The sequence below is a fragment of the Humulus lupulus genome, chromosome 6, assembly GCF_963169125.1.
Source record: "Humulus lupulus chromosome 6, drHumLupu1.1, whole genome shotgun sequence".
NCBI lineage: Eukaryota > Viridiplantae > Streptophyta > Magnoliopsida > Rosales > Cannabaceae > Humulus > Humulus lupulus.
Window position 1 is genome coordinate 165,384,529 of NC_084798.1, and position 72,089 is coordinate 165,456,617.

The 72,089-nt window shown below is 37.0% G+C and overlaps 4 protein-coding genes across 12 annotated transcripts; 2 read left to right on the forward strand and 2 right to left on the reverse strand.

Annotated features, from left to right (window-relative positions):
• The first annotated feature begins 28,167 nt into the window (after positions 1 to 28,167).
• Positions 28,168 to 38,602, forward strand: LOC133782685 (SAC3 family protein A-like). 9 transcript variants are annotated; one of them, XR_009870655.1, is made up of 12 exons: positions 28,168 to 28,521; positions 28,839 to 29,543; positions 31,746 to 31,813; positions 31,888 to 31,967; positions 33,841 to 33,957; positions 35,043 to 35,223; positions 36,141 to 36,271; positions 36,374 to 36,507; positions 36,597 to 36,823; positions 37,447 to 37,550; positions 38,217 to 38,275; positions 38,358 to 38,602. XR_009870655.1 is itself a non-coding variant. In XM_062222034.1 (11 exons), the coding sequence occupies exons 5-10, from the start codon at positions 33,929 to 33,931 to the stop codon at positions 37,516 to 37,518; spliced, it is 774 nt and encodes a 257-aa protein (XP_062078018.1). In that variant the 5' UTR covers positions 28,168 to 28,521; positions 28,839 to 29,543; positions 31,746 to 31,813; positions 31,888 to 31,967; positions 33,841 to 33,928; the 3' UTR covers positions 37,519 to 37,550; positions 38,358 to 38,602. The 9 variants fall into 9 exon arrangements, 6 of the variants coding, with proteins under 6 accessions (XP_062078018.1, XP_062078020.1, XP_062078019.1 ...); XR_009870657.1 differs by having other exon boundaries at positions 38,217 to 38,248; XR_009870656.1 differs by having other exon boundaries at positions 38,217 to 38,241.
• Positions 38,603 to 45,176: 6,574 nt separating this feature from the next.
• LOC133782686 (adenine nucleotide transporter BT1, chloroplastic/mitochondrial-like) lies at positions 45,177 to 47,477 on the reverse strand. The gene is made up of 3 exons (XM_062222039.1): positions 46,371 to 47,477; positions 46,000 to 46,161; positions 45,177 to 45,794 (listed from the first exon to the last, which is right to left on the reverse strand). Exons 1-3 carry the CDS (start codon positions 46,950 to 46,952, stop codon positions 45,324 to 45,326), a joined length of 1,215 nt encoding a protein of 404 aa, XP_062078023.1. The 5' UTR covers positions 46,953 to 47,477; the 3' UTR covers positions 45,177 to 45,323.
• Positions 47,478 to 51,621: 4,144 nt separating this feature from the next.
• LOC133782687 (ribosome biogenesis regulatory protein homolog) lies at positions 51,622 to 54,894 on the reverse strand. The gene is made up of 8 exons (XM_062222040.1): positions 54,671 to 54,894; positions 53,626 to 53,776; positions 53,387 to 53,438; positions 53,085 to 53,213; positions 52,778 to 52,895; positions 52,198 to 52,381; positions 51,999 to 52,109; positions 51,622 to 51,913 (listed from the first exon to the last, which is right to left on the reverse strand). The coding sequence occupies exons 1-8, from the start codon at positions 54,757 to 54,759 to the stop codon at positions 51,752 to 51,754; spliced, it is 996 nt and encodes a 331-aa protein (XP_062078024.1). The 5' UTR covers positions 54,760 to 54,894; the 3' UTR covers positions 51,622 to 51,751.
• A 4,716-nt stretch (positions 54,895 to 59,610) lies between these two features.
• Positions 59,611 to 60,290, forward strand: LOC133785640 (uncharacterized). Its single transcript, XM_062224861.1, has 2 exons — positions 59,611 to 59,695; positions 59,817 to 60,290. Exons 1-2 carry the CDS (start codon positions 59,690 to 59,692, stop codon positions 60,288 to 60,290), a joined length of 480 nt encoding a protein of 159 aa, XP_062080845.1. The 5' UTR covers positions 59,611 to 59,689.
• Positions 60,291 to 72,089: the final 11,799 nt, after the last annotated feature.

The following is a 72,089-nucleotide window of genomic DNA, read 5'->3' on the forward strand; positions in this document are numbered from 1 at the left end:
GACCGTCCTGATTGACGGAATCACTGGGGCGGTTGTTCCTTCCCCTAGGCCTGGGTGCCTTAGCACCGGGCCCTTTAGGCACAGAGTGCCCCCTTGGGGCTGAAGGGCGTCTGGGCTTAGGAGCGCCAGAGACCTTCTGCGCGCGGGGGGGGCAGTCGGCCTGGTGATTCACGCCTTTAGGAGGTGCAGGGGCGTCAGCGCGCACAGGCTCTCCCACTTTTTCTTTGCCCTTGTTAGGGGCGGCTTTGGATGGTCCAGCAGCGGCTGGATCCGGCATGGGGGCATCAGCACCACCTCGAACAGAGGTATCCTCGTCCGAGTCGCCTAGATCTCCGAACCTACTTTGGAGGCGTTCCATCATGCGTTGCATTCTTTCGGAGACGCGCTCCTGCTCAGCAAGCTTGGCCTTAGTGGCCACCAGTTCTTCGGCTACTTGGACCAGTTCTGGGTCCTTCTCATAGTAGCAGCCGTCCTTGTAATAACCGTCTTGGACATACTCTTCTTCGTCTTCTAAGTATGTTGTATCTTCGGTACTGACCTGATCCTGGCGGGATGTCGGGTCTTCACCTTGGTAGTCTAAGGGTTCACTTTGCACCACATCTTCCATCACGGTATCGGGGTTGACCGTAGCATTTTTGTCAACAGCGGATTTTCTCGTAGTCACCATCTCTTTAGCACGAAGTGAATACAAAAACGTACACAGAAAAAGAGCTGACTAACAACTTCCTACAGCTCTCAATGAAAGCACCAAAATGTTTACCGAGTTTTTCGGAAACGAATAACTAACAGAATAATAAAAAGATAAGAACTGTAGAAATACTGAAATGTAACTAAACAAACAGTGTTTTTACGTGGTTCAGGCGTTAACAAGCCCTAGTCCACGAGTCGATGTTATTATACTTGGAAAAGATTACAGTAAGATGGCTGGTGCATAAGAACTTCACACGCTCACAATGTTTCTCTCGGGTTCTCTTGAAGAAGATGAAGCTAGAGAGATCTTAGTAGAGTTTTTTGCTATATCCTTTGTTTCTCCCTCCTCTTGTAAAATGAAGGGGTCTTTATAGCTAGGGTTTTGGATTAGGGTTTTTCTCTACGTACATGAGTTTTAATTACACCAGCCATAAATAGGGATACAATTACTATAGTAGCATGGCTACAAGACTCTATGTGGGTATATTTACGTGAAAGAATGGGGAACACACAAAGTCAGCCGTCTTTTCCAAGTTGTCAGCGGAACAGTAGGCGAAAAGGTACCCTTAGGCGTGCTGGGATGTGTGCGGCTTTGACCTGACGGGCGTGTCAGGCGGGATCCTGTGTCAGGCGGATATCATTCCAAATATGCCTCCTCCAGGACTCGACCGTTTGGCTTTGTTCCGTGCGAGGCACGGAACTGCTTCCGCGGAGACCACTCGAAGAGCTTCTCCCGGAAGGAGCTTCCCCGATGGATACTCCTTCGGGAGCTCCGGGAGAGTTGACGAGTTTCCGTATGGTGTTTGCTTGGAAGAGTAATCCGGACACCAAGCGGGAGAGGTGAAGCCTTTCTGTATATCCGCGAGCTCTGGTCACCTATCGTGAAGGACATCGATAATTCTGTTTCCCCGAGGCCATCAATCTAAACGCTATCCGGAAATCTGGATAACACATGGCTAAGTGACCTTTGGCCTTGTATTCCAACCATGGACTAGAGATTTGTTTTCTTGGTGGATTTTTGGCATCCACATATACCCATCTGCATCCCTACTAACCAACTCAGTTTTCATTCAGCCCAACTAATATACTTCAAGTGATGTCCCCTACAATCCATGGCTGTCCCTTATCTAACAAATTAGCTCTCACTCAAGCCCATATCAAGGCTTTCATACAATGAGTTCAAACACTTTCACTATGAACCCCTTTACTACTTGTATTCCAATTCTTCTTTTTGAAGTTTCTAATTCATCCCCCAACAAGCACTAATATCTCAAGCCCCTCGTACAATAACCTTGAGGCATATAATTCATATCTAAATCTCTTCTAGGAGATACGCAACACCGAACTCTTTTAGTTCATTATATAACCAAGAACGAGGACTATCAAGTCAATTGGTCACCTCCGAGGAACTAACCTTGGGCTTCGAATGTAACAAGGCATTCCAGTCTTCCATTCTCTAGTCCTGGGCAATCCCTAATCTGCCCTAACATACTAACCCATTCCATGTAGAAAACGTGCCCTTACCTGGCATCTTTTCAGATGGCGTCTCTTGCTTCTAGTACATACTAAACAACTTCACTAGGCATCATCACTGTCCTGATGGCTAACCCGTAAACTATACCCCTTCCTGTCAAAACTAGGAGCCATAGATCTATCAAAGGTTCTTCTTTTCCGATTAGTGAGCATCTGTCCTTAATAAATCCCACAAATGGTAATACCATCATCTGCATTTCTTTCCCTATGGCCATCGTGCTCCATAACTCATTCCTTATATCTTAAATAACATGGCCCTCTCTGCTACCCAAGCACAGATGAAAATCTCATGCACTGGAGTGGCCCTGATGCTCTAGACCATCCCAAAGTTTAATCCTTAAATGAATCATCATCTCCAGCTACATCCACTTGTATCAACTTCCAAAGCGGATTGACCAACCCACCAAGCTTGTTGACATATTGTGTCATTATCTTACCATTCTAAACAAAGTTCATAAACTCATTAGTCTCCGCAGCTCAAATTACGTTATAATAACCTCTTTTATCAATTCACTACCTGAATTCCTCCCAACCCATCATGACAACATTTTGGGTCTGAGTAACACCTCTCACCACTTCCGCGCATCCTTCTGCCCCAATTTCTTAGCACAACCACTCTGTCGTGACCTTTCATCTACTTAATATCAAGGGTGGAATTACCTATGCCCATCCACTAATCAATTCTTGAGCAAGCCCAAACATTTCTCAAAACTAGAGGATAATGCTTCTAAAGCCTTCCATACAGCAATTATTATCTGTCTATACCCTCAAGTCAACCAACACTGGTGCCCCTGCTGTCACACTATACAAAGCAGCTCTTTCCCAGCAAAATCTGTTGTTTTACCTATCTAATCTCCTCTATCAGACATCATCACCTTATTCATATACCAGCGAATGCCTGCTGTAACGCCCCACGTCACTATGGTTGCTTCATGGAATGACTACTGGCCCTACAAACCAACACGAGTCTTTCCTGCGTGCTTTGTCCTCACTCGCATGCTTTATGGGAATACTTCCCAGGAGGTCACCCATCTTGATATTACTCCAAGTCAAGCACACTTAACTTTGGAGTTCTCAAGTGATGGGCTACCGAAAAGAAGATGCATCTTGTTGATATAGGTAGTACCCATCAATCCATTTAAGCCCTCTTCAACTGTGTAGTCCCATACCTATAAAGTCTTAGAATCATCACACTTGACCTTCCCCAGGCGGTGTGGGATTGCACAGCTTTACCCGGTCTTTCCCCTTATGGATCACGGGATTCTGACCGTCATAATCACCCCCCCTTATGGGCCCGACGTCCCCATCGGCCACACTTCCAGCTGGGTCAAGGCTCTGATACCTGGTATCAGAGTGTGTCAAGGTTTAGGGTTCCTGTAGACTGGCTGGGTATGTATACTCACCACTGAAGACAAGCTCGACTCATGGTTTGGTAACTATTTATGTGGTTATATATTTAACTGCTTAAATATAGTATAAATGCTGTACCTGCTTACATGGGATACCTGGATAAGGCTATTCCTTAAATGTTGCATCTTCAGCAAAAATGTGCTAAATAGTACTGATATTGCTAGAACATACTCATTAGTATTATTCATTGTGAACTATTATCTTATACATGTTGAGTGCTAAATGCTATAATCATGTATCTATCTGTATGTTTGTATGACTGTGAATATGAGAGTTATCTGCTTGTTCTTGGACCGTGAGGCGGCAAGAGGTTTAGTTATCACTACCCGATTGGCCGTATTGACTATTGCAGCACAGTATAAGTCGATAAGAATGATTCCAGGACAAACAGATACATCAGTTGGCCAGGGTGATCAAGTCCTGAATAATAATCAGGGTCATGAGAATGACCAAAGTTAAATTCCACAGCCAGCTCCTGCGAACTGGCAGCAATTATTTAATGATCTGTAGGCTACAGTATTGAGGCAGGGATAAGAACTCCGCCTCCTAAGACAACAACAAGTTCCTGTAGTAGCTAGTGTATCCAAGGCACCTCCTGTATCGGTGCTAGCATCTGAGCAACTGCCTGAGGTTGGTAACAAATGGGAGCCTCTCTATGAAAGGTTCAGAAAGCAGCAACCTCCAATTTTTGAAGGTAGTGCAGATCCTGCTAAAGCTGAGCAGTGGATGAGCATGATTACCACCATCATGGACTTCATGAGGGTTACTGGTAATGAGAGGGTGGCTTGTGCCATGTATATGTTTCAGGAGGATGCCCGAATTTGGTGGGAGGTTATATCCCAAACTAGAAACATCAATGCCCTAAGTTGGGAAGAGTTTCAGACTCTGTTCAATGAGAAATATTACAATGATGCCATCAGGGCGGCAAAGGCTGAGGGGTTCTGTAATGCCCTGGTTTCCCTATTATGGTTAATGACTGGTTTAGTAGGCCGGGAGGGCCATAACTGTTTAATTATGCCATTAAGTGTGTTTATGCATGTTTATGAGAATTATATTATTATATGATGTTAAATGCATGCTTGTGAGTCCACATTTGTTTACAGGGGTATTATGGTAATTTGGCCCGTTGAGGGTATAATTGTATATTTGTATGTGTGATAATGATATATTGTGAGACCACATTATAATGTGGATTGGTTCGAGTATTCCGACATGAGACGATCGTTAAACGTGATTATCGGTTTGGTCATAACAGGTTTGAGCTCGGGGCTCGGGGTGAGTCTCGGGGTGATATTAAAGGTTATAGCGTTACCGGGGATTTTAGGGTAACGGGTTATGAAATATTGGAGTTTGAGGATATTGAGATTAGCGGGAAATGGGAAGCGTTAATTATAATTAACGGGTTAAGCTAGAAGTACCAATTTTACCCCTAGAGTAATTTGAAAGGCTTAAGATGATATGAAGGGCATTTTGGTCTTTTTAGGGGAGGATATATATAAGGTTTAGTGGCTGAAGGCTATGGAATAAAACAGTGTAAAAACAGAGTCTTGCCTCCTCCATTCCCGTACATCACCCTCTTCATTACTCCTTTGAGGTTTTGAGCTCTAGGAGTGGGATCAAGCTAAGGAAATTGAAATGCAAGGTTGGAGCACTTGTTTTAGCTGGTGTGGGAGGTTTAAAGCTAGTTCCAAGGTGAGTTTTTACTATATATCTCAGCTGGTGCTCTGTTTTATCTTTGGTATTTAGTTCATGGTTTTTGATGTGGGAAGTGAGGATTAAAGGGAGTTCTTGGTGTTAGATGATTGGGTTTTGGTGAGGAGGTGTTATAGGTAAGGTTTGGGGGTTCAATTACATGTTTGGAGAAGGTTTTAAGATGATTCGAGGGACTGGTTTGAAGAGGAAAACGCAGGGTTAAATTCTGGTTCGTGTGTGGCCGACTTGCTGATCTGGGCTGGGCGCCGCGGCGCAGCAGGGGTGCGCCGCGGCCCTTGGCGTTTCGCAGGCAGGGAGCCTCTCTATCTGGAGGCGCGCCGCGGCGCAAAAGCAGGGAGGGCCGCGGCCCTTAGAGCCAATTTTGCTAAAATAAGGTTTTTAGCTTGGGGATTCAAACCATAGGCCTTGGGGTTGGACCTAGTACCCGGTTGGGTAGTATTTGATGTCTCGGGGGCTGGGATTTGGTTTGGGAACCCTTGGTTATCATTTTTATTGATGAATCCTATATTTTGGTTATGACCAGGTGACCGTCGAGGAATTTAAAGGTTGATCGTTCTCAGGGGTCGTTCATATTATAATACTCACTCGAACCAGAGGTAAGAAAACAGTGTATGAATATAGTTGCACCCTGTACAGGTATATGGCATGTGTGATTTGATATTTGAGGCATGCTGGTTGATATATGTGGACATGGATTGCTTATTAAAATGCTATTGAACGCTAATTATCTGCTTAAGACACTGACTAGTCAGGGACCGACTCTAAAGTCGAGAATTGCGCATTGAATGGCTCTATAGCATTAATGCCAGACCGACCCTAGGGTCGAAGAACTTATAAGTGCTTGCCTGGTCTACGACCAGATGATTATAGCCAAGGTATATGACCCCGGTGACCGTTTGTCACAAGGCTAAGGGACGTTGTCCATAGTTTCGACTCTAGAGTCGTGAGGAAGGTTATGTTGGTGACTAATCACCTTGCACCTGTCCTAAACAAACTTATAAATGAAACACTTATCGATTAAGCCCTGGTGACCCTATCGTCACATGGCTAGAGGGAGTGATGCTCATTATTGTGACTTTTGGCTATTGTCACCTATTTGTTGGACTGATAGTCCTGAAGGAATAACTGTGATTATTGTTGATATTATATCATGCTATATTGTGTTTTCTTGCTGGGCCTCGGCTCATGGGTGCTATGTGGTGCAGGTAAAGGAAAGGAAAAGCTTTGCCAGCCTTGAGTGGAGAGCTTGGGTGATGTAATGTACATACAGGGCCGCTTGACCGCCACGGTCAAGGAGTTCTCGGAGGGACTAGGGGTTTACCCTATTTTTGCCGCTTAGGCCGGCGGAGTTTGTATATTTGGAACTGTAGCAACTCTTTTGTAACTTGAACTACTTGTAAACATTTTAAAAAGGCTCATGAGCAGTTTATTTACTTAATGAAAAGTGCCCTTTCCTTTTTACTGGTTTTTCACCTTAACCTGTCAATGGTACCTAGATCACGTTTTTAACCAAAGGACTCGGGTAGCGAGTCAAATTTCTGGTTCACCGTTCACCGTAACTGTTCTGGGGTAACCAGGGCGTTACAACTTGGTATCAGAGCAATGCCAAGGTTAGGGTTCCTGTAGACTGGCTGGGTATGTATACACATCGTTGAAGACAAGCTCGACTCACGGTTTGGTAACTATTTACGTGGTTACATGAATAATTGTTTAAACGTGATATATATGTGTTACCTGCGTGCAAGAGATATTATGCTGAGGCTGTGCCCTGAAATATCATATCTTCAGCAAATGTGTACTGATTAGTACTGAGATTGCTGGCGCCTGCTTATTAGTATGGTTGTTTATGAGTTATTATGTGATACATGCTGAGTGCTGAATGCCATGAACATGTATCTGATTGTGAATATTGAATGACTGTGGAATGTGACTATTATCTGTTTGTTCTTGGACCGTAAGGCGGTAAGAGGTTTAGTTATTACTACCTGATTGGCCGTATTGATTATTGTTTCAGTAAGGTATCAGTGACAGAATGAACCCAGAACAGACAGGCACCTCAGCTGGCCAGAATGGTCAGGGTCAGAATAATGACAGTAGTCAGGGTCAAGAGAATGACCAATCTCAGGTTCCACAGCCAGCACCTGCAAACTGGCAGCAGTTGTTTAATGATTTGCAAGCTATAGTGTTGAAACAGGGAGAGGAGCTTCGTCTCCTAAGACAGCAGCAAGTGCCTGTGGTGGCCAGTGTTGCAGAGGCACCTTCTGTGTCGGTGCTAGTTATTGGGCCACTGCCTGGGGTTGAAAACAGGTTGGAACCTCTTTATGAGCGGTTCAGGAAACAGCAACCTCCTGTGTTTGAAGGCAGTGCTGATCCCACCAAAGCTGAACAGTGGATGAGCATGCTTACCACTATGCTTGACTTTATGAGGGTAGTTGGTAATGAGAGGGTGGCCTGTGCTGCCTATATGTTTCGGGAAGATGCCCGGATTTGGTGGGAAGTGGTTGGCCAGACCAAGGATGTTAATCTCCTGAGCTGGGAGGAATTTCAGACCTTGTTTAATGAAAAGTATTACAATGACGCCATTAGAGCGGCGAAGGCTGATGAATTTATGAGGCTACTTCAGGGAAACTTATCAGTGACCGAGTATGACTTAAGGTTTGACCGTTTGGCTAAGTTTGCCAAGGAGCTGGTGCCCACTGATGGGACCAGGAGAGAGCGTTTCCTACAGGGGCTACAGCCTAGGTTAGCCCGAGATGTGCGCATCACCACTGTGGCAGGAGTCACTACTTATGCACAGGCGGTGGAGAAGGCACTTACAGCTGAAACTGCAGAGATAAAGATCTGGCGTGAGAATGCAGCCAGAAGAGATTTCAGGAGGCCAAGTCCTCCATTTATGGGTTCTGGTAGGGGTGTTGGCCCCAGTGATCAGAAGAGGAAGGCTCCTGATACCTTCCCAGTTCCAGGTTCTGACAGGAGACCTCGTGGTGTTATAATAGGTCGTCCTGGGGGCAGTGAAGCCTGGAAGTCCTATCCCGAGTGTCCTAGATGTAAGAGGCATCACTTGGGAGAGTGTAAAGCAAGGGCCTGCTTCTCTTGTAGAGCAGTGGGTCATCTGAAAAAGGATTGCCCTAAGGCAAGAAAGGAAGAGCCCAAGAAGGCAGACAGCTCGGCCCCAGCGCGAGTGTTTGCATTGACTCAGGCAGAAGCTAAGGCTTCCCCCTCAGTTGTTACAGGTCAGCTTCTTAGTGCAGGAACTGTTTATAATGTATTGATTGACTCTGGTGCTACACATTCCTTTGTTGCTAGTAGCGTTATTGATAGATTGTGTAGACCTTGTGATTTTCATGCTGTGGGGTTTGGTACTTTGTTACCCACTGGGGAGCTGGTTGTATCCAGGAGGTGGGTCAGATCTTTGCCAGTGATAGTGGAGGGCAGAGAGTTGTCAGTGGATCTTATAGAGTTGGTTATGACTGACTTTGATATGATACTGGGTATGGATTGGTTGGCCAAGTATGGGGCAACCATTGATTGCAGAAGGAAGATGGTCACCTTTGAGCCTGAGGGTGAGGATCCTTTTGTATTTGTTGGTACTGTGCATGGACCCCATATTCCTATGATTTCTGTATTGAGGGCTAGGGATTTATTGCAAGAGGGTTGCATTGGATTCTTAGCCAGTGTGGTTGATACCACCAAGGTCGTGCCAGTGAGACCAGAGGATACTAGACTTGTGCGTGAGTTTCTGGATGTGTTTCCAGAGGATTTGCCAGGGTTGCCACCACACAGAGAGATTGAGTTCGTTATAGAACTGGCCCCAGGGACGGAGCCAATGTCTAGAGCACCATACAGGATGGCCCCAGCTGAGTTGAAAGAATTAAAGGTACAGCTGCAAGAGCTGTTGGATTTGGGTTTTATCAGACCTAGCTTTTCACCTTGGGGTGCGCCAGTTCTGTTTGTGAGGAAGAAAGATGGTTCTTTGAGGATGTGTATAGATTACAGAGAACTGAATAAGTTGACAATTAAGAACCGGTATCCTTTGCCAAGGATAGATGATCTGTTTGATCAATTGCAGGGTAAGACGGTATTCTCTAAGATCGATCTTCGTTCTGGTTATCATCAGTTGAGGGTCAAGGAGGGAGACATACCGAAGACCGCTTTTCGCACTAGGTATGGGCATTATGAGTTTCTAGTTATGTCATTTGGATTGACTAATGCCCCTGCAGCTTTCATGGACATGATGAACAGGGTGTTCAAAGATTATTTGGACCAGTTTGTGATCGTCTTTATCGATGATATTCTGGTGTATTCTCAGACTGAGTCAGAGCATGAGCATCATCTGAGGTTGGTTCTACAGAGGTTGAGGGAACACAGATTGTTTGCAAAGTTCAAGAAATGTGAATTCTGGTTGTCTCAGGTGTCCTTCCTTGGGCACATTGTCAGTAAGGAGGGGATTAAAGTGGATCCATCAAAGATTGAAGCGGTCAGAGATTGGCCAAGGCCAAAGAATGCTTCTGAGGTTAGGAGTTTCCTTGGATTGGCAGGGTATTACAGGCGTTTCGTGGAGGGGTTCTCAAAGATTACTACTTTGTTGACTGAGTTGACACGCAAGGGTCAGAAGTTTGTGTGGTTAGACAAATGTGAGAACAGCTTCCAAGAGTTGAAACAGAGATTGATTACAGCTCCAGTTCTGAGTCTTCCGACAGACCAGGAGAAGTTTGTGATATACTGTGATGCTTCTCATCAGGGCTTGGGCTGTGTTTTGATGCAATCAGAGAGAGTTATAGCTTATGCTTCTCGTCAGCTGAAGGAGTACGAGAAGAGGTATCCTACCCATGACTTAGAGTTGGCAGCGGTGGTTTTCGCTTTAAAGATATGGAGGCACTATCTCTATGGAGAGAAGTGTGAGATTTATACAGACCACAAGAGCCTGAAGTACTTCTTCACTCAGAAGGACTTGAACATGAGGCAGAGGCGTTGGCTAGAGTTAGTGAAAGATTACGATTGTGAGATTCTGTATCACCCAGGGAAAGCCAACGTGGTAGCAGATGCTTTAAGCCGGAAGGGTCCGGGACAGATTCATGGTATCAGACTGATAGCCAGAGAATTAGCTGATGATATGACCAGAGCTGGTATAGAGTTGCTGGTAGGCCAGTTGGCCAATGTTACGCTACAGTCTACGCTGCTAGAAAGGATTAAAGAGGGTCAGTTGAGTGATCCACAGCTGATCAAGATTAGAGAGGATGTCCTGGCTGGAGCATCCAGGGATTATACAGTGTCTGATTTGGGGTTATTGAGATACAAGGGACGGATATGTGTTCCGTTAGACATTGCGTTGAGGCGGGAGATTCTGGACGAATCTCATACTACACCTTACTCTTTGCATCCGGGCACCACGAAGATGTACCAGGATGTAAGATCGTTGTACTGGTGGCCAGGGATGAAGAGAGATGTAGTGGAATATGTGGCTAAGTGCTTGACATGTCAGCAGGTCAAGGCTGAGCATCAGAGGCCGGCAGGGTTACTGCAGCCTCTGGATATCCCAGAGTGGAAGTGGGAAGACATCACAATGGACTTTGTGGTGGGCTTGCCCAGGACAGTTGGTCAGCATGATTCCATTTGGGTGATAGTGGATCGTTATACCAAGTCAGCTCACTTTCTACCAGTGAGGACTACTTATACTGTTGATCAGTATGCAGATCTCTATGTGAGAGAGATCGTGCGTCTCCATGGAGCTCCTAGGTCGATCGTGTCAGATCGGGACCCTACATTCACTTCCAAGTTTTGGAAGAGTTTACAGACAGCCATGGGTACACGACTGAAGTTCAGTACAGCTTATCATCCTCAGACAGATGGGCAATCTGAGAGGACGATCCAGATATTAGAAGACATGCTGAGGGCATGTGTGCTGGACTTTGGTGGTTCGTGGAGTAAGTATCTGCCTTTGATAGAGTTCTCCTATAATAACAGTTACCAGTCTACCATTGGTGTTGCACCTTATGAGATGCTGTATGGTAGGAAGTGTAGATCTCTCATTCATTCGGATGAGACAGGTGAAAGGAGATACTTAGGTCCTGAGGCGGTTCAGAGGACCAATGAGGCTATTGATAAGATTAAAGCTCGGATGCTTACTTCTCAGAGTAGGCAAAAGAGCTATGCAGATCCCAAACGCAGGAACGTGGAGTTCCAGGTAGGAGACTATGTCTTCCTTAGAGTCTCGCCATGGAAAGGGGTGAGAAGGTTTGGGAAGAAAGGCAAGCTGAGTCCCAGGTTTGTAGGTCCATTTGAGATCCTGGAGAGGATTGGTCAGGTGGCTTACAGGCTAGCTTTGCCTCCGGCGTTGTCGGCCGTGCATAATGTATTTCATGTTTCCGCTCTTCGGAGGTATGTATCTGATGAGAGTCATGTTTTGAGTTATGAGGATCTGGAGCTTGAGCCAGATCTCTCCTTTGAGGAGCAGCCTGTTCAGATACTTGATCAGAAGGATAAAGTCCTCAGGAATAAGACGATACCTTTAGTCAAGGTGTTGTGGAGGAACAGCAAGGTCGAGGAGGCGACCTGGGAGCTGGAGTCTGATATGCGGAGTCAGTTTCCCGAGCTGTTCAGGTAAATTTCGAGGACGAAATTTCTGTAAGGAGGGGATAGTTGTAATGCCCTGGTTTCCCTATTATGGTTAATGGCTGGTTTAGTAGGCCAGGAGGGCCATAACTGTTTAATTATGCCATTAAGTGTGTTTATGCATGTTTATGAGAATTATATTATTATATGATGTTAAATGCATGCTTGTGAGTCCACATTTGTTTACAGGGGTATTATGGTAATTTGGCCCGTTGAGGGTATAATTGTATATTTGTATGTGTGATAATGATATATTGTGAGACCACATTATAATGTGGATTGGTTCGAGTATTCCGACATGAGACGATCGTTAAACGTGATTATCGGTTTGGTCATAACAGGTTTGAGCTCGGGGCTCGGGGTGAGTCTCGGGGTGATATTAAAGGTTATAGCGTTACCGGGGATTTTAGGGTAACGGGTTATGAAATATTGGAGTTTGAGGATATTGAGATTAGCGGGAAATGGGAAGCGTTAATTATAATTAACGGGTTAAGCTAGAAGTACCAATTTTACCCCTAGAGTAGTTTGAAAGGCTTAAGATGATATGAAGGGCATTTTGGTCTTTTTAGGGGAGGATATATATAAGGTTTAGTGGCTGAAGGCTGTGGAATAAAACAGTGTAAAAACAGAGTTTTGCCTCCTCCATTCCCGTACATCACCCTCTTCATTACTCCTTTGAGGTTTTGAGCTCTAGGAGTGGGATCAAGCTAAGGAAATTGAAAGGCAAGGTTGGAGCACTTGTTTTAGCTGGTGTGGGAGGTTTAAAGCTAGTTCCAAGGTGAGTTTTTACTATATATCTCAGCTGGTGCTCTGTTTTATCTTTGGTATTTAGTTCATGGTTTTTGATGTGGGAAGTGAGGATTAAAGGGAGTTCTTGGTGTTAGATGATTGGGTTTTGGTGAGGAGGTGTTATAGGTAAGGTTTGGGGGTTCAATTACATGTTTGGAGAAGGTTTTAAGATGATTCGAGGGACTGGTTTGAAGGGGAAAACGCAGGGTTAAATTCTAGTTCATGTGTGGCCGACTTGCTGATCTGGGCTGGGCGCCGCGGCGCAGCAGGGGTGCGCCGCGGCCCTTGGCGTTTGGCAGGCAGGGAGCCTCTCTATCTGGAGGCGCGCCGCGGCGCAAAAGCAGGGAGGGTCGCGGCCCTTAGAGCCAATTTTGCTAAAATAAGGTTTTTAGCTTGGGGATTCAAACCATAGGCCTCGGGGTTGGACCTAGTACCCGGTTGGGTAGTATTTGATGTCTCGGGGGCTGGGATTTGGTTTGGGAACCCTTGGTTATCATTTTTATTGATGAATCCTATATTTTGGTTATGACCAGGTGACCGTCGAGGAATTTAAAGGTTGATCGTTCTCAGGGGTCGTTCATATTATAATACTCACTCGAACCAGAGGTAAGAAAACAGTGTATGAATATAGTTGCACCCTGTACAGGTATATGGCATGTGTGATTTGATATTTGAGGCATGCTGGTTGATATATGTGGACATGGATTGCATATTAAAATGCTATTGAACGCTAATTATCTGCTTAAGACACTGACTAGTCAGGGACCGACTCTAAAGTCGAGAATTGCGCATTGAATGGCTCTATAGCATTAATGCCAGACCGACCCTAGGGTCGAAGAACTTATAAGCGCTTGCCTGGTCTACGACCAGATGATTATAGCCAAGGTATATGACCTCGGTGACCGTTTGTCACAAGGCTAAGGGACGTTGTCCATAGTTTCGACTCTAGAGTCGTGAGGAAGGTTATGTTGGTGACTAATCACCTTGCACCTGTCCTAAACAAACTTATAAATGAAACACTTATCGATTAAGCCCTGGTGACCCTATCGTCACATGGCTAGAGGGAGTGATGCTCATTATTGTGACTTTTGGCTATTGTCACCTATTTGTTGGACTGATAGTCCTGAAGGAATAACTGTGATTATTGTTGATATTATATCATGCTATATTGTGTTTTCTTGCTGGGCCTCGGCTCATGGGTGCTATGTGGTGCAGGTAAAGGAAAGGAAAAGCTTTGCCAGCCTTGAGTGGAGAGCTTGGGTGATGTAATGTACATACAGGGCCGCTTGACCGCCACGGTCAAGGAGTTCTCGGAGGGACTAGGGGTTTACCCTATTTTTGCCGCTTAGGCCGGCGGAGTTTGTATATTTGGAACTGTAGCAACTCTTTTGTAACTTGAACTACTTGTAAACATTTTAAAAAGGCTCATGAGCAGTTTATTTACTTAATGAAAAGTGCCCTTTCCTTTTTACTGGTTTTTCACCTTAACCTGTCAATGGTACCTAGATCACGTTTTTAACCAAAGGACTCGGGTAGCGAGTCAAATTTCCGGTTCACCGTTCACCGTAACTGTTCTGGGGTAACCAGGGCGTTACAAGTTCATCAGGTTACTTCAGGGGAGTTTGTCAGAGACTGAGTATGCCCTGAAGTTTGATCGATTGGCAAAGTTTGTCATGGAGCTGGTGCCCACTGATAGGACTAGGAGGGAGAGATTTCCCTAGGGGCTACAGCCTAGATTAGCCTGTGATGTTTGCATTACCACTGTGGCAGGGGTTATTACCTATGCATAGGTGGTCGAGAAGGCACTCACAGCTGAGAGTGTAGAAAACAAGATCTGGCGAGATAATGCAGTTAGAAAGGAGTTTAGGAGAACAGGTTCTTCTTTTGTGGGTTCAAGTAAGGGTGGAGGCGCCAGTGATCAGAAGATGAAGGTTTCTGACACCTTCCCAGTTCCAAGTCCTGATAGGCGGCCCCGTGGTATTTCAATGGGTCCTCAAGGTGGTAGTGAAGCCTGAAAGACTCGTCCTGAATGCCCTAGATGTAAGAGGTATCATTTGGGAGAGTGTAGGGAAAATGCCTACTTTTTGTGTAGGGCAGTGGGTCATTTTAAGAAAGACTGCCCTAAGGCAAGAAAGGAAGAACCCAGGAAAGCGGACAGCTCAGCCCCAGCTCGAGTGTTCACATTGACACAAGCAGAAGCTAAGGCTTCTCCCTCACTAGTTACAGGTCAGATTCTTAGTGTTGGAATCCCTTATAATGTTTTGATTCATTCTGGTGCTACACATTCTTTTGTTGCTATTAGTATTATTGATAGACTGTGTAAACCCTGTGATTTTTATGCTGTGGGGTTTGGAACTTTATTACCCACTAGGGAGTTGGTAGTATCCAGGAGGTGGGTCAGATCTTTGCCAGTGACAGTGGAGGGCAGAGAGTTGCCATTGGACTTGATAGAGTTAGTTATGACTGACTTCGACATGATACTGGGTATGGATTGGTTGGTAAAGTATGGGGAAACCATTGATTGCAGAAGGAAGATGGTCACCTTTGAGCCTGAAGGTGAGGATCCTTTTGTGTTTGTTGGTACTGTGCATGGACCTCGCATACCTATGATTTCTGTTTTGAGGGCTAGAGGTCTAATGCAAGGAGGTTGCATTGGGTTCTTAGCCAGAGTTGTTGACACCACTCAGGTCATACCAGTGAGACCAGAAGAGACCATATTAGTTTGTGAATTTCTGGATGTGTTTCCAAAAGATTTGTGAGGGTTGCCACCACACAGAGAGATTGATTTCATGATAGAACTAGCACCAGGGACAGAGCCAGTGTCTAGAGCACCTTACAGAATGCCCTCAGCTGAGATGAAAGATTTAAAGGTACAGTTACAAGAGTTGTTGGATTTGGGTTTTATTAGACCTAGTTTTTCACCTTGGGGAGCGCCAGTTCTGTTTGTGAAAAAGAAGGATGGTTCTCTAAGGAAGTGCATTGATTACAGGGAACTGAATAAGTTAACAATCAAGAACAAGTTTCCTTTGCCAATGATAGATGATATGTTTGATCAGTTGCAAGGTAAAAATGTATTCTCAAAGATCGACCTTCGTTCTGGTTATCATCAGTTGAGGGTTAAGGAGGGAGATATACCGAAGATTGCTTTTCGTACTAGGTATGGGCACTATGAGTTCTTAGTCATGTCTTTTGGATTAACTAATGCCCCAGTTGCTTTTATGGATATGATGAACAAAATGTTCAAGGATTATCTGGACCAGTTTGTGATCGTCTTCATCGATGATATCATGGTTTATTCTCAATTAGAGTCAGAGCATGAACATCATCTGAGATTGGTTCTACAGAGACTAAGGGAACATAGACTATTTGCAAAATTCAAGAAATGTGAGTTCTGGCTATCTCATGTATCTTTTCTTGGGCACATTGTTAGTAAGGAAGGGATTAAGGTAGATCCACCGAAGATTGAGGCAGTCAGAGATTGGCCAAGGCCAAAGAATGCTTCTGAGGTTAGAAGTTTCCTTGGATTGGCAAGTTATTATAGGCATTTCATGGAAGGGTTCTCTAAGATTGCTACTTCATTGACTGAGTTGACACACAAGAATCAGAAATTTGTGTGGTCAGACAAGTGTGAGAACAACTTCCGGGAACTGAAGCAGAGATTGATTACAGCTCCAATTCTGAGTCTTCTAACAGATCAGGAGAAATTTTTGATTTACTGCGATGCTTCACATTAACGTTTGGGTTGTGTTCTAATGCAGTCAGAGAGGGTAATTGCTTATGCCTCACGTCAGTTGAAGTAGTATGAAAAGAGATATCCCACTCATGATTTAGAGTTGGCGGCTGCGGTCTTTGCTTTAAAGGTATGGAGGCATTATCTTTATGGGGAGAAGTGTGAGATCTATACAGACCACAAGAGCCTGAAATACTTCTTCACGCAGAAAGATTTGAATATGAGACAAAGGCGTTGGCTGGAGTTAGTAAAAGATTATGATTGTGAGATTCTGTATCATCCAGGAAAGGCCAACGTGGTAGCTGATGCTTTAAGCCGGAAGGGTCCGAGGAAAATTTATAGTGCGAGGCTGATAGCCAGAGAGTTAGTAGATGATATGAACAGAGCTGGTATAGAGTTGTTGGTGGGCCAGTTGGCCAATATTACGCTTTAGTCTACACTGTTGGAAAGAATCAAGGAGGGTCAGTTGGGTGATCCACAGCTGATCAAGATTAGAGAGGATGTTTTGGCTGGAGCATCCAGAGATTATACAGTGACTGATTTAGGCTTGCTGCGATAGAAGGGGCAAATATGTGTTCCGTTAGACACTGCTATGAGGCGAGAGATTCTGGATGAATCTCATACTACACCTTACTCTTTGCATCCAGACACCACGAAGATGTATCAGGATGTGAGATCGTTTTATTGGTGGCCAGGGATGAAGAGAGATGTAGTAGAATATGTGGCTAAGTGCTTGACATGTCAATAGGTGAAAGCTGAGCATCAAAGGCCGGCAGGATTATTGCAGCCTCTGGATATCCCAGAGTGGAAATGGGAGGACATCACGATGGATTTCATGGTGGGATTACCCAGGACTGTTGGTCAGCATGATTGTATTTGGGTGATAGTGGATCGCTATACCAAGTCAGCTCACTTCTTGCCAGTGAGGACTACATATACAGTTGATCAGTATGCAGATCTCTATGTGAGAGAGATCGTTCGTCTTCATGGAGCGCCGAGGTCGATCGTGTCAGATTGGGACCCCACTTTTACTTCCAAGTTCTGGGGGAGTTTACAGAAGGCCATGACAACACAGTTGAAGTTCAGTACTGCTTATCATCCTCAGACAGATGGGCAATCTGAGAGGACAATCCAGATATTGGAAGACATGCTGTGTGCATGTGTGCTGGACTTTGGTGGATCTTGGGGTAAGTATCTACCTTTGATAGAGTTTTCCTACAACAACAGTTATCAGTCTACCATTGGGGTTTCACCTTATAAAATGTTGTATGGTAGGAAGTGTAGATCTCCCATTCATTGGGATGAGACAGGTGAAAGGAGATACTTGGGTCCTAAGGCAGTTCAGAGGACCAGTGAAGCCATTGAGAAGATTAGAGCTCATATGCTCGCTTCTCAAAGTAGACAAAAGAGTTATGCAGATCCCAGGCGCAGGAACGTGGAGTTCCAAGTGGGAGACTATGTCTTCCTCAAATTCTTGTCATGGAAAGGGGTGAGAAGGTTTGGGAAGAAGGGCAAGTTGAGCCCTAGATTTGTAGGTCCATTTGAGATCCTGGAGAGGATTGGTCAAGTGGCTTACAGGTTGGCCTTGCCTCCGGCATTGTCAGCAGTGCATAACATGTTTCACGTTTCAGCTCTTTGAAAGTATGTATTTGATTGACTCATGTTTTGAGTTATGAAGATCTGGACCTTGAGACAGATATTTTCTTTGAGGAGCAGCCAGTCCAGATACTTGATAGAAAGTACAAGGTCCTCAGGAACAAGACGATACATTTGGTTAAGGTATTGCGGAGGAACAGCAAGGTCGAGGAAGCGACCTGGGAGCTGGAATCAGATATGCAGAATCAGTATCCCGAGTTATTCAGGTAAATTTCGAGGACAAAATTTCTGTAAGGAGGGGATAGTTGTAATGCCCTAAAATCCCTAATGCGGTTTAATGGTTGGATTAGTAGGCTGGGAGGGCCATAATTGATTTATTATGCCATTAAATGATTATGTGCATGTTTTTGTGAATTATATTATAATATGATGTTTAATGCATGCATGTGGGTCCGCATTTCATCATAAGGGCATTTTGGTAATTTGGCCCATTGATGGCATATTTGTATATTTTGGTGCATGTTTGTGATTTATGGATGAGATCTCATTATTATGTGGATATGTTCGAGCTATTCGGCATGAGATGATCTTAGGATGCAAGGTAGCGGTTTTGTCATAACGGGGTCAATTATTGGGATATTGGATAATGATAATGATTATTTGAGGATATATTCGGAGTTAGTGAGATCAGGAGGAAATTCTGGGAGTTTTGACTATTTTGTCCCCGGGGCATTTTTGGGACCCCGAGCATTAGGATTTATTTGAGGTTACTTAAGCTTGAAGCAGCCTGTCAGAAAGAAAACTACGTTCAAACACTTTGACTCTTTCTCCCATTATTCCTTTTTACCGTTCATCACAATTTCGAAGAAAACTTGGTTTTTAGGAGTCGGAATCAAGCGAGGATCGAGGCATAGCGATTCTAGGAAAATCAGAAGCTTCCTTACCAAAGGATTTAGCGAGAAACAACTTAATCAAAGGTAATCCAAGCTTTAAGTTTTGAGTTTTAGAGTTTCTAAGCTTTGATTTGGATTTTGTGTGTTATTGAATCTTTGATTTGTTTGAGCCTCGGGATTTGATGATTTTGGATCATTGGGATGTTTGGGAACTTTGATTTTTGGATTTGGAGATGTTTAAGTAGGTTTTTGGAAGGATTAAAAGGTGGAAAAAAGGGTTATGGCTGAATTTCCAGGTGGGGTCATAGCACTGTTCTTGGACGCCGCGATCCAAGCATGGTGCAGATGGGCGGTTGTAATGACCCAAATTCGCTAATAAGGCTTAGGGTCTTGATTAGCGTGCCTGGAGGGCAAGAAGTGATTTACTGTTATAATATGAGAACTTGTGTGAATATGGGATTAGTGATGCATGTTTAGGTGAATTAAATATGCATGTGGGCCCCATCTGGTTATTAGGGGCGTGATTGTAATTTTAGCTCGCAGAGAGCATAAATGTGATAAATGTGAATAATTGTGATATATTTGTGATATATATGTGTTGCACGATTTGAGACAGTCCTAGGGAGAGGTTAGCTAGAAAGTCACAACAGGGTCAAAAATCTAACTCGGGGTGAGTCGAGGGGTATTTCGGGTATTAGACATTTTATGGGGCTATCGGGTTATGGAAATAAATATTTGGAGATATATTTGAGGTTAGAATGTTTAGGAGGGAATATTGGGGAAATTTACCATTTTGCCCTCGGGGACGTTTTTGGTACCCCAAGCCTTGAGGTAACCTTAGAGGCTAAGTAAATAAAACAAAAAACCAAAGGAGTACTCAGAAACTTGTAGAAACCGACCAATAGACACTCTTCTCTCTCTTTATTTTCTCTAAGTCTTAGCAAGGGAAATTGTGGTGGAAACTAATCAAAACTAAGGAATTGGGCTGGGAATCTTGGGAGCTAAGAGCTTGAAGCTTAAGGACCTAATTCAGAGACTCAACTCAGCTCAAGGTAAGCTTTAATCTTAGTGAATTATACTGGTTTTTAAGCTCAAATTCTGGAGTATTGCATGTGTGTTGGGTGAAAGATCACTCTTGAGATTGGATGAGGTTTTGAGCTAGTTCTTTGTTAGGTTTTGTTACTGAAAACATAGTAGAGCTTCTGAGATTAATGGTTTGGATTGTTGGTTTGATTTTGGGGTTAATTGGACAGGTTTTCGTGGTAAAAATGGTGAGTTTTTCTGGGCTTGAGCGGTCGAGCCGCGGCGCTGCTCTAGCTGAGCCACGGCCCCTTAGAACATAGAGGCGTCTGGAAATGGAGGTGCGCCGCGACACCCTTCAGGAAGGGTCGCGGCGTGTGTAGGCTGAAATGAGGCAGGGCCTCAGGTTGAGTTGGGGGCCGCGGCATGAGTTCTTATAGCCGCGACGCTTAGTGCATTTTTGGGCTTTTAAGAGGTTTTAGGCTCGGGAATTCAATAGTTAAGGTTCGGGATGGATTTTATTACCCGGATTGATAGAATTCAATGTCCCGGAGACTAGAATTATGACCCAAAGCTATTTAATGGATTAGAACATGATGGATAGATATTGTTGGTGTGTTGTGACTAGGGTTTTTGCGAGGCTCGGACTAGGGGACTGTGCTCGGGACATCAGTGCTTGGAAAGCTCGAGACACGGGTAAGAAAACTACTGTTCCCATAGAGCTTGAGTTGCAGGGCATGGCCCTATATGATTGAGTTGTAGAGCTCAGCCCTATATGACTGTGTTGCAGAGCGTAGCCCTTTGATTGAATTTATATGTGTTTAAGTATCTGTTTAGTTATATCATGTGTACATATAAATGAATGAACGGCGAGGGTCGGGAACGGCGAGGACCGGGAACGGCGAAGGGTGAGAATGGCAAGGGGTTGGGAGCAGCGTTTAGCATGTGGAGTGCGAGGTTCCAGGGCAAGACCCTAAAGGATACCTGGGATATCCTTACGGTGTGGACCGCGAACCCAGGGCCTGGTAAAGCGCCTGGGACGGCATGGCCGTATGTGGTTAGCCTGATAACGACTTATTTATAAGTTAAGTAATTGATATGCATATGTTATCTTCTTGTGAGGGTTTTCTTGCTGGGCTTCGGCTCACGGGTGCTCTTTGGTGCAAGTAAAGGCAAGGGGAAAGTCGACCAACCTTGAGTATTGTGAGCGTGATGAGAGGCGCGTACATGTCTGGTCTGCCCGGCTGCCACGGCCAGGGGTACTTTTGGGAGATGATTGTACTAAACTTAAATTTTTTCGTTTAGTCAACTCTGGTTATGTTTTTGAGTTGTAAATATTTATAAATAGTATTTGGGATCCCAAATGTTAAACGCTTTATAATTTTCAGTAAATGGTTTTTTTTTCTTCAAAGTTTATGACTTTGATTATGATTTAATTACACTTTTGTCTTAAAACCTCGATTAGCGAGTAATTTTCACATTTTAAACTCACTTAGTAACGACTCTAAGGAAGTAGGGCGTTACAACTTGGTATCAGAGCGAGCCAAGGTTTATGCTTTCTGGAGAATGACCGAGCATGTACGCTCACTGTCAGTGACAAGCTCGACTCAAGGTTGGTTGGTAATAATTGAATTGTATGTCTGAATATGTGCTTAAATGCCCTGTTGGCCTGTTTATTCCATATAAAGCATGATGAATGAGTTAACATATGCATGATGTCAGGGCATGGCCCGTTGTGTGTTATATGTTATCTGTGTGTTATGTGGATTCTTGTTTATGGGTGACTGATGTGATTGGGAGGTGGTTTTGGATGTTGTTATCATGCTTGATGAGCGGCGTCGTTGATTGCAAGCATATTTTCTGAGATGCCTCGAGAATCATCGAGACTCTGCGGTAGTAGGGCCAAGGATGATAACCAGGGTCAAGACCCTCTACCTGCCCCACAGAATTGGCAACAGATGTTTGCTGAAATGGAAGCAAGATTGCAACGAACAGAGGAGGAACTTCGATAGTTGAGGCAACAGGCCCCTCCACAAGTCACTGGGTTGCCAATTCAGCAGGTCGTGGCGCCAGTGCCGGTTCAACCTGTTGTGGAGAACAGGTGGGAACCTTTATATGAAAGGTTCAGAAAGCAGCATCCTCCCACCTTTGAGGGTGGACAGGACCCACTGCGGGTAGAGCAGTGGATGAACATGATCTCCTCTGTTATAGATTTTATGAGGGTTGAGGGGAATGAGGGGGTAGCTTGTGCAAGCTACATGTTCAGAGAGGATGCCCGCATCTGGTGAGATGTAGTAGTTCAGAGGAGGAATGTAACAATGATGACTTGGGAAGAGTTCAGGAATATCTTTAATGAGAAATATTACAGTGTTGCAGTCCGAGCTGCGAAGGTTGACGAGTTTATCAACCTAACTCAGAATCGGTTGACCGTGACAGAGTATGCTCTGAAATTTGACCGATTGGCGAAGTTTGCGCCAGATCTGCAAGAAGAGATAGATTTGTACGGGGGTTGAATGTTATGATCGCCCGTGATGTAAAGATCACCTTAGACCCAAAGACTACTACCTATGCTCAGGTTGTAGACAAGGCCCTTACAGCTGAGGGGGTCGAGGACCAGATTTGGAGAGAGATCGTTGTTAAGCGCAATGCCAAGAGGATGGTGCCTCCTTTTATTGGATCCATTCGAGGTAGTGGCTCCAGCGAGCATAAGAGAAAGGCCTCAGATTCTTTTATTCCTCCTAGCTCGGATGAGAGGGCATGGGGTGCTTCTAGTAGACGTCAGGGCGGTAGTGACAACTGGAGGAGTTTTCTAGTGTGTCCCCGGTGGAGACGATGACATCATGGTGAGTGCAGGATTAGGGCCTGCTTTGTCTGTGGGAGTGCCAATCATCTGAAGAAGGACTGCCCACAAGTCAGGAAGGAGGAGCCGAAGCAAGGCGACAGTCTCGCTCCTGCCAGAGTGTTCACTTTGACTCAGACTGAGGCAGAGGCTAGCCCTTCGGTTGTGACAGGTCAGATTCCTAGTGTTGGTTCTTCTTATACTGTGTTGATTGATTCGGGAGCTACCCATTCATTTGTATCCGCTAGAGTGATAGATCAGCTGTGTAGACCTAGTGCTTTGTATGCTAGGGGTTTTCGGACTTTGTTGCTGACTGGGGAGCTGGTAGTCTCTAGGAAATGGGTTAGAGCTTTACTAGTAGAGATAGATGGTAGAGAGTTGTCTATTGATCTGATTGAACTAGTGATGGATGACTTTGATATGATCCTAGGGATGGATTGGCTATCGAAGTATGGGGCGACTATTGACTGCAAGCGCAGGATGGTGACTTTTGAACCAGAAGGAGAGGTACCATTTGTATTTGTGGGAACAACTAGTGGACTATGAGTACCTATGATTTCAGCACTGAAGGCTAGAGACCTAATGCAGGTAGGTTGCATATGATTCCTAGAGAATGTTGTGGATGCCTCTAGGGTTGTGTCGGTTGGACCGGGGGAGACCAGATTGGTATGTGAGTTCCCAGATTTATTTCCAGCAGATCTACCAGGGCTGCCGCCACAGCTGGAGATTGATTTTTTTATAGAGTTGGTACCAGGGGCAGAGCCAGTATCTAGGACACCTTACAGAATGGCTCCGGCAGAGTTGAAGGAGTTGAAGATTCAGTTGTAGGAGTTACTAGATTTGAGGTTCATCAGACCGAGTTTCTCGCCACGGGGTGCTCCAGTGTTGTTTGTAAAGAAGAAGGATGGATCTCTTAGGATGTGCATTGACTACAGGGAGCTAAACAAGTTGACAATTAAGAATAAGTATTCACTGCCTAGGATCGATGATTTGTTTGACCAGCTACAGGGAAGGATAATGTTTTCCAAAATTGATCTCCAATCAGGTTACCATCAGTTAAGGATTAGAGAAGATGACATACCAAAGACCGCTTTCCGGACGAGGTATGGACACTACGAATTCCTGGTTATGTCCTTTGGATTAACCAATGCCCCAGCAGCTTTTATGGACATGATGAATAGGGTTTTCAAGGACTATTTAGACAAGTTCATGATTGTGTTCATCGACGACATTCTGGTGTACTCTCAGTCAGAGACAGAGCATGAGCAACATCTACGTTTGGTGTTGCAGCGGTTGAGGGAGCATAGGTTATATACTAAGTTCAGTAAGTGTGAGTTCTGGTTACCGCAAGTTACATTTCTGGGCCGTGTCGTTAGTAAGGAGGGGATTCTGGTTGACCCAAGTAAGATTGAGGCAGTGACAGACTGGCCTAGACCGAGCAGTGTTCCTGAAGTGAGGAGTTTTCTGGGATTGGCAGGGTATTATCGGCGATTTGTTGAGGGGTTCTCCAGGATAGCTACGCCATTGACAGAATTGACAAAGAAGAAGACGAGTACATTTGGACAGACAGATGTGAGAACAGTTTCAAAGAGTTGAAGCAGCGACTGATCGCCGCGCCAGTGTTGTATTTGTCGACGGAAAATGAGAAGTTTGTGGTTTATTGTGATGCTTCCAGACAGGGTTTAGGGTGTGTGTTGATGCAAGCTGGTAAGGTGATAGCCTACGCATCAAGACAGTTAAAGGAGTATGAGCAGAGATATCCCACGCATGATCTAGAATTGGCAGCAGTGGTATTCGCACTTAAGATTTGGAGACATTATCTGTATGGTGAGAAGTACGAGATATACACCGACCATAAAAGTTTGAAGTACTTCTTTACTCAGAAGGATCTAAATATGCGCCAGAGATGGTGGCTGGAGTTGGTTAAGGATTATGACTGTGATATCCTATACCATCCTGGGAAGGCTAATGTAGTGGTTGATGCATTGAGTCGGAAAGGCCCAGGACAGCTGTTCAGTTCGAGACAGATATCCGATAAACTAGCTGAGGAGATGACTAGAGCGGGTATAGAGTTGGTGGTTGGTCAGTTAGCCAACATCACTCTTCAGTTTATGCTCCTTGAGAGGATCAAGGAAGCGCAGGAGAATGATTTCCAGTTGAAGGGTCATAGGGAGAATGTCTTAGTCGGAGCGGCTAAGGACTTCTCTATCTCAGAGATGGGGTTACTAAGGTACAAGGGTCGGATCTGTGTTCCGATGGATTTCGATATCTGGCGAGAGATCTTAGATGAATTGCATAGCACTCCCTATTCCTTACATCCAGGTACGAAGAAGATGTACCAAGATCTGAGAGCCTTGTATTGGTGGTCGGGCATGAAGAGGGATGTGGTGGATTATGTGTCCAAGTGCTTAACTTGTCAGTAGGTCAAGGCTGAACATCAGAGGCCAGTAGGGTTGCTGCAACCTCTAGGGATTCCAGAGTGGAAGTGGGAAGATATCACCATGGACTTCATGGTTGATTTGCTGAAGACCATGGGACAGCATGATTCGATGTGGGTGATTGTGGATAGGTATACCAAGTCGGCCCACTTTTTACCTGTCAGGATGACTTACACTGTGGAACAGTATGCCGAGCTATATGTGAAGGAAATTTTTCAACTTCATGGGGCTTCGAGGTCGATAGTATCCAATAGGGACCCCATCTTCACCTCCAAGTTTTGGGAGAGTCTGCAGAAGGCTATGGGCACGCAATTACGGTTTAGTACCGCTTATCATCCTCAGACAGATGGACAGTCTAAGAGGACGATTCAGATATTGGAGGACATGTTGCAAGCCTGTGTGCTAGATTTTGGGGGATCTTGGAGTAAATATCTCCCTTTGATTGAGTTCTCGTACAACAACAGTAATCAGGCGACTATCAGAGTGGCTCCGTATGAGATGCTTTATGGGAGGAAGTGCATATCACCTATCCATTGGGATGAGACGGGTGAAAAGAGGTACTTAGGTCCTGAAATGGTTCAGAGGACAAATGAGGCAATTGAGAAGATTAGAGCTAGAATGCTCGCCTCCCAGAGTCGCCAGAAGAGTTACTCAGACTTGAAACGCAAGAGCGTGGAATTTCAGGTTGGTGACCATGTGTTCCTTAGGGTTTCACCTTTGAGGGGAGTGAACGATTTGGTGTTCGGGGCAAGCTGAGCCCTAGGTTTGTTGGCCCCTTTGTGATTCTGGAGCAGATTGGAGAGGTAGCTTACAGGTTGGCGATGCCTCCAGTCTCATCAGGGGTTCATGATGTGTTTCACGTGTCCATGCTCCGGAAGTATGTGTCTGATCCAACGCATATATTGAGTTATGAGAATTTGGAGTTGGACCAGGATTTGTCATATGAAGAGAGGCCGGTTCAGATTCTTAACTAGAAGGACAAAGTCTTGCGGAGCAAGAACATCACTTTGGTGAAAGTGTTGTGGAGGAACAGCAAGGTCGAGGAGGCGACGTGGGAACTTGAATCAGAGATGCAGGAGTGGTATCCCGAGTTGTTCAGGTAATTTCGAGGATGAAATTTCTGTAAGGAGGGGATAGTTGTAATGACCCAAATTCGCTAATAAGGCTTAGGGTCTTGATTAGCGTTCTTGGAGGGCAAAAAGTGATTTACTGTTATAATATGTGAACTTGTGTGAATATGTGATTAGTGATGCATGTTTAGGTGAATTAAATATGCATGTGGGCCCCATCTGGTTATTAGGGGCATGATTGTAATTTTAGCTCGCAGAGAGCATAAATGTGAATAATTGTGATATATCTGTTTTGCACGATCCAAGACAGTCCTAGGGAGCGGTTAGCTAGAAAGTCACAACGGGATCGAAAATCTGACTTGGGGTGAGTCGAGGGGTATTTCGGGTATTAGAAATTTTATGGGGTTATCAGGTTATGGAAATAAATATTTGGAGATATATTTGAGGTTAGAATGTTTAGGAGGTAATATTGGGGAAATTTACCATTTTTCCCTCGGGGACGTTTTTGGTACCCCGAGCCTTGAGGTGACCTTAGAGGCTAAGTAAATAAAACAAAAAACCAAAGGAGTACTCAGAAATTTGTAGAAACCGACCAATAGACACTCTTCTCTCTCTTTATTTTCTCTAAGTCTTAGCAAGGGAAATTGTGGTGGAAACTAATCAAAACTAAGGAATTGGGCTGGGAATCTTGGGAGCTAGGAGCTTGAAGCTTAAGGACCTAATTCAGAGACTCAACTCAGCTCAAGGTAAGCTTTAATCTTAGTGAATTATACTGGTTTTTAAGCTCAAATTCTGGAGTATTGCATGTGTGTTGGGTGAAAGATCACTCTTGAGATTGGATGAGGTTTTGAGCTAGTTCTTTGTTAGGTTTTGTTACTGAAAACATAGTAGAGCTTCTGAGATTAATGGTTTGGATTGTTGGTTTGATTTTGGGGTTAATTGGACAGGTTTTCGTGGTAAAAATGGTGAGTTTTTCTGGGCTCGAGCGGTCGAGCCGCGGCGCTGCTCTTGCTGAGCCACGGCCCCTTAGAACATAGAGGCGTTTGGAAATGGAGGTGCGCCGCGACACCCTTCAGGAAGGGCCGCGGCGTGTGTAGGCTGAAATGAGGCAGGGCCTCAGGTTGAGTTGGGGGCCGCGGCATGAGTTCTTATAGCCGCGGCGCTTAGTGCATTTTTGGGCTTTTAAGAGGTTTTAGGCTCGGGAATTCAATAGTTAAGGTTCGGGATGGATTTTATTACCCGGATTGATAGAATTCAATGTCCTGGAGACTAGAATTATGACCCAAAGCTATTTAATGGATTAGAACATGAAGGATGGATATTGTTGGTGCGTTGTGACTAGGGTTTTTGCGAGGCTCGGACTAGGGGACTGTGCTGGGGACATCGGCGCTTGGAAAGCTCGGGACACAGGTAAGAAAACTATTGTTCCGATAGAGCTTGAGTTGCAGGGCACGACCCTATATGATTGAGTTGTAGGGCTCGGCCCTATATGACTGTGTTGCAGGGCGTAGCCCTTTGATTGAATTTATATGTGTTTAAGTATCTATTTAGTTATATCATGTGTACATATAAATGAATGAACGGCGACGGCCAGGAACGGCGACGACCAGGAATGACATTTAGCACGCGGAGTACGAGTTGCCAGGGTGAAACCCTAAAGGATACCTGAGATATCCTTATGATGTGGACCGCGAACCCAAGGCCTGGTAAACACTACACCAAATACCCATTTTCATAACATATGAATATAATACTAATAAATAAGTATTATATGTGGCAAAGTAATAGAAAAAAGAGTGATAATTTATTTTGGAAGCCCGCCACTTATATTTATTTTCAGACTAATTATTTTTTCACACAAAGCTCCATCCCTGCTATACCCTTCCATTATCTACTCGACAAAACCCTTTATTCCTTCACAATCCCAATCCCAATCCCAATCCTTGCGCTTCCCCACCAGTAGTAGCTACTGTTCCTCCGCTGTCGTTGATACTGTCACCGCCTTAGACGACGCCGAAGACTCTCGTCACCCCTTGCCCGAATGGACGGCCTTTGTTGACCGATTGACCACCAAGGGTTACTTCAGTGAAACCCTTGCCGAAGATGAGGTTGACAGTCTTCACAAGAATATGAACCTTTTGAAAGACCCCTGTCTCAGCTTCGCTCGTGACCGTTACGATGTTCTCAAGTAAATTATCTCTTTCTTTCTCTGTTTTTTGGTTGCCGAGAAAATGCAAGACAAAATCTCAACTTTATTCATACTTAGTCTCAATTTTCCATATATTTGGTCAATGTTTGTATATACATACAAGTGTGTGTGAAACTGAGTCAGCCAACTGTGAAATTTGTTTTCTTCATCTTGTGTGGTTGTTTGTTTGAGCTAAACACCAACACAAGCACACTTTCGTGGGCTTTTACTAGTTATCTTGGGAGCATTTTCATGGTTTAACATTATAAATATATAAAGGATTAACTTTTTTTTGTGGGCTAATGTTACATGTGTAGATCATTGTCGACGAAAGATATTGAGGTGACTGTTGGAAGTGGATGTCTTAATCTGCTAAGGAAAGCTGTTAATTCAGCTAAAAGATTGAGAGCCTATGTCAGACTCAATGAAGGGGATGTATGTGATTTTCCTCTTTGTAATATTTTAGCATTTAAATTTTGAGAGAAGAATCCATGGCTATATCTCTATGCATCCTGCTCTCTCTGTCCGCCTCTCATCTTCTCTGCCCAACTCCATTTGTTTGCCCTACTATTTTCTATCCATTTAATAGTCTCTAGTTCAATAAACACTTCTCTATTCAAGCCTTTTTAGTAATTATCTTAGTCTTTACCTCTCTCGCTTTCTCTATCTTTCTCTATATATATACATACACACACTCACTCACACACACATAAACACATGGATATTAGGAATCGTTGGCATGGAAAAAGAGGATTGAGGTGAGATCTTTCCAACCCATATTTTTTGGTTTTGTTATTAATATTATCTTTGAAAAATAAGTAACAATATTTGTGCTTGAAATGAATATCAAGAGATTCTAGTGTTGTTTTTAATTTAAAAATCAGATTCTAAAATAGTAGCCACTAACTAATTGGGTTTGGATAAAGACACGATTTTAGCTTGGGTTATGGCTGAGGTTATCGACTATGGTGGTAAGAGATTTCAAGTTTTCACAATGTCTAGGACGAAGGTGGAGATTACTGGTAATTCCTTTTTCCCAATATGATGTGTCTTTTTTTATTTTAGTCTTTTTGTTTCTAATTGTTTTGGGGTAGTAAAAAGATGATTTCAACCAATATTAATTGAAAGCATCAAATTTGAGCATAATTAATTGATAGTACAAATGGCCTTATATTGAATTGTTAAGAGAGATGAGAATTGCTTCTATGGCCACTACTTCAACTTTTTCAATATCACCGATTTTTGGTATGTCTTCCTTTATTTCCACTGTATTTTTTTTCTTTTTAATTGATTGGCTTTGGATTATATAAGAGGAGATTCAGTAGTCGCAATATAAAAATTCCTTGGATTGCTTTTAAAGATCTTGTTTTTAGCGTATGGTTATGAAGTCCATCATGAACTTTGTTTATCTAATTCAACCATGTATGGTTATTTTTTAATTGTCATTCTTTTCTTGTCCTTCTGGGTCTGTCTTATTTTTATTATAGAGTTTGATTTCAATTTTATGAAACTAAGCTTCTATGAATGTAGTTTGATTTCAATTTTAATTTTCATTATTTTCATGTCTTTTTGGGGTCTGTCTTGTTTTTATTATAGAGTTTGATTTCAATTTTATGAAACTAAGCTTCTATGAATGTAGTTAATTTACCACTGTTTTTCTTTTTTTTTTGCTAGATCCATTTATGATTGATTTTTTTAATTCTGAGACTTTTTTGGCTGGGTAGTCAGTATTTTATTTCTCATGCACTCAAGGTGTTTGAAAAAATTGCCTAAATAATGAAAATTAAAAACCAATTTATATATGCTATTCTATATATATATATGTCTATATTTAGTTATGTAAAGGTGAGTAGTCGACTATCTTAACATTTATAAAAATTGAGAATCCGTGAGGCTATAGTACTAATGCTGCTATGCAGTCCATTTGTAATAATAATAAATAAGTTGAAGGAAGAAAATTATTACATATTTTAGATAAAAAAAAAAAAGGAAATAGGGTAGAAGAAGATGTTGACTAATGCATCTCTCTATAGAACCAAAGCTTGAAATAACAAAATAAGAGTTCATTCCTTTAGAACTCTATCACGTCATTGAGTATCACATATACACATTTGAGTTCACTCCTAGGTTCAGTAGCTATTGTTTCATAGTCTCAACTCTCAAACTTATATCTTTCCTCTATTCTTGGCTCTGTATATACACATATATATGTACTTATTATATTTTTTTGTTTAAATGATAATTTGACTGATATATTTTACCATTTAAACTAAAGTTTGTTGCTGGTAATTTTAGTATTTCATTTATAAATTCACTACAAATTACTCTTGTAATTGGTTTGCTGATATTTAATTTTAGTTAACTATTTTATATTGATTAGTTGTCATTGTATTGATTGATATTCAGATTGTTGTTCTAGATTTTTCAAAGGTGAATATTATACAACTTATGCATAATGAATTCATGAACCAATAACAGGTGTGTCTAGAGTATATATAAGTTTTCCCATTATGATTTTGATAGAATTTGAACTTAAAGGTCTCATTTGGATTGTGTTTCCTCTTAATATGGATATTTATTTGACTTGTGAACTTGGGTCTAGGGAAATGCAGATAAGTAATGTTGTCATCATTAAATAATACTTAAGTCTATTCTTTGATTAGTTTTGGATTAGTTGACTCTCTTATACCCAATATTAAGAATAATGCACTTCATGCGTACTGCTAAAAGAACTCTTATTATATATATTTTTATTTGTACCATATTTGTGGTTGTGGTATGTATGCATTGTCTCTTATTAGGTCCATTATTATTGGCTTCTACACTGTTGGAGAGCAAAGTTATTGGGCTTGGCTTTGTATTCTCTTTTCTTATTTGTAGCTTTAGTATGAATTAAGGAGTTGTAATGGTTTGGTATTTGTTTGTTTTTTAAAAATCAGAGACCAATCACAGCTAGTTGCAAGGCATTTATGAGACTGATTCTCAATACTTGTTCTGTGTAATAACCGAGTGACCAGAAAATCAGAAATGATTGCCCTTTTAGCTTTTGGGAATAATATATACTTGTTGTACATATCTTGTATTTGGCATTTTACTAGGTTAAAATTGATGTCACTAATACTTGTCCTATTTTTCTAGTTAGTGAACTTCTTATTTTAAAGGTATTTAGCACATCCATCCTGAAATGTAACAATTATAGAATAACTATCTATTTTGTTGAGCAGGTTCCGAAGGCCCAAGTTGTTGGTGTTAAAAGTTTGTGCTTTTCCCCAAATTTCCAAATGGTTTAAAGGTTCTTTCTTTGATTCTGTAACTTAATATATTGTTCTATATTATGACATAATATAATTGGTTTGTCTTTAACAGTTTCCAATAGGAGATGAAGTTTCAATAAGAATGGTTTAGTGCCCTCAATCTGGTTTCTCAACGGCAAATTCCCTGGTTTTGTAAGTCAACATACCTCTATAATTTTTTAGGCTAATGAGTTCTTATGAATATTGTTGACTGTTTTTAATAATATATAATTTTTTAATTGTTTCATCTTTCTTTTGTCCAAGTAATCTATAGTGATTACTTTCTTTTTTAATAGTTCAGGGTATTTATTGGTTTTGTTTATGGTAGTTTACAATCACCATGCTTGAATTTTATGTGTTTATATGCATTATTTTTTACTAATGATATATAGAGATGTCGTTTTTCCTGTTTTATTAGACATATCCTGTAAAATATATGTTAGTTATTGGAATTTTAATGAAGCAATAATACAAATCAAGAAACTTTTCTTGGTTACAGAATGCTTGAGTAGAAAGTATTCAAGATAAATTTGTATTTTAAACATGCTTTAGTAAAACTCTTTGAAGAGGAAGATATATATTCATATGATATTTACTCTGCTTTTTTTTGCTCAATTTGCATAGACTAATCTATGTTAGCAATAAGGTATCAAGTTTGTGAAAACGACTCAACAAGTGTGAGCACCTTTTCTTGGATTTATTTTTTAGAAACAATGGAGCAAACAAAGCATTCTAATGTCCAACTGCATATTTTCTTCTCTTTATAAACACTGCCCCTATTTTTCCTATAGCATCTAAATTAAGTTGAGAATATTAGATTAAGTATAATTAAGTTGAAGGATATTACACTTTCATTCAAATTTTAAAGTAAGTTTTACTTTCATTGCTGCAAATTTTCCCTAAAAGTTCCCATTCGTACAATTTTCTATCTACTCTTTTGCCCACACCTATCTTTCTTTCTTGTTGCTTCTTTCCATTATGTGTCCTCTCCACTTTCTTCTTCTCACCACTTTCATAAAAATATATTGATATCTATGAACTAACTCTTTTTTGTCTTCTATGCCCCAGAGATCTCTTTCTTTTTGGCCATTTTTTTTCTTTTCTTAAGTTTTATTTCCAATTTTGTTTTTTTGTCCCAAATTAGGGATTCGGGCAGCATTGTCTTTAATGATTTATTGTTCATATATTATATGCATTTATAACTTGTAAGAATCATATAGTAGCATACAGTAAAAAATAAATAAATACCATTCCTTGACCATAATATTTTGAATCAATCATCTCACTTTGAATTTAGGGTTCTAGAGAAAATTTGTTTATGAGAAGGGGTGAGAAGAGTATTTTTTATTTTTTTTTTGCTTTACAGAAATGTCAATGAGTAACATTATATTTTAAATACTAATTCGTTATTTCAATCAACTTAAGAGGGTAGCTCAAATGGACCTAAGAGGGTAGCGCAAATGGTTGGGCATGTGGTTTGCTCCCACAAGGTTTGAGATTTGAGGCCCTCCTAGGTACCTGCATAGCAATTGTTACAGGATCCTAGCTTTTTTTAAAAAAAAAAAAAAAGTAATATCAATCATGGGTTACTACAAAAAGGATTCAGGCAGTTGTCATGTTATAAATAGGTTTTAATCTATCTCAGAAGTCAACTAGGTTTTGAAAGTTGAAATGTCCACTATATCAATATGATAAGGCATGTCCTTATAATGGAAAATTATGTTGAATGCTAAAAGTTAAGTATAAGAAAGTGTTTGTAGAAGTCTTGGCTGTTTATAGTACGGATACTGCTGAGTTAAACTACCCCTTTTATACATTCTTTCAACTTTTTTTTTCACCCCTGTTTTACAATTCACACAGTATGATCCTATTTATAGTTTTTGTATATATTTAATTCAATCTTGGAATGGATGCCCTTTTGATGTGCCACAGTTACAGTTTCTTCAATTTTTCTGTTTCTTAAGGTCCCTTTTTCACTTTTGTTTTTGCCTAAACTCAAGGTTGATTCCCTTTTGATGTTCTGCAGATGCAATTTCACCAATTTTGCTAGAAATATCTGTTGCCTGAAGTGGAAAGCTGAGGGACCAAAGAATTTTGGAGGAAGTGATATTGAAATGAAGAAAGGTGATTGGAATTATCCAAAGTGAGTTTCCTTTTTTTATTGTGTCCTTCTAATCTAAGGGGAATAAAAAGCCTGATATTAATCATAAAAAAGTATGCAAGGAAAAGTACATTTGGTTGTTACTGAATAAGCTTTGCTTTTCATTTTTCAATTGCTTCATTCCCATAAACCACTGTAAATTCTATTTGCAAAAGGGCAAGTTTCAAGAGAGAGTTTAGTATTAATCTTTGAAATTGTGAAAGAAAGTACACTTGGAGATGAGAAGTTCAAGCTGGATTTTTTTCCCCTAATTACATTTTTATTTGAAAAACTACACTGTTGTTTCTGATGATCTTTCGAAGTTCTTCTTTCATGTTGTTTCTTCAATTTCTTCTATTACTGATTCCACAGTATACTCCAATACTTTTTTTTTCAAGTATTGTTCCCTTGCAATATATGTATATATGAGTTGGCATGTTGTATTGGCTTCTTCTACTGTATATACTACTAGTATGTGGCCATCATTATTTTGTCTATAAGCTTGAATCACCAAAATACATGTTTCTCTCAGCAAGGGTGTAAAGCAAGGGTATCTCTCTCTCTCTCTCTCTCTCTATATTTATATATCTACTTTCACTCCTCTCTTCCTCCCCGTTTATATATGGGCCTTTTTGGGAGGCTACACAAGTCGTGATAAATTTTCGTTATAATATATGTGCTTGACCTGTTGTTTTGGAGTGGATTTATTCATTCAAACCTCTCTTGTATCATATATTCCTATGTAATTAAAACTACTCCTGTCAACATAACAAGTTAAGTGATGTTTGTTGGTAAAGTTGAAAGGAATTTGTTATGTTTTTGGACATTGATCTCATTCTCATCTAGTCTTACATGTGTATAGCGTTAAAGGCATTTATGTTTTTTTTTCCCCTTAATAGATAGATATCCATTCTATGTTTAGTTCTGTTCTATATTGATGGCAGCGTTTACAAGCATAAGACAACCTATTGGTTAGATTTTGGGTTGTTAATGTGGGGTTAATTTACATCTAATATAGAGTTATTATTTATCCAGTCTCGGATTCCAGTGTATTTTCAACTGATCCATGAGTATATTTTATATTGCAGCATTGTACAAACTTTGACTCCTGTTTCTTTGGAAAATAAGTTACAGAGAAATCCAAGTAGACGAACAAAAAGTAGGTGGGAGCCTCTACTAGAGGAGAAACTTGTTGAAAAACCAGCATCCGTCAATCATAGTACTTTAAAATATTCTGGATGGGCACATGCCAATGAAAGGGACAAAAAGGTATTTTTATTGTACTTGTGAGTCTGTACATGTTTCTTGTTTTCTTTTGTTTTATTATTTTTCACAGGGCATTTCTTAAGCATAAAATATCAGTGTTGATTATGTCGTTTGGATTTATGGTCTCAATCTTCTTTCCAGTTACTTGCACTAGAAACAGGATCACGTGAGAACCTTTGTTGCCTTTTGAGTTTTATATGGATTGACTGTGATTGTTTAGTTGTCAGCTATAACTAAGCTACTGATTTAGTTCGTAGCAATAAAAAGCTATTATGGGGTTAGAGAGCTCCTTTCATGGGTGTTTTTGGGTGCATTTGATTTTTTACACACCTTTTAGGCTCTGTGAAAAAAGAAAAAAAAAAACGGATTTGATTTTTTGATTTGTGTCTTTTAATTTTAGTCTTTACTAGTCTATTTGGCATGAGACTATCTAGAGACCAAAAATCTCTTTTTGGAGTGCTTGGATGAGTTTTTGAAAGTATTTTATTTGTTTGGATGGTTTTTCTAAGTAAGCAGGTTCTGCATTTCTAGGAATGTCGTTTTCTCTTGTACACATTACATAACAGCTACACAACTTTAAGATTGTACTTATTAGTCATTACATTGAAACAAATTGAAGAGAAAATTTCCAGGTATCTTTTCCTATGTAAGCAAGAATTTTCCTTGTGTATTATCTTATTCCGTTTCTGTTAAAAATTATGTTCGATGTGATTTTTGCTTGTCATTGATGATCCATCTATTCAAGTTTAATTGTGTTGTAATTATGATATATATTTATTGAATTGGTTATAATTATGATATTATTTGGGATATTGTTTCATGCACCTCCTTTTGTACAAATGATATTTATTTATTTTAAATAAAGTAACCACATATCTTCACAAGTTACATTCTCAATGAACTCTTTTATGCAATTTCAGTGTCAATCTCAGCTGCAATCCCTTTATGCTGAAGGAATTGAGGGATGCCTCATGGAGTTTTCTGCATACAACTTACTATGTGTTATCCTGCACTCTAGTAACAACAGAGATCTTGTATCATCTATGTCGAGGTCAATTATGATTGGAGGAAATTTTGTTCACTATGTACCATCCTTGTACTGTGTTGAAACACTTGTATTGACCTTCAATCTTTGTTGTGAAATTGAGTTCAGATTATCAAGTGAAGCTAAAAGAGATAATGCAGTAAGGCACGCTCTTGCAGTTCGGGCAGCTGTCACTTCTGGAAACAATGTTATGTTCTTCAGGCTCTTCAAAACAGCACCAAATTTGAACACTTGCCTGATGGGTGAGTTTTGATTAAGTCACTCTCCATTTTAATAAAAATAATTATTAAAGAATGATCTTATTCATATAACAATATGATAATTTTTGCAGATCTATATGTTGAAAAGATGCGGTTTAAGGCAGTGTGCTGCATATCTCGATCTTATTGGCCTGTGTTACCTGTTTCTTATATCGCTCAGGTTCTGGGCTTCTCTAATGTTGCTTCTGACAATGATGAAAAAGATTCAGATGGATTAGAGGAATGTATTGAGTGGTTGAAGGCACATGGCGCATGTCTTATTGTAGATAACAATGGAGAGATGCAGCTTGATGCCAAGGTATGTTTAACCACACGCTTTTATTCAGTAGGTGCACCATATTTGTTATATATGTTTTTTTTATTAATAGCTAAACAGTCATCTTATGAATTTGATTTGCTAAATGGTCGAATTTTTCAGCTTTTACACTTGTATATATCTTAAGATACACTAGTTGTAGTATAAAAACTAATTATATCAGTATTTATTCTGGTTAAATAGTACTGGCCGGCGGCCAGTTTATTATAATGTTTAGGATTTAGGATTTTGTATACTGTCTTTAGCAAATTGGTCTAAACTTCTAGATAGGCACAACTAAATACGTGGATATTTGATGTATTGTTGTTAACATTTCATTCTTATGATCTGATTGTTATTTTCTGCGTTTATAAATGGGAATATAATTTGACGTGATTATTACCTGTATCTTAGTTGGACACTTTTATTATGATTTTGATCATGAAATCTATACATTTCCCTCATAACCACACTTTATATATTGTGATACTTTTCAGCTTAGTAGTAATTATGAATAAGATGATTTCTTTCCGTTTCCATATATCTGCCATATTCTTTGTCTCTCACTATGAATGATATGATATTTCATGACCTTATTAGTTTTTCTTTTATGTTTTATTTACTAGATTCAACAAGTGAAGTGCAAAAGAAAATCTGATTTGGAAGGCTTTGGTGTGCTAACATTTGGAAGATCATGAATTCCTACTTTTACTTTTGAATATGCAACTGTGTAAGACTATTTTGTTCACTGTTGTGAGAATATTTTATTTATTTTAATTAGGCAGTGTTGAATATCATAAGACTTTTATATAGTTTTTTAGATAATCTTAAATGTATTTTGACAAAGTTATTTGGTTATATGTGTTATGAACCATATAATTGGTACTCAAAAATATATTTGTACAATGTTAAGAGTGTCTTAAGTATATCAAATGAAGTGGGATTGAATTAAATAAATAAAAAATAATTATAATGTACATGTTTATATAATAATAATTCAAGCTTATCCAAATATTAGAATAATACAAAAAATTTGTTATTGTATGTTTTACAATAACACTGGTTTATAAGCATAAAATTATGTTATGCAAACTATTTTCTATAATGCGGAAAGTGTGTTATTATAAAGTGTATCATAACACTACTTTATAAGTACAAAAAAGTATTATATAATCTATTTATAAATAGCATAATGAAATACTTATCTAACTATTAAAATAACACAACAAAAGTGTTATCGTAGGCTATATCACAACACATGTCTATAACTATGGAAAAGTGTTATGCAAAGTGTTCTGACCTACTATAACACTGCTTTCCTTAACACATCAAAAAGTGTTATGGTATATATTTGATAATATTTTTTCGGTCTTATTGAAAGTATTTTTTCTTGTAGTGAAAGCGCCTGGGACGGCATGGCCGTACGTGGTTAGCCTGATAATGGCTTATTTATAAGTTAAGTAATTGATATGCATATGTTATCTACTTGTGAGGGTTTTCTTACTGGGCTTCGGCTCACGGGTGCTCTATGGTGCAGGTAAAGGCAAGGGGAAAGTCGACCAACCTTAAGTATGGTGAGCGTGATGAGCGGCGCATACATGTCTGGTCTGCCTGGCTGCCACGACCAGGGGTACTTTTGGGAGATGATTGTACTAAACTTAAATTTTGTCGTTTAGTCGACTCTGGTTATATTTTTGAGTTGTAAATATTCCTAAACAGTATTTGGGATCCCAAATGTTAAACGCTTTTATAATTTTCAGTAAATGGTTTATTTTTTTCAAAGTTTATGACTCTGATTATGATTTAATTACACTTTTGTCTTAAAACCTCGATTAGCGATTAATTTGCACATTTTAAACTCACTTAGTAACGGCTCTAAGGCAGTAAGGCGTTACAGCGGTGGAGTTGAGGGGTCTGGGGGCTGCAGCACTGGGGAAGGAGGGTCGCGGCACTTGCTTCAGGCGCCTCTGTCTTGGCTGGGGGCCGAGGCTCAGAGTGATGGGGTCACGGCGCTTGAGGGTTTTTGTGGCCAAATAAGTGTTTTGATCATGGGAACTCAAACCTTAGGCCTCGGGATCGTTCCTACTACCCGTTTTAGTGGGATTCGATGTCCCGAAGGCTAGGTCTTGGTTCGGGAACCTTAGTTATTCATTTTATTGATGGAATTCCATATTTGGTTATGACTAGGTGACCGCTAAGGAACTAAAAGACAGATTGTTCTCAAGGGTCATTCTTTTACTAATTCTCGCTCGAACCAGAGGTAAGAAAATTGTACCCCATATGTGACATGCATGGTTATTCTTGAGGCATGTTGAATGTTTAAATGTGGACATTGATTGCATATCGAATGCTTAGAAAATCTTGCTCATTTGTGTATGGCATTGACTGAATAGTCAGAATTGGCAATGGTGTTAGTATTTACTGTGAAGCTGTGACTCATTAGTCAAGTTCGGCAGTAGTACTGAGCACTGGTCACATGGTATTGACTCATAAGTCAAGAACGGTCTTAGCGTGTTTAGCGCAAGCTGATTTTAGATCTAATCGACATCTGCATTGAATGACTCAAATGAGCATTAATGCCAGATCGACCTCAAGTTTGATGAAAACTAAAAGCGCTTGTCTAGCCAAAGGCTAGTCATTTAGAGCCAGGGCCAGAGAGCCCCAGTGACTGTTTAGTCACATGGCTATGGGTGCCGAGCCCTGTAGTGACCCACTCATCTGTTTAAGCTAGTGACTTACTCATCAATCACTCATTTGGTTTACGTAGTGACTTACTCGTCAGTCACTCATTATGGTTTACCAGAACCTCAAGTGTTAAATCACTCATCTTATTAGAGCTATAAGCTCATTCATGGTTAACATAATCACAAAGTGATATTCACTCATCTGTTTAGGGTCATAAGCTCTGTATGATTATAATGATAATCATTTGATAATATTTATATGCAATATTGAGTTTTCTTGTTGGGCTTTGGCTCATGGGTGCTATGTGGTGCAGGTAAAGGGAAAGAAAAGCTCACCCAGCCTTGAGTGGAGAGCTTAGGTGGTGATGTGTACATATGCGGCCGCTTGACCACCAGAGCCAAGGAGTTCTCAGGGGAACTAGGGGTTTACCCTATTTTTTCTTAGATCGACGGGTTGTAAATTTTATACTGTAATGACCATTTTGTATCGTAAATAACTTGTAAACGTTTTTATGGGCCCATGAACAGTTTTATGTTTTAAATAAAATATATCATTTCCTTTTGATTGGTTTTCTACCTAAGCCTACTAATAACACCTAGAAGCACGTTTTTAACCAAAGAACCCGGTTAGTGAGTTAAGCACGGTTCAAAGTTCACCGTAATTGTCTTGGGGTAACCAAGGTGTTACACCTGCTGTGAATTTCAGGGGCAGATGGAGGATTCCAACCCTAGCTATCATCTGCAACCCTTACTAGAACAATACCATGTCTAATTAACCATTCTAAGCACATACCATCTGAATTAATCTGCCATCAGCGACTAAACCCCTCAACCCTGATGTTCATATCCAGAACCATCCTACGGGCAGGTCCAAACAACCACAATAATCATACACACATAAATCATATCAAACACCAATCTACATTACTATGCATTAGTTAACAAATTTCATTGCTACTAAATACAATCATATTCATCATGCTTTCCATATACCAATAAGTAGATAAAGCATACAAGTTCAATTTAAACAGTTAACCACATGCAATCAATATGCAAATAATTATCCAAATATTCATCCACATGCGATACAATGCTAATCAGCACACCTCAATATCATCAATTACAACAATACCCATAACGGGCCAAATTACAACAATTGCCCAATTAAACAGAAATGGGCCCACATGCATATTTAATACACCAAAACATGCATATCAAGTGATATTATAATATTACTCACATAATCACATAATAATACACATAAATATCATATAATCACATAATTCCACAATTTTCCATCCTGGCCCCCTAATCAAGGCCCTAAGCCTCATTAGGAAATTTGGGACGTTACAGTTTCTCTATGGCATTAGCCTTGGATGTCCCAACATTGGACTCTTACATACACTTGTCTCTAGAACAAGACTCTTCTTCAATCCTTAGGTGCTTCAAGATCTCTTCCAAAGACATATCTTCATTCTTATGGAGGATCTTCTTCCTATAGCTTCTCCAATATGGAGGTAGTTTAGTTATAATCCCTCCCATAATGAAGGGTTCCGGCAATGTTATCTTACAAGTAGATGTAGCATCCCAAAACTCCTAATAAGGATTAGTATGTTGATTAGTGTGCCTGGAGGGAATAATTGGAAATGATGTGATTTTAATCGAATATATATATGTGATTATGTGAGTTATATTATGATATGATTGTTTATGCATGTTTATGTGTGTTAAATGTGATTAAAGGTCCGCTTTTGTTAAAAAGGGGCATTTTTGTAATTTTGACCCATTGTGGGTATAACTGTAATTTTATATGCTATGTACTTGAGATCACATTATTATATGGATATATTCATGATATTCAGTAGGAGTCGATCCTTTCAAGCAATTTAGCTGAAAAGTCACAACGGGGATTAATACCCAGCTCAGGGATAGCTAAGGGGTATTTTTGTAATTTGGCATATATGTGAGATTTGTTGATAAATGAAAGTTTTTGATGGGAACTAAATTTTATTTGATGATTGGTTGGTTAATTTGGAGATTAGGGGTGTAATTTGAGGTTTAGTGAGAAATTAGGCTTAAATGACCAAAATGCCCTTAGGGGTTAAATAAGAGGTTCCTTGAAGGAAGGGATTAAATGGTCGTTTGACCATTAGGCTAAGTGAAACTAGGACAAGTGTTGAGCACTTTCCCATCCATATTCAGAATTATCTCTCTCACTCTCTTTGGGCATTTTCAAGACTCTTCCAAGAGCACCACCACAAAGCTAAGTCTTGGCTTGAAATTGAGGTAATTTCTGGGAAGATTTGGAGGATTTGAGGAGATTAGGAGTTGTGGGAAATCATAACCAGTTTAGGAATTTCGGAATCACAACAAGGCGAGTAACTTGATCTAATTTTCTTGAAACTTCTTAAGTGTTCTTGATGGTTTTCTTTTGAAATTAAGGTGATTATGAAATTTTGATGTGTTTAGGGAGTTTTGTGTTGTTGTTGGTGGAGAAAGTAGGGTTTATAACTATTCTAAAGCTTGGGATTGGATTGGAAACTCTGAATTGGACTTAGATTTCAGATTTCTTTGGTGTAAGTTTTCAAAGTTCAAGCTCAAATGTAAATTTTGGTAAATTGTGTGTTTTTGGGTGTTTAAGTGTATTTTGATGTTGTACTAGAGTTATAGAGTTAGTTTGTGGTCATTTGGTTGTGAAATATTGACTGGAATTGTGTTAGAATTATGGTTTGGTGTCCAAAAATGCAGGGGGAAAACGCAGATTTCTGGGTTCTCGCAGGAACATCGCGGCGCTTGGGTTTAAGAGTCGCAGAGCGTATGCATTTCTTTGAGGGTGGGTTTACCCTAAGACTGTCGTGGTGTCGCAGCCCTTTAGAGGGGGCGCTGCGGCTCTAAGTGGGAAAAAAAATATAGGGAAAGCTCTCGGTTTTTGGAGTGTTGCGGCTTAAAATGCACGAATTTTAGAAAAGGGCTTCTCGGTTCATTTTAGAGCTGCAACGTGCAGGGGGGCGGCGCGGCGTTAATGCAGTCTTAGGGTGCAGTTGTTTAGGGTTTTGGGGAGCTATCTTGGGAGTCTCGAGAGACAATTCTGTTATCCCGTTTAGTGGAATCCGAGGTCCCGAGAGCTAGAGCTTAGTCTTGAGGCCCATTATCGGAATTAGTTCCTAAGAAACATATCGTTGATGTTGTGACTAAGGTTTTCACAAGGCTCAGGAGAAGGATCACACTCAGGATCGTACTACCACTTGCACGGGACTTAAGGTAAGAGAAACTGGCATGTGCACCGAGTGTAGGGCTTGAGCCCTGAGTGTCAAACACTGGTGTGACCATGCTATGAATATGTTAAAGTTAAATGTTTGCTCTATATAAGCATTTGTTGTTATAATTGTTCGTAATGATTGATCATTGTTTGTGATTGATCGGCCAGGAGGCCGTTATCGGCACTACATGCAGAGCAATTACAGGGGTGCGATATGCATCTACCCGACATGAGTCGATATACTGGTTGGAAAATAAATGTGAATATGGTTATGATTTATAAAGCATGTATTTGATATAATAACTTATCTAAGTATCTGTCTTACTTGATTGAGTTTTCTTGCTAGGCCTTGGCTCATGGGTGATTTGCGGTGCAGGTAAGGCAAATGGAAACTGGACCAACCATGAGTTGGAAAGTTGTAGGGGTAGCACGTGCATATATAGCCTGCTTGGCCACCATGGTAGAGATACTTTTGAGGAGAATGGGATATTAGCCCATTTTCTTCCTTTCTTTGATCACTTCTTGAGAATCGTCATCCTTTGGGGGCTCCAAAGTCTTTTAATCTTTGTCAAGAATGTAGTGGACCTTCAAAGTTATGAGGAGAAACTTGATCTTGTCATGCCATTTTACAAAGTTTGAGCCATCAAACCTATCTAGTCTAACTAGATCTAGAGACATGAACTTGAGGGCTGAGATTGAGGAGCTTTCTTCCATTGCTTTGGTTAGTACAAAAACTTTTAGAGATAGACAAACTTTGACACAAAACAAAGGTTTAGAGACAGAGATTTTTTATTTTTGGGGTTAGGCTTTGAACAACCTTCTTTTGTATTACAAATCAAAGCATAAAAAAAACAAGTAATCTAACCCTATAGGTAGATAATCACAAAGTACATAAACTCAAAAGAATCAAAGTGTGGAATGGACATTTCTTGGAGAACAACCTTCAAAACACAAACTCACAAAGCTATGATTTTATGTGAAACAAAAAAGTAACAAGGTTTGACACAAATATAGATTTGTTGTCCAAAAATCTCTATTCCTTGCAATGTCCTTGGAATTGCTTGAAGCTACTACAATGGAATGAGATTGGGATTCACAAACCTTGGGTCTTCATACAAGTCAAGCTTTCTTGATGAAGATCTTGGAGAAAACTAGTAATCTTGAAAGCTAGAGAGAGAGAGAGTTCTTTTATAAAGAGAGAGTGGTGAGTGATCAAGTCACCAATTTTCCTCAATTGAACCCTTTAAATAGTATAGGAACCTCATTAGACTCAACCAATGGGATTAGAGCATTTTAATTTGAATTTTGGAGCAAAAAACATGTCACTGTACGGACGGCCCAGGCGACGCGTCGCCTGGCACCAGATGATGCATTGCCTGCCAGGCGATGTGGCCCATCACCAGGTGACCCGTCACCTGGTCCTTCTTTTCGTGGTTGAGCGACACATCACAGATGCCATTGACTTGGTGCTCCAAAACTTGTCTCAAAACATCCTCAAATGCTCCTAAACATTTTGGGTACTCTTATATACTCCAAAGATATACTTTGGGGCCAAAAAGATGATTTATAAATGTCAATACAAAAAGTCAACTCTTACCTGTTGACTTTTGTGAAATAGTTAGGGTTCACTATGTATTTAACCAATAATAATATATGTATAATTAAAAAAAACTTTTTAATAACTCATATAACGTAATAAACATAAAATTAATTTATTAAGAATTTTCAATATGGCAAAAATAGTGTTATCAACTATTTATGAAATTAAAATGATCAAATTATTATATTTTATATGTTATTTATAAAAGTAACCATTATGTTGGTTTTGTAAAAAAAAATTATAAACTAACATATTACTATATATTACTATGTACAACCAAAAACTATACTTACCATAAACAATTATGGGTCCGTTTGGTAAAATTTTTGTTTTTAAATTTTTTAAACACAAAAATAGAAATATTATTTTATTTTTGTTTTTTTATTTTTAAAAAATAAAAATATGTTTGGTAACTATTTTTGTTTTTTGTTTTTAAAAACAAAAAATAATAAACGTGTTTGATAACTTTTATTTTTATTTTTTGTTTAACAATGTGATGTATTAATTTGAAGAAGAGAAGGAAAAAATGAAAACTGTTTAAAAAAATTTTGAAAGTGAAAAATTTCTATTTTCAAAATTTAATAAATTTTGTTTAAAATTTAAAAAAATAAAAAATAAAAATAGAATTACCAAACGCTATTTTATGTTTAATTGTCAAATTTTAAATTAAATAAATAAAAATTAATGATTACCAAACAGCACCTATATAACTTACCAAATAATTAGTTTACTCTCAACTTGAACCTCTAGGTTTTTTTCAGCATTTGGTTGCGGATTGTTCAGCTTGTAATTCTTTTATTAATGAACTGGAAGTGAAACATATAAGAGAAGTCTTTTATTCAAGTGCCAACATAATTGAAGTGTTTGTAGTAGTATTTCATTTTCTTCCTTTAATTACGACGAAAAAAAATTACAGTTTCAACTTAAAAAACCCAGGAAATAAAATTGCTTCTTTGGGACTTAAATTTCTTCTTTTTCCTCTAACATTGTCCTCTTGCATGCCTCATAGCACATAAAAGATATTCCAGCAGCAGGGATCAGTTTCATGCAGCTTGGCCCTAATCCTCTATACAGACCTGAGATTCCCTCCCTTTCAAGTATGCTTAAAAGAGCATGAAGCAGGTTCTTGTATTGTCTCCCATTGAAAGCTCCTGCCTGCATTTGCTTACGAGCCACCTCAAGTGGGAAAGTTGCACAGCTTGAAATGGCAGCAGCTGAAGAACCCATCAAGAGAGTGCTCACATTTCCAATCTCCTCATGGTTGAAAGCTCTCTTGTAAGCTTTTCTCAATGTTTCATAAGCAAAATAGTTGGTGGCAGCATATGGGATCACTCCAATTAAGCTTGGCAATAGTCCTCTGTACAACTCAGCAGCTCCTTCCTCTCCAATGATCTTCGATAACGCGTGTAAAGAATTCTTATACACTCCTCTCTGCAATGAAATTATGCTTGTTAGGGATGACTTTTTGTGTGAAATCTAGAAATCATTTAGAACTTGCTTGGTTACATTTTTTCTTTTGTTGAATTCAAGTGAAGAAGGGTGAGCATCTTCTTAAAATGATGTTGGTTAAGATAACTCTTTCCATCATTTTCAGTTATTATAACAATACAAAAGGTGAAAGTGTCATTGAGCTTGCCTGGATTGTGAGTCTGGTTTTTAACAGCTCAAGAGGGTAAGTAGAGAAAGTTGAGCTGAATCCAGCAACGGCACCTGCCACTAATGAGGCAGGAAGTGGGATTTTGTCATGCTCTCCTGATTTTGGAGTCAGATACTTCTTGACTGTATCATAAGCAAATAACTGCACATAGAAACCAGATATATGAGCTATGGAAAAATGTTATGATATCAATGGTTATGATACATGGAAAAAGCTAACTAGTTTTAATTAAACAAATCATTTCACAAAACATTTCTCTTCTGTGATCAAACGACTACAAAGTAAAGATTAAGAATGTATCATTTGGCTATGTCATCATCTAAATTCAAAGAGGAGTCTTGATTTCAAACCTCAATAGCCTTGTTGGGTGCTACCCGAATTACATTTACCAGATTTCCCCTATACAAGCCTTTCCAACCATCAGTTTCCATGATGGATCTGAACACTTCACCAGCCGAGTCGCCACAGCTCCCTACCATCAGATGAGTCCTTATAGTCTCCAATGGCGCAACTGCAGTGCGTGACACTGCACCAGCAATGCCTCCACTCATCAACTTCCTCAGAGATTCATTCTCAATCTTGATTCTCAGTTTAAAGCCACCATTGTCATTCTTTTTCACCTTCTCTTCTCCAAACTCCAAAACATTTTCTGTCTCCAACTCTGGAACCCATCTTAACTGAAAACCAGATTTAGTAATCGAAACATATTTCATGTAAGAATTGGTGTTTGGGAGTTTCAAAATGATGTTCCTTGGCTTTAAAGGACCTGGTGAAACACCAAATCCCATTCCCACTTGACCAACGCTTGCAAATAAGCCTCCAGTACAGTAAATTCTCTCATCAGAACTCAGTTGCTGAATGTTTATCCCAGAACTACAGATCATCACAGCTTTGTTCTCATGTTGAACATCTTGAGATTTTCTTCTACCCATTAATCAAACTTAAAAAGAAGTTAATTTCTTCAACTTGCAATAATATATACTCAGAACAAATTGTGCTTTGCAGGGTCAGATAAGTTGGAAACTTTAAGCCCAAGAAACCTTTGGTTTCAAGAGCAATGAACAATTAAGAAAAGGAGAAAAAGAATTATAAGAAAATAAACCAATTAACATAAAGATTACCAGTGTACTCTCTTTTGTTTCCCACCCCTCCTTTCTCTCTCTCTCTCTCTCTCCCTCTCTCTCTCCCTCTCTCTCTTTTGAGTCATAAAAGAGCAGAGAAGGGATGGTATGATCTTCAAAGCTATGATTTCTCCATGGTTTTAGCTTCTTGTTTCTCTTTGGGTTAGCCAGGAGTACCACAGCCAATCAGAATAGAAGCTAACTTTATTAAATGGCTGGATGACAGTTAGCGATATTTCTTTATTTTAATTGATTGAACAAAAGACCTCAATGAAAAAAAGGGGTGAGAGCTTGTTCTTGTCTACAATAAATCTCACACGGTATCCCACTTGTAGATTGTTTGGACAGAAACCTTCTAATTGGGTTTGGTTAAGTAGTATGCCCTTATGTTACTTTGAGCCACTAAAATGACATGAGTCCAAGAAATAATGTGGATTTTGTCTCCCCAAGATGGATTTCCGAAACAGTTTTGAGCCAGAAGTAGAATATGGAATCTTTTATTACTTTCTTTTCTTTTTTAGAAAAAGAAAATCTCTTTCTCACCACCACAAGTGAAAAGGGCAACTTGGCTACTTAGTGGACTATGATAAACCAAGACCTATATTGGCATTATGGCATATTTACTTAAAAGGTAATTGGAGTAATTTGTGTGGTACTAAACTTAGTAACTCGGGAAGTTAATGGGACCTATATAAATTATGGAGAAAAAAGGGAAATCATCCTCCATTATTTTCTCAGGGAATAACATTATCTTATGGGGTGTTTGGTATAGGTAAAAGTAAAGATAGAAATGAAAATCTAAATCTCTTTTTATGTTTGGTTCAAATTTTAAGGGGATAAAGTTAATAATTTGTGTGAGTCTCACATGTATTTTAAGGGTGAAGTAAATTCTTTTGTACACAAAAATTTAATATTACCTCCATTATAAGTTCATCTACACTTTCCAAGGCAACTCAACTACTCAAAACAAACACCCTTAAAGATTTTGTTTATTTAAGTATTCCAATTACGTTTCTTGATTAGGTAAACGAGATAAAATGATTTCGTTTCAATTTTTAATTAGTTTTTGTAAACAACATAGTATAATTATTGATTCTGATTATTCTATATTTTTTTTTCATTCATTTTTACATTAATTTATTCTGATTTCGATTGCAGTATAATAAACGTGTGAGTGGAGTAAGAAAAAAATGATGTGAAATGCATTTCATTTCTCACATCTTTAAAAGATAATATGCTTTTCTTGTCAGAGATAACAAAATGGCATTAATTTTGTATCCTATGTTTTAGTAGTAATATAGGTATGATAAGATAATTCGAAATTCGTATGCATATTTGGCTATAGCAACAGTACTATAATTAGGTTGATTCAAAATAAGTTAAATACGACTAAATAATTGTGTTAATAATATAAGTTTTATTAATATGTAAGGGTAGTTTAGTCTTTTAGCCTTTTATTATTTTGGCTATATATTTTGTTACTCTTGTACTCTTATTTTTATGTCTTTCGACATAATGAAAACGTAGCCTTCCTTTTGATTCTCTCTCAAATCTCTTTTGTCTATTTTGCAAAATTATCAAATTGATCAAAATCAAATTATTTGAATAAGTTAATTTTAAATTAATAATATTTTTTTCTTTTTTTGAAAAAGGGAATTTAAATTTTTTAAAAATAGTATATTATATAAATATGTTTTTCTAAAAAAAAACTATTATACAAATATGTTAGCAGGTTAAATATATTAAAAACAATTAATAAATTTGATTGAATTAATATATTAAATAATAAAATATATGCAAATCTTGTTAAGTTAAATACTACATGAACATAGCATACTTCAATAACATATTAAATATATCAGGTTTCCAATTACACTTCTAGTAAATATGTTGTGATTGAATTTTAATATAAAGATACTTTATCTAACCGTGTAATATTTAGATTTATCAAATACTAGTTCTGCATATTATATATATATATTGATATATTGATACAACAATTGTAACAAGACAACACCAAATGTCACTCCTATTTTCTTTTTGAAACTGAAACAGAGTTTCATATAAAAAATATGTCGCTCCTATTTTTTTCATACTCATATCTGGAGTGCATGCATACTAAGATTACTACAATGAATCATGTAAAATAGATATTCTTTTAAAATATTAAACAAATAATAAAATAACACCCATTCGCTATTTTCCATGTTTTTTATACGTATTATAGTGCCTTTAATAATCTCTCTCCTCTCCCTTCAGTCTTCCTTCTTTTTTTTAAAATGAATAAAATATATATATAATATTTAAATTTTATATAAAAAAAAAATGAAAAAACTGATATTATATATTGTAAAAATATATTATTATTTTTAGAGAAACCATGCTCTAATAGCATTCATATTTAGAGGAGAAATTTGAGTTTTCATGCTTAATGAGGTGTCATAAATCAAAAAAATGTTAGCATTTCTAATCATTTCAAAAAAATGTCAAATCTTTTGACAATACCTAAAATATTTCTCTCATAATTTTTTCATCCACTTCCTCTTTTCTCTTCTATCTCTCTCTCTCAACTCATTCCTCTCAACTCTCTCTCTAGAAAAAAATTCATAAGTAAGGTAAAATATAAGAGAACTCAATGTAATAGCAAGTATTCCTTACTTAGGACACTAAAATACTACTTGGGTTTTATTTTTTGTGATTTTTTTCAGATCTGAAACTTTAAAATCTGCAGAAAATCGACGTGGTTCGATAGTGGTTCGATGGTGCTCGATGCCAGCTCGATGAGGCCTTCAAAATCAAGATTTTCATGAAAAAATCGATGTTGCTCGATGGTGTTCGATGCGATTCTTGCAAGATACGTAATTTTTCACTCGGGTGTCCATTTGGGATGATTTTTTTTTATTTTTGGTATTTTTTTCAAGATCTACACGTTTGAAATGTGTATATACACATTTAAGAAATATAAATCTTGAAAAAAAAATTACAAATGCAAAACATACCTCATGTTCAAGATATGTTTTGGTATGTTTTCAAGTTCTAAACTTTGAAAATGTGTATGTGAACATCTAAAACGTGTAGATCTCAAAAACATACCAAAAATAAATAAATAAAATCATCCAAAACGGACACCCGAGTGAAAAAAATATATGTCTCTTACAAGAATTACATCGAACCACCATCGAGCAACATCGATTTTTTCATGAAAATATTGATTTTAAAGGCCCCATCGAGGTAGCATCAACACCATCGAGCAACCATCGAGTTGGGCATGATTTTTGAGTTATTTTTCAGATCTGAAACTTTGAAATATGTAGAAAATTGACTTTGCTCGATACCAGCTCGATGGGGCCTTCAAAATCAATATTTTCATGAAAAAATCGACGTTGCTCGATGGTGGTTCGATGGTTGCTTGATGGTGGTCTGATGGTTACTCGATGGTGGTTCGATGCAATTCTTGTAAGAGACATAATTTTTCACTCGAGTGTCCGTTTTGGATGATTTTTTTTTATTTTGGGTATGCTTTTGAGATTTACACGTTTTAGATGTTCACATACACATTTTCAAAGTTTAGAACTTGAAAACATACCAAAACATATCTTGAACATGAGGTATGTTTTGCATTTGTCATTTTTTTTCAAGATTTACATTTCCCAAATGTGTATATACACATCTCAAACGTGTAGATCTTGAAAAAATACCCAAAATAAGAAAAAAACACCACAAACGAACACCCGAGTGAAAAATTACGTATATTACAAGAATCGCATCGAACACCATCGAACCACCATCGAGCAACATCGATTTTTTCATGAAAATCTTGATTTTGAAGGCCCCGTCGAGCTGGCATCGAGCACCATTGAACCACGTCGATTTTATACAGATTTCAAAGTTTCATATCTGGACAAAATTGCAATAAAAACCAAAAAATCATGCACAGATCTGTTTAAAATGTAGTATTTTAGTGTCCTAAATGAAGAATACTTGCCGTTACATTGATTTCTATGATATTTTACCTTACCCTTGAATTTTGAATTTTTTTCTAGAGATGGAGTTGAGATGAATGGATTGAGGGAAGAGAGAAGAAGAAGGGATGAGAAAAATTATGAAAGGAGTAATTTGAGCATTCTCAAAAGAATTAGCATTTTTTTTTAAATTATTTAAATGCCTTTAATTTTTTTTTGACTTAGAACCCCTATAAAAACTCAAATTTCCCTACTTAGACGCCTGGCATCAACAGGAACCAGCAGCAACTGCATGAACTTCCAATTATATTTATTATTAAAGACAAAACATATACTTTCTTTAAAAAAAAATCATCACTTTTTCACTTTCTTTTTTTTTGACAAATGATCAAATACTCGTCACATTTTCACATCTTAACCAACAAAAAAAATAGTTCTAGAGGTCGACTAGCACTTAATATTACTTAAGAACATTTCCTTGTGCACTTTTGCTGGCAATGAGAGAGAAGAAGAAAACGTATTTGTGAAACTACTTTTTGCTCAAAAAAATAATAAGTACACAAACACAAAACATCTTCCAGAAACCAAAATGTAAAATTCTATCCCGAAATTGCAAAAGCTTACACCAGTAACTACTAGAACTTAATTTCATTTCCCCTTGCCTTTAAATGAAGAGCCCTTACTTGTGCCCTTATATGATGATGGTTTCTTCTGAATATCTTTCTTTGGTTTCAAGCTTGAGCTTCGTGGAGACTTGTCTTGTGTACCCTTCCATTTCTTCTCTTTCTTAACATTGTACATGGTGATGGCCTGTTTTTCAAATCACAACTGAGATTAAATCTAATTTGATCAGGAAGGATAAAGGTTAGATACGACTATTGAAAGAATATCAAACCTTGTTCACGTTAAGTATTTCATGGGAATTCTTGGAAATTAACTTGTTCAAAACTTTATCTGTTTGCTCTTTCTCTTGTGAGTTCCCTTTGCCTCCGACAACTGGTAAGAACTAAAACAAATAATAGAAAATAAATTCAGTAAACAACAATTAATGCAAATCAGAATATCCAAAGGGGTAGTATACAATGTGTACAGACCTTGCGATGTTTTCCCTTATTTTTAACAGGCTTTTCACCTGCCAATTTCTTGTCAAATTTTCCCCCACTTGCTGTCGAGGTTGCAGCCATTCCAGCCACATTTCCCAGTTCCTCTTTAGTAACCTTCTTGGGCATAGATTGGCTACCTGTTATTGGCAAAGATGTTGCAGCCAGTTGTATATGACTGCAAAAAAAATTTCCTGTTATTTACTTTCCTTCTTTCGGTGTGAATGACAATGTTCATGAATCTCGGTTCTCAAACAATATATCAATTTAACTTCTGAGATTTGATTCCATGGATGTAACACACAAACTCTTGTTACTTGCAAAAAAATGTCATTTGAAGATTAAAAAAGAGCAAGATGAAAATATGAGGTTCATATTCTACATCTGCCAAGATGAACTGTGGAATAAATATGCGAGAGGAAATGACACCATAACAGAAACAAAATTTAAGATGGATCATGAAAAAGTTAAAAAGCTTATAAGATAGATGAAAAAGTTAAAAAGCTTATTAGATAGACTCTTTAATAAGTAATTATTATGTACACCAAGCCAAGAAGCAAGAGAAGAATTAAACCTTGGCAAGGCACCAACTTTTGCTGCTTGTTTTAGATTTTGCACTCTATTTTTCTCTTGCTTTCCCACACGATTCCTTTTATCAGCACGTTTTTTGGCAAATGGATCCAGCCCAGGCTCTGTAAAAAGTAGAAGCACAGCTCAAATATTGATCTGATGGTACTAACCCAACAACATAGAGTAGTATTCTGACACACAAAGTCGGACAAAAATTATAAGACTGCTCTCAATTACCTATGAATTTTTCTAGACCATTATTTTCATTTTTAAAAACAAGACATGTTTATCGCCAGGAGAATTAAAATTACCATCAGTTGCCTTCGCATCTAGGATAGGTACATTATTTTCATCATTCACGCGATCATATCCAAAACGACGTTTCCAAGTACCAGTCTGCTCATCATATTGAACCTTATCTTTCTTTCTGTTCTTTATACCTGCAAACAAACTTGAATTAAAATAGATAAAAGAGTTTGAGATGTAAAATCAAACACAATCCAGACATAAATCTGGTTCAATATTTAACTAGAGCTCTAAGTCTATTCAAAGGAAGGGGAAAATTCTTTCATTAATTACACACAGGCAGTAAATAATAGTAAACATCACTAACCTCTGGATTTTGCAAATTCTTCCCATTTTGTTGGAGGTTTAGGCTTTGGCATCTGAAAAAAGAAAATAAACAGTTAAGTAAAAACAAAAAACCAAATTACTATAACAAATCATTAGGGGAAAGTATCTCAAATCGAAAGCCCTTCAAGAGTCGGGAACATGTTCTAAAGTAACAAATATTGCATGTACTAAAACAATATTTATCATATAACAAGTGTCCTGGTAAAAAAGAAAACTTACATGCTTCTCTCTGGGCAATCTAGTCACAGGCGGTGGCAACCTGACGAGGGGGCCATCTATATCTTCAGTAGAAGGTAAGTTGAAAAGAGTATCAGCAATGGCTTGTACTAACTCAGTTCCTCTCTTTAGACTTTCCTCCACCAAATCCGCCCTATAGAAATTTGAATTTTAATGTAAATAAGAGTATGCAGTACTGAAAAAGTACAAAGTTATAAACTGAAAAGTCTCTCTCCAATATAGTTATGACACGAACCGGAATGACAAGTATACTTTCAGTGACCCGAAATCACTTGCGACCAAAAAGAAAATTACAAGTTTTGGTGGTGAAAAACGATGCCAAGAGTCAATTTCAAGAACTTGGCTGATCATGATAGCAGCTAGAGAGAAATATATAGGATCGAACTAACCAATATACTTTCAAAGTACATAAAGAACAATAACCATCAGCATTACAACGCGAATCTAAAACCCTTAACATATAATTCAACGTTATCCCATTCTCACATTACGCAGCTTGTGACAAGAAACTTCTTTGCATTAATATGGAGAAAAATACAACGAAATGAGCTCAGAAATGATCGCATTACGCAGTTCAGCATTGTTTAAAACCCAAATCAAGTAAAAAAAAACACAAACCAATACCATTTTCAGTTCCAGTTTCACTTCCATCTTGAAAAACATACAACTATTTAACTGGAAACCTTGGTGAAATCTTCCAAACTATACTAAAATAGACTTGAACTTCAAAATCACAGTACCCTTTAACCATAATATTCAATTTTTTCAACAAAAAAAAAATCTTTTTTTTTTTTAAGTTGTCAATCACAAGTACACACAAAAATATCATTACAAATATAAAAACACCACATACCAACGTCAAAGCCACAAAATATATTTCAAACAAACAATGAAAACACACACATATATATATATATAGGAATCCATTGAACTGGTTGAAGAAAAAATTCCAGTGCGCACAGAGTTCAAGAAAATATAAATTCTATTTCTACGAAAGGCATTGATAATCACCCAAAAGACAACGAACCTGGATGAGGGGATGGAAGGAAACTGGTGATGAGGGTCGAAGGCCATAAGGTTACCAAGGTCAATCTGATAGGGTTCCTGGGTCTCCATAACTACGTGCTGCTCTTCTTCCTCAGCGTTGCAGGCCGCTAAGAATTTGCAGGGTTTACGTATGGAGGGAAGGAAAGGAAGGGCCTAAAACACAGCACGATGTCGTTTTCTTCTTTTATTTGCCCTAATTTCTATCAGGGTTTAGCTCCACTTGTAAATATCTACTCACTTTTAAATATAATTAGGCTTCAACTACGTGGGCTTTTTTCTGAACTGTGGACCTATGATGAAGTTAAAGAGAATTTATAGCAAATGGCCCAAATTAATTCCATTTGAAGCCCAATATCCTTATTTTTAAAATGGTAGAAAAATGGCCTTTTTTAGATGATTAATTTACTAAATTACCCCTAGTGTATCATTTATATCATCATTCTCAACAAGACCACGTGAAAGATGAGAGTGATACAACCAAAAAAAATTCTCAGCAAAAAAAAAAAGAGACAACAAGAAGGAGAGGGAGAAGTCGATTTACATCATTTATTCCTCCATTTTTTCCGGTAAAGAAGAATTTTGGTTAACTTTCACTTGTTTCATATTGCCCTCTCCATCTTTCCAGCATTTTCCATTTTCTTCTCCATCTTTCCAGCATTTTCCATTTTCTTTTCAGTGTTTTGAAACAAAAATTTAAGTATATTTGTTTTCTTTAGGCCATCATCCAATATTTCGGATCATTCTTCCATTTTTCCACAAATCTAGCAGTATTTCTCTTCCTTTTCATTATTTTTTGTTTTTCTTTCTGATTAGTATACTCATTTTCCTGTGTAAATGGGTTAGAGACTATTTGCAATATTATACTGAATTGCTTAATGACATTCATGCGATATTATATTGAATTGCTTATTCTCATTCATGCGATATTATACAAATTGAAATGAACAATTATTTTTCTTCCTTATATTCTTTGTACGGTTCAGGAACATTTCTGTTTTAGGTGGCCATCAATCTAGCATTGATTGATTTTGTCTCTGGTATTGTTTCTGTGAAACCATTGTGGCCTATAACTAAATGCAGTTTCAGAATTGTATATTTCTCTTCCATATATTCATTGTACGGTTCAGGAACATTTCTGTTTTAGGTGGCCATCAAGCTAGCATTGATTGATTTTGTCTCTGGTATTGTTTCTGTGAAACCATTGTGGCCTAGAACTAAATGCATTTTTAGAATTGTATATTTCTCTTCCATATATTCTTTGTGCGGTTCAGGAACATTTCTGTTTTAGGTGGCCATCAATCTAGCATTGATTGATTTTGTCTCTGGCATTGTTTCTGTGAAACCATTGTGGCCTAGAACTAAATGCATTTTCAGAATTGTATATTTTTAATTTATCTCTACATATGTTGTATGTAGAAAATAAGTGATAGCATACAACCCATTATGGATAGCAATTTTGATGAGGTTCAACAAATTTGGTTTTAACTTTGTATTATTGTTATAGCCAAAGACTTAGATGTGTTTGCAATGAACCCTCCAAGGAGAGTTTAAAAGAAGTTCTTATAGCTCTTCAAGCATTTAGTTTGCATCTCAAAGCTAAATGAATAAGGCTTTAATTTATGTGCAATTTTAATATTTTGTCATTTGGAGTTACTATTTAGGATTCTTATAATTTTCTCTTGGAATCTGTATTGAGATATACTAATGAATGATTTCTGATTTTTTTTTTTTGTTCCCTCTGCATCTATGTCAGCATATGTATTTTATATCCTAGCATCTAATACAAATGGACTGATTTCTTGTGCCACCATTAGCTTTTTTGTTATTATTATTAATTTTAAAAGTTTTATGTGTTAAATATTAATGGGGTCTTCATTACAAATTGGCAATTTAAGTCACTTGGCTTGAAGTCTTTTGCACTCCCAGCTGTCCATTTTTTACTGATTTGCTTCTAAATACAAGACTATTAATTTTGCCTCACAATTGTTTATGATTATATTTTAATGATTTCCTTGGAAGGGTATATTTGTTTTTGAGAATCTTTGCTTTGCTTATATGGTTTCTTTCTGAGTTCATAAAGTGCAAAAATACATGGTGGTGTTCTAAATCTAGAGTGGTCAAATAGTTTTTTGAAGCAAATATAATGAGACATGCCAATTTGAGTTTGTTTTCCACAACTCAACTCTTCCATCAATGAAAGTCTCTTTTAAGTTGGTTTTGTCATCATATATTTGATCAAAATTCTGAATTAAATAGGCTATTTAACCATTGGAAGGTGCCCATGAAGTTTAGTTGCAATATAAATTATTAAATGTGCTTGTTGAAATGTATTAAATGGGTTGGTTGAAATGTATTTGATTGGTATATCTGTTTTGTGTGGTGTCATATACCACACTTGGTTTGCCAATATTATTCCAAATTTTTTCTCCTTTTTATGTTGTATATGGTTTCATAATTTTGGTATATTTATTTTAATATCTTATGTTATTTTACTTTCTAGCATGTGTAATAATGTTGTGGTATACTAAGTTGTGTTTTCTAATCTTCCTTCTTTCTTATAATTTTTTTTTCAATTATGGGAAAGGTTCCTATTACAATGTTGTATGATGGACATTGGAATGACAACAAAAAATTCATGGGTTATAGGTTGACAGCTATGTTGCTTAACAACAATGCCACATTTTTAGATGCTTTACAACTATTGTATAAAGAGTTGCCTCTAAAGTTGGATTGTCATCGCCACTACATTAGGATTTTTGTTGATATGAACCTTGGAGAGAATGGAAATAATATTTTAGAAGTTATGGGTGATAGTGGTATGAGTTGGTACCTACATATGGCAAAATCTGACAAAGAAATGAAATACCCACTCATTGTAAGTTTTGAGGAGCGTCCAATGGTTGAACTAATTCAAAAGTCCATTGAGAATAATTGTTTGTTGTTGGAGTCTGTTACTGACCACTCCTCTATAATGGAATCAGATTTGTCTTCAAAGTTTGGCACAAACTTTGAAGTAGGTTCATTGTCAAATTCTCATGGTGGGAGCAATGGTAGTTCAACTGTTCTAAGTACCAACATGAACAATTCTCCAACTTCAGAAAACGTAGACTCTATATTTGTAGATCCCATTGGATTGGAAGATCTGAAAGTCAAATACCTCTTTGAAAATAAAGAAAAGTTGAAGACTGCATTAGGGTTGATCTCAATTAAGAATTTTTTTGAATTTGTGACTATTAAGTTTAACCAAACTAGATTGGTTGTTAGATGTGTAGTTCCAAATTGTGAATGGTACATGAGGGTTTCAAAGTATGGAAATGGAGATTTTTGGATGGTAAGGAAGTATGTCAAGGATCATACTTGTCCAATTGATGTTGTGTTAAATGATCATCGTCAAGCTACTAGCAAATTAGTGAGTGATTGTGTAACTAACTTGCTAAGAGATGATGCAACAACATGTCCTAAAAAGATAGTAGCTCATATGTTGAGAGAATATGGGGTCCATATTAGTTACTTCAAAGCTCGTATGGCAAAGGAAAAAGCATTGGAGGCATTACAAGGATCTGCTGATGAGTCATATGCTCTATTGCCATCATATCTCCATGCTCTAAAGTCTTCTAATCCTGGTATGTGATTGTTTGGTTTGTAATTTTTTGTTTTGTTTTTGTGTATGTCTTTATGGTGTAGTTTTTTTTTATTGATATATCTATGTATTTTTCTTTAATAAAATATGTTTATGATGTACTCTGCACATATTTCAATAAATAACACATATTTCTATGTAGTTTTTTTGGTTATTTATTGTTTATCATGTTTAGTATATCAGTTTTTGTCATCAGTATATATATTTTTTCACCTATAGTATATGTGTTTCCTGTACTGAGTGGGAAAAACAAGCCATCTTTTTATGTAAATTGTGTTTATGATTTGTACAATCATTTCCATTTGTAGGCTCAGTGGTTGATTATCAAACTGATGATGAAGGCAGATTCTTGTATATGTTCATGGCATTTGGAGCTTCCCTTGAAGGATGGAAGTATTGTAGGCCAGTCATATCAATTGACGGAACATTTTTAACAGCTAAATTTGCAGGAACATTGTTCATGGCATGTGCCATGGATGCCAATAATCATATATTCCAAATAGGTTTTGGCATCGGAGATTCTAAGAATGATTCTTCTTGGATTTGGTTTTTCCAAAGATTAAGAGGTGCATTAGGAACTCGAGATAATTTGGTTATTATTTCAGACAGACACAGGAGTATTGAGAATGCAATATCTACTGTGTATCCAGATGCAGAACATGTCCTATGCACCTATCATTTGTTGAACAACCTAAAATCTGCATTGAAGTTCAAGGGCCATGATGTGCTATTTGAGAATTGTTCAAGAGCTTATTTAAAGATTGACTTTGAGTTTTATATGCGCCAAATGGAGTCAATCAACCAAGAATTCATGAATATCTTCTTCAAGTTGGATACGAGAAATGGGCTAGATCATATTCTGCTAGAAGAAGATACACCATTATGACCTCAAATATATCTGAAAGCTTAAATTCTGTTTGGAAAGAAGCTAGAGACTTTCCTGGTATATGTTTGATTCAGATTTTTTTTTCTGGTTTTCATTTTTTGTTTGTTATCTATTGTTTGGTATATTCATTTTCTATTATGGTATATTGTATTTTGTAACTGGTATATTGAGAAATATACAAGATGCAGCAAAAAGTATTGCTTATTTTATTTGTTAAACTAGAAAAAAAAAATTATAAAGTTTATGGTATATGATTTCCAGTGGCATGTATATGTATGTAATATATATATATTGTTTTTACATATTGATCTAATGTTGTTTCTTAACTATCAGTTGTAGCTTTATTGGAAAATTTAAGGCAAAAGGTTCAAAATTAGTTTGATACACGTCGTTTGGAAGCAGCAAGCACATTTACAAGGTTGTCAAAATGGGCAGAAGACCAGCTTGTTGAGCAAAATCGTCTAGGTAGAACTATGAATGTAAGTCAACTTTAGATATATCTTTTATTTACCTATGTGTATATTTTTTTACCAATGACAGTATATATATAGTACCATTAGTGCACATGTTTCAATATTGATTAATGTTTTTCATACTCAGGTATACTCTGTTGGTCATCAAATTTACCAAGTTGTTGATGGTAACTTAGAATTTGTTGTTGAAATTCTAAAGCGCAGTTGCACTTGTCGCAAGTGGGACTTAGATGAAATCCCTTGCTCGCATGCATGTGCTGCCATAAGAAAAGCAAACTTGTGCCATTATACTTATGTCTCTGACTTTTACATGAAGGATGTTTTTGTGAGCACATATAATGGAATAATCCATCCAGTGGGAAGTCAAAAGTTTTGGGATATTCCTGATATTGTCAAAGATCATGTTGTGCTGCCACCCATTGTAAGGAGAAGAGCTGGCAGACCAAAAAAGAAGAGGATTCCTTCAGCTGGTGAAAAAAGGAGGCAAATTAAGTGTGGTCGATGCAATGAAAATGGACACAATCGTAAAAGATGTAGAAATGCTATTCATGTGAAGATGAAATCTATGAAGAGGCTGAAATCTTGTGTTCGTCCTCATTAAACATTCACTTTAGTTTTACCACTTTTAGTTTACTATTTGTTGGATTTGGAACATCAGGATGTTTTCCACTAATAATTTGGCTACATTCAATTGGTTATAGGTCATGTTAGAAATATGAGTGTGTTCAATTAATTGATGACATTTATCTTTGAAAGTGTTATATCTCAATTAGATTTGATGTTTCAAATACATTATGGTATCTTCTGTAATCAAATTTAAAATGGTATATAAGTTTAAAAGTATATTTGTTATTTGAATTATGGTATATGACAGTGGCTATTGCTTATGGTTTATTAAAAAAAAATAGGGTACATATATTATTATTTATTGTAGTATATCACAACACCTGTTGCTTTTGATTACATATAAAAAAAATTATGGTATATAAGTTTATCATAACAGTATATATGTTATTTGTGTTACAGTATATCAGATATAGAAATATCTGAAGATATTTTTTTTTTTTTGTACTTTTCATTAGCATGGTCTATCTTCTATTTGTATTACGATATATGTATTTTGTATGTATAACTTGCAATAGAAAAAAATCTGGTATGGCACATAAGTTTACAAGATCGGTATATCTATTGTTTGCTTTACAGTATACCACTGTTATTGTTTTCTTACAATACCTCTATATATATATGTATGTTGTGGTATAGGAGTTTATTAAAATAGTATATCTATAGTGAACACCAGTATATTAATTTAGGCTAATTTTAATTAGCTATGTTATATAGAGAGAAAAAAATGGTATATTTATTTGTGGTATATAAGTTTAAAAGTGTAGTATTTCTGATATTTTTATAATGGTATATCACTGCCTCTATTATTTATTAATTGTTTGTTTTATTGTATATTAGAATTAAAATTACTTTATGTTAAAATAAAAGTTCAGAAAGGAAACTTGTTTCTGGCAACTTCCAATAATAATAACACTATTATTTATTTCTTAAAGTATATCACTTTGTATATATATATTGTGGTATATGAGTTTAATATTATAGTATATTTGTTTTGAAAACTGGTATATTAGTTGAGGTTAATTTTATTTAGCTATAAAAATAAAAATATGGTATATATATTTGGGGTATATAAGTTTAAAAGTATGGTATATATGTTTTTTGTATAACGATATATCATTGTTTCTATTGCTTCTCGTAAATTAAAAAAATTAGCTTATGTCAAATCTAAGTTAAATAATTTCATTGGTATATAGTTTTAAAATGATTATAAGATTTTTTTTTCTATGGTATATTAGAACTCATGAATGGTAATTTCTTTATGTTATGGAGAAACATTTTTTTTAACTATGGTTTTATTTGCATGGTATATATGTTATTTGACTTGTAGTATACCATATTCAAGTATCCATATTAATTAATTTTGTTAAAAATAAAAAAATACATTTATATTTATTATTTATACCATGTTTTATTTATTATTTGTTTTATGTTATACCATATGATAAAAAATAAAAAATAAAAGCTTTTGGCATACATGTTTAATAGTATAACATATCTATAATTTATATGACAGTATATCATAATTATCAATAGCTTGTCTTTGCATATATTATAGTATATAAGTTTACAACTTTGGTATATCTTTGGTTTGTCTAATGGTATATAAGTTTACAACTTTAGTATATCTGTGGTTTGTCTAATTTGTTGTGTTATACGAGTTTATTAAAAATAGTATATCTATAGTGAACATCAATATATTAGTATAATTGAATAACATCTTTTAACTAAGATATCTTTTAATTACATATGAATATCCAACTTTTTGTACAGAAATATTAAAAAAAAAAGTTGTTCGTGTGTGGTAAGTTTACAAAACCATTTCTGTATCGCTATCAGTATTTCTCCTCTGTTTTTCCTTTCCCCAAGCATAAAGCTCCACAGCTAAACTTTCACGAAAGAATCGCATTTTTTGGTTTGTGATATCTTTTAAACTATTGTTCGACATCAAAGCTTCAGCTCTCTTGATGACAAACATTCCACAATCAAATCTGCATTAGACAAAAGACACAAAAAAAGTCATATTTTTTTCTAAAAAAAACAAGATATAACAGATGACAAAACATATATACAACAAATAAAAGTGATATACCAGAGCTTTTGTACTAGAGACAAACATCTCCATCATTTTAACAAAGCTAAAATGTAAAGATATATACTAAAAAGTTTGGCATACATCCAATAAGATTCATTTTTATTCAAAGTTTGCAAAAAAATATTTAAACTTACCCATTTTGTTGAACTTCCAAGTCTTCCACAAATTCCATATCAAAATCTCCTTCTTCAATATTTTTCCTTTCCTTGTAAAAATTTATAGATTGTAGAAGCATGGGTATCATCATTGAGTATGCAGTTACAGCTGTCATGACATTCTTCTTGTGCCCTTTCCCAGCCATGCTATCATATATTTTAATCTTTTTGCTCTTCAAGACGATTTCAACAAGCACCCAATGGTACATATCGCGTATGTAAACAGGGCTGTAGATAAAGTCCACATTAATCCATGGTATAGGAATTCTAATTTTCTTCCCATTTGCACAATTCAGTAGGTAAGCATAAGGCTTTTTTTCCCAAGAGAACTGTTCGCTTGGATTGTTGATATATGTCTCCCAAGCTTTGTTGATGTAGCGATCACATATGGCATCCATTGTTGTGCACCTTGTATTATTATGTCTAAATTTTTTACGCAAATAATAGAACACAACATCCATATGCTGAAAGAACAATAAGTTAATATTATTAAATGCATCTATTAAGATAGAAGCATGGAAGAAAACATGACAAACATACCATTCTTCAAAAAACATATACAAGAAAATAAAAATGAGCAAGACAAATATATCATTCATCAAAAGACATAAATAAAAAAGAGCACAAGTAAAATATACTATCTTTCAAAATGCATATACCAGAAAATAAAAAGATCACAAGACAAATATATCATCCTTCAAAATTCATATACTAGAAAATACATATACCATTATTCAAAATATATATACCATTATTCAAAATGCATATACCAGAAAATAAAAATAGCACAAGAAAAATATACCATCCTTCAAAATTCATATACTAGAGAATAAAAAAAGAGAATAAGATAAATATATCATTATTGAAAATACATATACCAAAATATACAAAAGAGCAAGACAAATATACCATTATTCAAAGTACATATACTAGAAAACAAAAAAGAGCACAAGACAAATATACTATTATTCAAAATACATATACCAGCAAATAAAATAAATAAACTAATGCAACAGCAATAACAAATACTCCAGTCCAAAGGATAAGTTTTGCAAATAAAAATATACATTATATGAGGCAAAACACAGAAGAAAAGAAACTTACATAATCACTGATACATTTTATCATAGACCATATATCATAGAACCACATTTTGTGCTTCACAACATCTTCCACAAAGTTAAATGGTGGATCAATCGCTTCCTTTTCTACATATGTCCTATAAAAGAACAGATAAAATGATCATTATATGTAATTAAATTTTTTAATATTTCTTAAATTAAAATAGTGAATAATTTTACCCTTTTCGTTCATCGAAACCTTCTTTCGGCCACTTTGCAAAATCCTTACATAATGTTAGTGCTGGTGGTTTCTCAATCTCATCTGTAAATGGGTGATTTATTATGTTTTCTTCATCTTCTAAAGTTGAGGCTTGCTGAAATGGTGAGGCTTGTTTCAGTGGTGGAACTGCTTGAAGTGGGTAGACAAGCAATGGAACTTGCTGAAATGGTGAGATTTCTTCAAGTTGTTGGACTGCTTGAAGTGGGGAGACAAGCAATGGAGCTTCCAAAGGTGATATCCCTAAATCAAAAGAAGGTTGAGAGTGTTTTGGTGTTGTGGGAGTGTCTGGCTTTGCTCTCTTTATACGTGTACTCTCTCCTTCAGCTGACCCAAACTTCGTAGTGTATGGTGACTTTTGAGCAATTCCAGGTTTTATTGTCCTTTCTCCAAGCTCCTTGGGTTCTTCAAAAACCTATAGCAATAAAAGAAAATCAATATACATATTTTCATATTAGCTAGTATATCATTTGATATAACATTCTTATATTTACATCATAAAAATATCATGTATATATATATATATTGATAGCTTAAGACATTAGAATATTTTAATAATCATCATATTTCATATATTATAAATATGAAATGAAGTTTATAGATTTACATAATGTTATAAAAAGTGTAGTTCAGCTACTGAAGTTAAACAACAAATGATCTGAAGTTTTTTTGAAATTAAACAACAATATCTATTGACATAAAGTTAAACAACAGATATTATTAAAGTATTCAATTATTAGTCTTCCTCTTCCTCTTCTTCTTCTTCAAGGGACCTGCCTTTTTTTCTTCTACTTTCTTTTTTCTTGTGTACACTCCTTGCTTCTTTTCTTTTTTTTTTTCTGCAAAATTAACAAAAAGAAAAAAAAAACTTATTTTTGCACTAATATAGAGAGATATGTATTAATATTGCAAAGGCAAAATTAAATATATCATTGAAATATTTCAAAAACCAAATAATTATATAATATATACTGATATATACCAGAATTTGAAATTTTGTTTCTATATTTTCTTGCTCTTGTTGATGTTCTTGTTCTACAATTGCAGCTGATTGTTCCTAAATAACAATTGATAAGTTTAAATATTATTTAAAAAAAATAATGCATGTATATAAATATATATACCACAGGCTATAATAGATATACAAGAGGAAAAACAGATATATCAAAACAAATATAAATATAAATTTATGCATATATATATAACCAAAAACAAATGAGAAACGATAGACAAATTACCAAATAATTGTATAACATATACCTCAATTTCAACTTGTTGTTCAATATTTTCTTGTTCTTTTCCTTCAACAGTTGTTGCTTGTTCCTAGAAACAATGGTAAAATTTAGTATTGTAGAAGAAAGTATATAAATATATATATCATAGGCTACAATTGCTATAAGAGCAAAAAAGATAATTAAACTAATTGAAAATAAATATCCCCCATTAAAAAGGTATATATCACATATACCTTAACTGAAATTTTCCCTTCAAACACTTTTGTTTGTTATAAAAGTAAGTATAACATCAAATTATATATATATCAAAGGCAAACTATGAAACAATTACCTCAATTTCAACTTCAATTTGTACTTCAGCAGGTTCTTGTTGCAGTGGTGATGGGCTGGTCATTATTGGTGATTCATCCTACAAAATGATTTTCATTTTTAGTATTTTAGAAGAAAATTTACATTAGTATATAAACACATATACCTTAACCCAAACTAGATATACCTAAGGTAAAAACACATATACTAAAAACACAATTATAAATATCTGTCAAAGATAAAAAAAAAAACTTTAAATATTTTATATTGCATGTTATATATATATATATACTTCATATACCTCCATTGGTTCTTCTTGATCATATGTTTGTGCCTCTGTTGTTCTCCTTGCTGATGACACATTTGTATTGCCTTTGTTTTTTTTCCAAGTTGTCTTCAAAAAATTTCTTGTGGATGTCATAAATGATCCTCTTCATGTCATTTATTTCAGATTCCAAAGTGATCATTTTGTGTCAAAATCTTCTCATTTTGTTTGAGAAGCTTCTCATTTTGTCTGAGAAGCTTCTCATTTTGCTTGAGAAGCTCACTGATGTCGAAATTGTACTCAGCTTTAGAAGATTGTCCAGCTTCTTCTTGAATTTCCTCATTGAATTCAGCATCTCTGAATTCAACCATGTAGCTTTTCCTCATCTCTTCATCAGTTGGTATCATTTGAAATAAAGAAACCTGAAAATGACAAATTATATTTTAATTAGTCACACAGCATAGTAGACCGAACTATATACCAAAGTTGAAGTTTTATATACCAAAATAGAAATAGCATAATCTACTAAATATACACATATTTATTTGAAACATCATAAGATTTTTAAGTTTGGATTACTTACATTGGGAGCCTGAAACATCTTGGTGGAAATGTTCTCAAAAGTCGGTTGCTCAAGTTGCTCAGTAGAAGACCAATTTGTTATTCTAGGGATTTGGTCTCCTAGTTTGTTTGCATAGATATGGGTAGTTCCTATGATCTCAAATGCAAAAATTTGTAAGGCAATTGCACATCCATCAACAGGATAATTCCCCCTATCACTCGTCCTATGTGGTGCCTTTTTGAGCCATTTAAAGGTGAGATCAAATGATACTCTCCCCCAATGATAATCATCAAAAACAAAATAATTATCCACCATATCTATGTATTTTTTTTCAATAACTTTTGTTGGTTGGCTGCCAAGAAGAAAATTTTCTACTAAATGTAACCTAGCAAGCTTCAACAACAAATCCTCATCACATCCATCATATTTTATAAAAGTCTCTTCTAATTGTTTTTTTGTGACCGATTTATTTTCAGGAAATAAGTTTGTCCAAATAGAACCCTGCTTAAATGTCATGCTTTCTATAGAAGGATCTATTTTTGTTTTCAATCCCATGATAATACTAAACTCTTTCAAACCAAAACTATATACATGGTCATTCACCATGTATTTTAATTCATCATCTCCACTCTCTAGAGTCCTAAGCACCATATGGTGTACTAGTGCATTCATGGGTGTAATCTTTAAGTCTAATAAATGTCCTAGAGAGCCTTTCTTAAAAATACTCATCAACCTAGCACCTAATTTTTTTTTTATTGATTCTATAACTCCCAACTTTCCTAGAAACTGAAGCTTCTTTTTGTTCCATTGATTTACAGATGTAATATATTCCATTTTCTTGTACTCCTGTATAGAACACATATGTCATACCATAAGTTAATAAAAAAACAATACCAGTAAAATGCAAACAATGGCATGTAAATCAAACCAAAGAGAAAAACAAGAAGAGTAGAAAATAGGTATACTTAAGAGCAGCTATGCGTCTGGTGACAAAATAGATTCAAGTTTCAGCAACAAGGAGGTGAAACTAAGAAAAACCAAACAACCAACAAAACATATATACACATGAACAAAAGTAATATACCAAATTGTAAAAAAGACATATATCAAATCACAATGCATATACATGTATAAACAAAAGTGATATACCATAATTTAAAAAAGATATTGATTCATTAATTCATAAACACCTATCATTCTAACAAATCTGAAATTCATTCATTCATTAAAAAAAATTATGATAATATTGAGAAAATTCTTATATACCACATGTCAAATTAAATATACCAAACAACATAATAGCTAACAAATTCTAAATCAACATGACATTACAAAACTTTATGTATACCACAGAAGTAATCTATACCAATCAATACAATATCTTCTCCTTATTCATTTCCTAACTGTCCATATTTTTTATATTTGTCAAGGGTGGATATGTTACACTAACTTTTTTATAACAAATATAATAATAAAAAAAATTATCATGCCTTTAAAGCCCTTCTACATTTTTGTTCTTTCTTGTCCTTTCTTTTCTTTTCTTCTCTTCTCTTCTCTTTGATAATGTCATAGTAGATTTTTATTGGCAAATTCTTTTGCCAATGAGAAGTTTTAATCAATTAGAGTTAGTAGTAGTAGTAGAGTTAGTTGTGGGAAAAAAGATAAGGCAAAAAGGTGAGAAAATGAAAATAAAATGATGTAGCAATAGTAATAGTAATATAGTATAGTATAGGGCACTCATTTAATAATCTAAGAATTAAGATGTACTCAATTTAAAACCGTTGGATGAGCATATACTTGATGCACTTCGACCTCATACAAACTTGGAGCATCTTGGTATTGAAAATTACAGAGGTACAAAATTCTCGGATTGGATTGGAAACTCTTCATTTTCAAATTTAGTATCTATCATGTTATTAAATTGTAAAAATTGTTATATTTTACCACCACTTGGGCAACTGACATTTCTCAAAGATCTCAAAATTATTGGATGTGATAGTGTGGTCTCAATAGGTGATGAGAATCATCACAATGGTCCATTATTCACCTGTCTAGAATTGTTAGAGATCTACGATATGTTGGAGTGGAAAGATTGGTCATTTAGTAGTGAAGCTATGCAACAAGGTCTGCAAATATTTCCTCTTCTTAAAATACTTCGACTGGAAAAATGTGAAAAGCTTAATGTTGGCTTACCTGGTTATCTTCCATCCTTGGAATCTCTGTATATCTCTGACTGCCAACAAATGGTGGTTTTACACTCGAGAACTCAACAGCAGACCATCATAGCCCCTCCCTCTCTTGCTTCCGTATGTATAGAGCATTGTCCAATGTTGGAATCGCTTATCGAATGGGGATCACACTCGAAAGTGAAGTGGCTGAATTTATGGTACACTGAAATACTCTTTGAGAACCATAAGCAATGGGATTTGCACAGACTCTCCTGTCTAGAACACTTGGGTATCAGTGGATGGGAGGGTGTTTCCTTTCTTGATGAGGGGCTCCTTCCGACTAATCTGAATCGTCTTCACATTTATGATTGTATCAACCTTGAAACCTTAAATTGCAAGGCCTTTCAAAATCTGAAGAAAATGATAAATGAAGAGATAAAGAGACATTGAGAGAGAGAACTTACAGAGAGCTTAGATAATTCAGCAAAGGTAGAGGCGAGTGGTTTAGCTTCAGTCTTCGACAATGGCTACATGAGAGCCTAGCTTCGTCTTCGGCGATTCAACCGCGTTGGAGCAGAGATTCAACCTTGAGGGTAGGAGACGAGATGAATGGTGAATGTTAGGGCTTACCCTAGGTTAAAGAGGGAAGGGCAGATATGGAATTTCATTGTATTAATTTGTTGGAATGGGCCATTTATTGATTATTTTTGAAAGAGAGACATTTATCAAAATAATGTCTGATTTGGGGGCTAATTTGCTTGTAACCCCGAAGTTAAAAGACTATATACCTGATTTTCAATTTTGCCAAGAAAATTTCATAATTACAAAAGTATCTTCAGATTTTCAATTTTGCCAAGAAAATTTCATAATTACAAAAGTATCTTCAGATTTTCAACTTTTGCAATATATATAAAGATATCATTAATTTTATATATAAAAAAAACTTAGAGAAAATACATCAGCTGAAACAACAATACATTAGTATATTACTATGTACCTTAAAGGCCTTAGAGAATACTGTCAATGACATTTTTATTTTATAGTTTAAAATACATCAATAAAATTTATGTTTTATATTTTACAAAATAATTCTTATATTATATTATACATCAAATTATCTATTTTCTCAACAAATTATTTAAGTATTATATATATATATTTTTTAAAAAAAAATTTATTCATTTAAAAATTTAGGAATAAGGAAAATTTAGAATAAAGAGAAAAATAAAATTTTTAAAATGTATATCTCGCAATCTAAATTGACTTTTACAAAAATATGGGAAAAAACAAGTTATTTTCTATATTTATGGACATAAAACTTATGCCACAAAATATGGCAACTCTAGCAAAAAAAAAGTTTAAAATATGAGAATTCCACAATGTTGTCTGTGTTTTTACCAACTAACATGTGGCAATTATTAGAGAGTAATTGAGCTCCACGAAAGCTAAGGAAGTCCTGGTGAGCTCACCCAGAGCTCCTCGGAAGGTAAGCCATTCCCCACCTGTTGTGATCTGCCTCTAGAGAAGAATGTCCTCATGTGAGTTACGCCTCGAGGACTATCATCAGGGACTTCTCAACTCCTTTTCTGATCCAGCCCTCCATGTCTGGAGAGTTGTCCTCGGGGTTTGGAATTAAGTGTTAGATGTCATGCACATCGACCTTGGACCACAAGCAATTGTATGACATGTTACTGTTTCCTCAAGTCGTGATGACAAGTCCGTATAGGTGACAAGCAGTATGTCTAACTACGTTGCCTGACATGGAAAACATGCAACTACCCCCTAACATTGTCAGGGACGTGTTACCCCAAAAAGTTGTGGGTTGTAACCTCATAAATGGGCTCCGTGTGATACGAACGTGCCCACCACCTCCTTAATTATGGAAATATGTATTTATTAGCTTTTATGCCCTGATTAAGTGGGAATGTTTTGCAATAAATATCCATTACGGGAGTTAATTGTCCTTAGCCTCTATAAATAGGGCTAGGGCACACATTGTAAAGGTTCCGCACTTTCGTATTCAAAGCATTGCCAAGAGCTTCCTGAACTCCATTAAAGCTTGAAACAGTCAAGCTTCCTCAAATCCTAATACAATAGACTCGTGGACTAGGGTTAATTAATAACCTGAACCACGTAAAATATGTGTCTTCTTCTTGCATTTTCTTTAAGTTTATTTTAATTAATTGATAGCGAAAAAGACAGTCAACATTTTTGTGCTTTCATTGAGAGCTTGAAGAAAGATTTGAAGATTAAGGAATAGTGACTACCAGAAGAAACGCAATTGATGATGTCTTTCCTCCCACCTGTTGGGGTTTTATGCCCTAATTAAAACCCAATTTCTTTGTAATCTCATTTTATTATCAATAAAAGAATAAAAATCATTTTTTGACTTAGTCAATCACTTTGCTCACATGTTTTATTTTCATGATTATTTGTTTAATATAAACTTATATTAAATCTCGAGCATATAACTAATCGTATTTATAGTGACGTAATCACAGTGGAATATAAATATGATTATATGTTCAAAATAAGTTAGTCCTAAGATTAGTCAGTGCACATGATTTACATTGATTTTCCAATCTATGATTTGATCTACTTACACATTGTAGTGTTTTGTTCTTTCCAAGACATTAGCAAAGTAGATAAGATCGGATGTATTTGTTGCATCGGACAGGACCGATATTGATAGTTGATAAGATAAGTAAACATACCGTTATTATCTATTCTAGTCATATCATATAGTTGACCAAAGGTCAATTCAATCTCCATTTTGAGTGGTTATTATTTTAACTGATTGTATTATTTGAGTTCTTTGACTTGTTCGTTACCAGCTTACCCTACGGACTAGCCCATACTTACATCTTGGGAACTCGGTAGTATAATTGAGTGGGAGTGTTAATCATAGATATGACATCTATAGCTTCTGATGAAGAAGTGAAACGATGGTTTCTTTTTAGTTTTGTTCAAGGTGTTAAATGATAGAGATCTCATTCTAGTAATTAAATTAATTTACTGAAATATTATTTACAAGGAACTAAGTGTTTTAAGGATAAAATACAATGAGGGGTAAAACGGTATTTTAGTCTTATCTCATTGTAGACCATCTATAGAGGATTGAGCGACAATTGTGGTTGTAACAATGGATAATTAATAGCGTATCTATATTTGTTATAGAGCATTCTATGAATTCAAGAGTGCAATTCCGAGTCTATAGTGGAGTCACGAGGAACTAATAAGTTAGTAAATTTATTTGTTAGAATTATGATAACTTATTGGAGTTTGATTTCATAGGCCCATGGTCCCCACTGTACCTTGGATAAAATCATCTAGATAGTCTCAATTAATTGATTTAATTATCAATTAGAATTATCAAAGTTGACCAGGTCAATTTTGGATAGTTTCACAGTGTTATGTAATTTAGAGAAGAAAAGAGAAATTATGACAAATTTATTAATTAAGATAAATTGATATCTAAATTAATAAATAAGTTTAAATCAAGTTTCAAATTATAAATAATTATTTAATTAATTAAATCAATAGAAAATAATACAAGCCTTGATTTTAAGTCCAGTGGGCTTATAATCAAATGAGAAATTTCATGGGCCTAAAGCCCATGATAATTTTGACCCAGGGCTTCAAATTGGCT

Bases quoted from the DNA above. Each gene is read 5' to 3' on its own strand.
- LOC133782685 (XM_062222034.1), top strand. From the start codon at position 33,929: ATGAAGAAAGGTGATTGGAATTATCCAAA. The intron at 33,958-35,042 runs GTGAGTTTCCTT...TTTATATTGCAG, and splicing joins GGTGATTGGAATTATCCAAA to CATTGTACAAACTTTGACTC. The intron at 36,508-36,596 runs GTGAGTTTTGAT...TAATTTTTGCAG, and splicing joins TTTGAACACTTGCCTGATGG to ATCTATATGTTGAAAAGATG.
- LOC133782686 (XM_062222039.1), bottom strand. From the start codon at position 46,952: ATGGGTAGAAGAAAATCTCAAGATGTTCAACATGAGAACAAAGCTGTG. The intron at 46,162-46,370 runs GTTTGAAATCAA...TTCTATGTGCAG, and splicing joins CACCCAACAAGGCTATTGAG to TTATTTGCTTATGATACAGT. The intron at 45,795-45,999 runs GCAAGCTCAATG...ATTTCATTGCAG, and splicing joins AAACCAGACTCACAATCCAG to AGAGGAGTGTATAAGAATTC.
- LOC133782687 (XM_062222040.1), bottom strand. From the start codon at position 54,759: ATGGAGACCCAGGAACCCTATCAGATTGACCTTGGTAACCTTATGGCC. The intron at 52,382-52,777 runs GTTTAATTCTTC...TTTTTTTTGCAG, and splicing joins AAAGTTGGTGCCTTGCCAAG to TCATATACAACTGGCTGCAA. The intron at 51,914-51,998 runs GTTTGATATTCT...TTTGAAAAACAG, and splicing joins AAATACTTAACGTGAACAAG to GCCATCACCATGTACAATGT.